General features: G+C 47.1%; 2 non-coding genes and 4 pseudogenes across 2 annotated transcripts; 2 read left to right on the forward strand and 4 right to left on the reverse strand.

The window, feature by feature from the left end:
• Positions 1-7989: 7989 nt before the first annotated feature.
• On the reverse strand, positions 7990-8098 carry LOC147746958 (U2 spliceosomal RNA; annotated as a pseudogene).
• A 25230-nt stretch (positions 8099-33328) lies between these two features.
• LOC147746959 (U2 spliceosomal RNA) lies at positions 33329-33443 on the reverse strand (annotated as a pseudogene).
• A 7472-nt stretch (positions 33444-40915) lies between these two features.
• On the reverse strand, positions 40916-41030 carry LOC147746960 (U2 spliceosomal RNA; annotated as a pseudogene).
• A 2552-nt stretch (positions 41031-43582) lies between these two features.
• LOC147746961 (U2 spliceosomal RNA) lies at positions 43583-43697 on the reverse strand (annotated as a pseudogene).
• Positions 43698-66005: 22308 nt separating this feature from the next.
• On the forward strand, positions 66006-66121 carry LOC147746962 (U5 spliceosomal RNA). The gene has a single exon (XR_015300405.1). It is a non-coding gene; the product is annotated as a U5 spliceosomal RNA (small nuclear RNA).
• A 635-nt stretch (positions 66122-66756) lies between these two features.
• LOC147746963 (U5 spliceosomal RNA) lies at positions 66757-66872 on the forward strand. Its single transcript, XR_015300412.1, has one exon. It is a non-coding gene; the product is annotated as a U5 spliceosomal RNA (small nuclear RNA).
• The last annotated feature ends 5217 nt before the right edge of the window (positions 66873-72089 follow it).

Below are 72089 nucleotides of genomic sequence, written 5' to 3' on the forward strand. Positions count from 1 at the left end.
CATCGGAAAAGTGACTCAGTGAAATCTTGTAGATTTCACTGCGTCACTTTTCCGAGGCTTTTTCCAACGGAACGCCCACCCTGCATACATTAAACCTGACGCAGGTTTAATGTGGCGCAGGGCTTCACAACGTGACGCATCTCCCTAGGTGCGCCACGTTGTAAATAAGGCGCAACATGGCGCATGGTTTACTTTGCTGCTGCGTCACAGAAGCAACGCAACGGCAGCGTAAATGTGTTGCAAGGAGCTTGTAAATCTGCCCCATTGCATTCTGTCTAGAACTTCTTCCTACCAACCACCCAGCAATGGGGCCAATCAGGTTGCGCCGTCTTCTTGGAGCAGATAAACTCCCATTGTTAGTCAAAGGCCCACCCAGCTGCGGGACCTTGAATGTGTCCTCGGTCCACACTGCATAGTACAGGAGGATCTTTCTTAACCCTAAGCACGGTGTAAATCAAAATAAACTTCTAATTATTCCTAGTTGCGCTAACATTTCTAAAAGCAAACAATGAGCTACTCTTCTAACTGACGTAGGTTATCTTGCACCTGAAACGAGAAGGAAAGCGTAGAAAAACATTTTGAAATCAACATAATGTGTAACAGTGATAGGCTTTGAGCAGAGGCCCACTCACAGTCAGGCCAACGTTAAGGATGCAGATTTGGTTTAACGTGAATATTCTAAAAGCTAATAGTTATTCTTCATTTATATAGAGTGTAACTTCTTTGTATGTATATAGAGGCATATTAATATATGAATCAACATATAATTACTAAAGATTGTAACACACTACATTTTAGCTACTCAACAGGGACATCTAGTAACAAGTTTAGTTACTGCACCTTTGTGCTATTGATGGAACTGGTGCATCGAGGAAGAGATTATGGGGCATATCAACAACGATTAGAGATAAACATTGCTAAGCGCGTTTAACAATGTTTATCCTATCGCTGGATTGCATCGCCGTGATAGCGCTGTATCAACAAATCTTTTCACAACGGCAATAAGAAATCCAGCGATAGCGGGGAAATCGCCCTTATGCAGGGAACATCACTGGTTTTCCAACGATGTTCCCTGCAAAACGGCGATTACCTTGCTGATACGACCCTGTGGCCGTATCAGCATAATCCACCCCCTATGTTAAGCATAGGTAAGTCAGGATTTTAGCAGACGTTAGTTTTTGGTGAAAACAGCAGTTTTCGCCAAAATCTAACATGTGCTAAAATCCTGTGGGCTGCCTTGTAAATATTGCGATGTGCACATCAGCGAAATTTTACAAGATAGTCCATCAGGGGTACGCCCAGTGATACCCACTTTGCATCTCATTAGAGATGCAAAGGGAGGCGTCGGGAAAAAGGGTGCTAACATGCGATTATGCATGTTACTACCTCTTGTAAATAGGGCAATAGTTTTATCTCTGCTTTTTTGGCTTTTAAAGCCAAAAAAGTGGAGATAAAGTCCTTGTTAATATGCCCCTTAGTTACTGAACCTGTGAGCTGCTGATTCAGCAGGGACATCTAGTGATGGCTTGTGTTACAGCATCCTTGTGCTGTTGATTCATCAGGGACATCAAATAACTTTCATGTGTTACAGCACCTTTGTGCTATTGATGCAACAGGGACATCTAGTAGTGGCTTGTGTTACTGCACCTTTGTGCTATTGATGCAACAGGGACATCTAGAAGTGGCTTGTGTTACTGCATCTTTGTGCTACTGATTTATTTTTTTTCTTCTTGTCAGGGCATCTATCTAGTTCAGATACATCAGTCACCTTCCACAACACCCTATTTATTCATCAGTTATTGGTAATAAACTTGACAACAAGTGCAGAAGCTCTCCCATTGACCTTTTACCTGTGAAGTGAAAAGGTCACATTAGTCAAATACATACAGTAAATAACTATATTTACTCCACCTGTCTTCATCCACCTTCTCTACTCCCCTGTTGCCAACCGGTTCCTGGTTTAAAAAAAAAAAGGACAATACAGGTTAGTGATCCAAGCAGGCCCCACCATGTAAGGGTACAAGGGGGCCCCATTGGGTCCTCAGGTGTCGTCTTCATCTGATTCATCCAGTGCAGCGTAGTCACGCAGGAGGCTGTGGATCATCTTTCAGTGCACCAGGGTTGATGTCTCCTCCTTCCCTACTACTAGGTGGTTTCTGGAGAACAGAAGAACATATTTAACACCATCAGTGCTGCAGCAATTCCCCCTCTGTGCTACTTCTGATTTATTCCCATTGTTCATGACGAGCTCAGCTCGTCATGAGCACACGACCAGTGTACTGCATGATGAGCTGAGCTCGTCATGAGCATCGAAGGGGTTAAAGCAGCACATGAGCCTCCAGCAGTCCAGGAGGTCACCCAGTGCATGTGTCCCTGGGAACAAGCAATACATCACAGAGTCCGCGGTGACATATGAAGTAGGTATCCACGCCCTAAGCTTTGTACCTAGGGCCTTCAGCAGTTCCTGTGCTTACATGCACTCCCAGAAGAGATGTATGTCATCATGTCGGCGGTGCACCCTCTCAGGCAGGACTTGTATTGGTTGAGTCCTCTTGCGTGCATGAAGGCTCTCACAGAAGGTCATCCAGGCATCCTTGTGCTGGTTGGTTAGGCGCTTGAATGCTATGTTTCCCCACACATGGTCCGCTGTGGCAAAGTGGAGGGCACCGATTGATTTGCTGATGTGCTTTGCTCATATCTGGCATTGGAAATGATTCAGGGTCCATGTGGCAGGGCGGTGGCCACCAGCCCAAACTCCTTTACGAACCTCTCCACCTCTTTGTACACCCATGGGGTCTCCCAGTTGTACAGGACGGCGCTCACCCACTCTGCCCATCCGAGGTGCCTCCTCGTTGGCAACAGGAAGAAGCGTACCATCAGAAAGTCAGCATGGCTCTCGTCTTTGGTCCTCAGGGTGTTCCTCATGCAGTGGCACACAAAGATTCCCCTCAGGATTTTAGCGATGTCTGCCACTCGCTTGCCTCACTTGTCATGGGTCTTGAACATCACTGCCCTCTTCACTCTGTCCATCTTCTAGCTTCAGATGAAGTAGAATATCATTCTCATGATGGCCTTGGCTGTTCGGGTCTGCACCGGCCGCACTTGAGCGACATACTGAAGCACTGGCAGGGCCTCGTTCCGCAGGACCAAAGACTTTCCTTCAATCATCAGCTTCCGGAGGCTCCAGAGTCCCAGCTTTTGCCTCGTCTTCACCAGTCTCCCTCCCGAGGTCTTCTCTGCCGCACCTTCTCTGCCAAACCAGACTCCAAGGATCTTCAGGAAATCCTGCTTGATGGGGAATGCAGTGGGTCTCGGGTGGGGCCCAGTGGCATAAAAGTAGGGTTTCTGACTTGGCACTGTTGATCTTTGCTACTGATGCCTTCCCAAACTTGATACACGTCCTTTCCAGCTCTTTCACAGATGGTCCATCCGAGCAGAAGACTGAGACGCTGTCCATGTAGAGGGAGCTCTTCACCTCGCTTTTTCCCTTGCTTCCTTCCGCCTTCAGTCCTCTGATGTTCCTGTTCTGCCAGATGCATTTGGCAAGGAGCTCTATAACGCAGATGAACAGGAGGGGGAAAGCGGGCAGCCCTGCCTCACCCCCGACTAGACAGGGAAGGGGTCAATTCTCCGGCCATTTACCAACGCTGTGCTAGAGATGTCTCTATTCACTGTGGTCACCACGTCACAGAAGAAGTCTACCAGTCCCAGCGCTCTGAGTGTCCAGTCCATGAAGTCATGAGAAATGCAGTTGAACACCTTTTCCTAATCCAGGTTGACCAAGGCTGTTGGGACCTTGCGGCCCTTGACGTACTCAATCATGTCCTGGACCAGGGCCAGACTGTCTGAGATTTGCCGACCTGGTATCCTACAGGACTGGTCAGAGTGGACTATCTTCGCTATCCCTTTCTTTAGCCGGTTACTTACCACCTTCGCGAGAATCCTGTAGTCCACATTGAGGAGAGAGATGGGCCTCCAGTTCTTGAGGTCCTCTCTCTCTCTCTATTTCTCGTTGTCATACCCCCAGGCAGGATTTGCCCACCATTTCCTCTTAGAGGTCCTGAAAGTCTGGCCTCATTAGGTCCCACAGTTCGACATGAAGCTCCACTGGGAGAATGTAATTTCCAGGCGCTTGCCCCTCTTGGAGGTCGTGCGAACAAGTGCAGCTCTTCCAGGGTGAGAAGGGTGTTTAGGCTTTCTCTCTCTTCCGAACCCAGTGTTATTGATATGCCCTCCAGGAAACTATCCGCCTGGGCTCTCTCTGAGAACTTCAATGAGTAAAGCTCACCATATACGTCAGTTACAACTTTCATAACTTGCTCCTTCTCACTTTGGAGGTTGCCCTCTGAGTCCCGAAGCTCTACCAGCAGTGTGTGGGCTAAGTGAAGTTTTTTAACGAAGAACGAGTTGCATTGCTCGTCCTAGAGGTTCATGGTTTTGGTCCGGAAGATGATTTTCCTGGATTCTTCCCTGAAGTGCTCCGAGAGCCCTTTTCAGGTTTCATCCAGTTTGTCATCCACGACCCATCCCCTGAGCTCGAGTTCTTACAGTTGCTGCAGTTTGCTCCGCAGCTTTCTAAACGACCTCTTCTTTTTCCTTGCAGCAGCTCTGTTTGCATCCTGGAAGAAGTTCCACAACTTGTCCGTCACCCATTTCCATCACTTGCTGAAAGAAGTCCCTCATTTCCCTCCACTCTACATACACAACTCTGAGGTTCGCCACTAACTCCTCATTTTCCAGCAACGAGCAGTTCAGCTTCCACGATCCTGGTCTGGTGGGGAACATCCCTGCAAGTTCCCCCTCAAAACTGACTGCTCTGTGGTCAGAAAAGTAGACGGTGACCTTGGAGCTTTGACCATGCTTTACCGTTAGGGAGGTGAATAGGAAGCTGATCTGTTAATGCACGGATCTGTCCGACCTACTCCAGGAAACATTCATAGCATTTGGCCCCATACTACTAATGACATCCCGGAGAGGTGTCTCACCTATAATCTCCACCAACAGCCTGGATGTCACATTCATCCCTGCAGAGCCTGACCCAGTGCGTCCATCCAACTCTACTATGCAGTTAAAATCATCATCCATCAAAATGCTCCTGGAGGTCACGAGTTGCATCCTGAGCACTCTGAACATCTCAAGTCGCTCATTCTTCTCTGGGGGGAGAGACATTGATGAGCCTAACAGCCTCACCAGCCCAGGAGCCGCCCACGACCAGCACTCTGTCATTGACCTGCTTGGTAACCTTGTCCACGGTGAACTGCCTCCCCTTGATTAGAATGGCCACTCCAGATGATTTGTAATTGTTTCCTCCAGACCAAAATGATGGGACGTCCGTCCACTGCCGTTTGAGCTGGCTTTACAATTGGGCGAGCGGAATTCTGCAGTTCTGCAGAAAGCAGATATCTAGGTTCTGTGCAGCCAGGAAGCGCAACGTGCCAGCCCACCTAACCTGAACCTTCAAGCTCCTGACGTTTAGGGTGAACAATAATATAGCCATTATCTCAGCACTAACAGTCAGTGTCCGGTTTCTGAACCTTTCTGTGAGGAGGGCTACTAAACCGCAGGGTGCCGAACCATCTGCAGGCCCTCTATCACTGGTGCTGTCTCTTCTGGGTTTTCAATGGAGAGCTCCATGGTGGCTTCAGTGACATCTATCCACATGATGGTGTCCTCCTCGTCCTTCTCTTACTTTTCTGATCCGGCCTCTGCTGCTTCACTGATCATCTGGTGCAGCCTCTGCAGGTCCTCTCGGACAGCTTCTACGGGGTCGTTCGGGGTGTTTCCATCATCCTCCATGTTGCTGTCCTCCATTCCAGAGTCCACGGTGGTGTATCCGTCCTCTGTCTTCTTGTGTTCTTGGGCCTTGATGAGCTTCTTCCGGGAGTATAAATTGTCCTTCCTACTCCTTGTGCTCTTCCTGTTGTTCCGGGGGAGGGTCTGGTCTCCCGTCTCCTCCTTGTTGATGTCGGGTCGGCCTTGATGTCAGTTGGTGGCGGATCGGTTCCTGTCTTCCCTCCTGACCTGGTCTACCTCCTTTTCTCCTCTTTTTTCCTTCTCCTTCTTTCCTTTGTCCAGCAGCATCTGCAATCTGACTTTCTTCTATTCCTCCTCTATCACTTGGTCAGCGTCGCTCCTGATGCTGTTATCTGGGTGGGACTTCTTTCTCTTGTAGTTCTTCTTCTTACCCTTTGCCTTGGCTGGGGCCTTCTTCTCTCCTTCCGCTCCTTTCCTGGCTCCTGCTTCTGGCTCTGGGTCCAGCTCCCTCTGGTTTTCCGTTGGTTGGGCCTCAGGTGCTCCTTCCTCGGGGTCTCCATTAGAGCACTGGGCTCCCATTGCTTCTTCCTCCTCCATTGGGGGTGTTGGTTCCTCTGCTGTAGCTGGTTCCGCAATTGGATCCACTTGGGGTTGTGCTGGGCCTGGTCCTTGAGGTGGCGTCACCTTCAGGGCTGGTTTCTTCTGCTCGACCTTCCTGGTTGGCTCTGATTTCTTGTCCACTTCTTTCCTTGCAGCCTTCAGGATTCCGTTCACCTTGACATTGGCGGTGGGATCCACCGGTGGTTTAGGTCTTTGGCTTGTCCAATTTGGGGCACTGGTAGTGCATGTGTCCTTCTCCTCCACAGACGTTGCACATCTTGTTGACCCTGAAGGACTTCTTCGGGCAGTCTCTTCCTATGTGGCCCACTGCCTCGCACTTCCTGCAGGTGAAGGGTGGTCCCTAGTGCCTGATCCTCCCTTTGTCGGCTCCTAGGTAGTAGCTTGTCAGTGGGTGTTTCATTCTGTCACTCCCTGCAGGGTCTTTGTGGAGGTCGATGGTTGCTCGCCAGGTCGTGTTCCATATTCCGTTGCTGTCCCTGACCTTGGTGGGTCCATTCATGATTGTGCAGTACCTCTGGAGAAGTGACACGATGTCTGTATCTGAGGTGTGGGGATTGGTCATCTCAAATGTCACCCCCTTCTCCGTTGTTGCCAGTGCCCATCCTGTAGTCAGGCTGGAGGTGCTGTTGGGTGTCTCCCTCTTCTTCCCCTGGAAAAAATCCCAGTTCTTCCTAAAGAGAGGCTGGGTGATGAAACTAAGGAGTAATATCATGCCTGACGCGGATGTTTGGCAGCTAAGCACATAATTCACAGGGACACCTGCTGGCTTGTGGACCTTGTTCAAGAACAAGACCCTGTTCAGTTTGGGCCCTTCCTTTTCCCTTACCTCCCACTGCATTACCTAGGTATGCCAGTGGGAGACATTTTACACATTGAAGGGTTCAGTGGTGGTCCCTTGCCAGGTCCCTGCCTCGCTCTGCCCCCCACTCCCTGGTTTGTTGGCATTGGGGTTTTCAAGTGCACCTGCCTTAAGCCCTGAGTCCTTCGGGGCACCAGCTTTCCCAGCTCTGGTGCTTGGTTCTAGAGGTGCAGCCTTGCTTGCCTCCTTGCCGCCATCCCCAGGGGGCTTGGGGTTGGGCTTCAGGGCTCCCGGGGTGGGCTTGCCATCTGTGATGGTCACTGGGGCTCCAATGTCCATTTCGTCACCCAGTTGTTGGATTTTAGGCTTACTGGTAATTTTGGAGTTACTGCTGGGTTTACCATTGTGACCTGGGGTCCTCGGGTGTCTTGCAGCAGACTAAAATAGTGGGCAGTGCAAGAAACACTGTATAGTCATGCCCTAGAGCTAAGGCAAGGGTTATAGGGGTTACCGCCTAAGCATGAATCCCCTCACCAGAGGTCTGGGTGCTGCACAGGCCTGTGAAGGGTGTTATGAGGGGGTTTAATCCTCCAGCATTAGTCCACTGAAGCGCCAGGAAAGAGAGAAATTAAGGAGCGCAATGTTTCCGGTGCTCTAACGCTTACTACAGGTCCTTCGGGGCACTTTTTTGTGCTCCTAATGAGCAACACAGACACCAGCACGCTGGTGCCCCTCCTCCTGCTTAATTAAACGCTAGTCGTGTCGATTGCGAGATTTGTATACATTTGCATACAATAAATGTATTCGCTTTCAAGTACAAGTCATAGTTACTATAAAATCAATGTTACTTGCACAAAAATTGTGCGTTTAAACTAATAAGAACAGATACTACTCTTGATCTTAGTCAAAAGGCAGAGATGGCTTGTGTTACTGCACCTCTGTGCTGTAGATTCATCAGGGACATCTAAAAACTACCTGTGTTACTGCACGTTTGTGCTGGTGACTCAACAGGGATGTCTAGTAATGGCTTGTGTTCCTGAACCTTTGTGCTGTTGATGCACCAGGGACATCTAGTAACAGCCTTTGTCACTGCACACTTAGGGGCACATGCATCAACAGATTTTGCATTCGCAAATGGTGCGAATCGCAAAATTCGGCCGTTTGCGAATGCAATATATGAAAATGTGATGCATCATTTTTTGTCCATTTTGGAATCGCAATTACTTTTGCGATTCCTTAAGAAATCGCAAAAGTAATTGTGATTCCTTAAAAACTCGCAATTCTGTTTGCGAATCTTTCAAAAATCGCAAATTTAAGGAATCCTTAAAAATGTGCAAAAAACGGAATGCACCAATTTTCGCACATAAGAGTAATTCTCAGAAAACACATTTAAGAAGTGCTAAAATAAGAAGAAGTGAGAGCAGGTGGTATTTTTTTTTTCACTACACATGTGTAAATGATTAACGACCTATAAAAGGGACTTCAGAATGACTCAGGATCTCTTCCAGGATGGCAGCAGCAATTTTCCTAGCACGTAGATGGCGGATGAGAGCAGCAGGGAGGAGGAGAAGAGAACTCAGTGAAAGGGTTTTTAGGTTGCGCATTACTTTGCTTGGGCAGACACAGGCTGACATATATGATAAGTATAGACTTAATGCAGACACCATCATTGATTTAATTGCAGAGTTGGACCCCATACTGCAAAGGCAAACACGTAGAACTCAAGCAATACCCACCCATGTGCAGGTTTTATGTTGTCTACACCTTTTAGCCTCTGGCTCCTTCCAAGGTGTAATTGCAGTTGCGGGGGTGTTTCACAGAGTGCATTGTCTAGATTTTTCAATGACTTCCTCAATGCAATGCTCCATAGGATAAACCACCACATAATTTTGCCCTCAACGCATCAGGAGTTGCTGCAGACCAAGTTAAACTTTTATAACATGGCACACTTCCCACATGTCATAGGATGTGTTGATGGAACATATGTCCCCATTTGTCCCCCATCTGCAAATTAGTAAATTTTTCGAAATAGGAAAAATTACCACTCTTTAAACATACAAGCAATCTGCGATTCCAAAGGAATCATCACTGACTTAGTTGCCAGCTACCCAGGTAGTGCCCACGATTCATACATTTTTAAACATAGAGCCATTCATGATCGCCTGCTTTCTGGAGAATTTGGTGATGGATTTTATTAGGTAAATTGCTTATGTTTACTGCCAAATGTAATGTTTCTGACATGCATTTCAATGTGTCTGATGTTTATTTTCATATATCACCTTTCAACTTAGGAGATAGTGCATATGGAGTGAGGTCTTACATTCTCACCCCATACCTGACTCCAACTACCCGCAAAGAACAGCAGTACAACAATGCCCATATCTCAACCCGCAGCATATTAGAGAGGACCTTTGGGGTCATGAAGTCTAGGTTCCGCATACTGCATAAGACTGGTGGTGCCTTGCAATTTCGTCCAGGTGTTTGTTGCAAAATAGTTGCAACATGTGCAGTCTTGCACAACCTAGCAACTAGGAGAGGCTTTGAACTAGATGTAGACGATTTGCTACCAAATAATTTCAACCAGCCACAACAACCACATGCAAGAGTTCATGGACCGGACGCAGCGGAAGGGAGAAGAAGAAGGGCAGAAATAACTCAACATTACTTCTAAAAAAAGGTAGGAAATTTTTTGTTTGTTTCCAAATTTAAACACTTTATTTTAACATGTTTCACACAATATGAACTTGTAAAAAAAATTTCTAAGCATGACTTCTCCTAAAAAATAAATTCCAGGTATTACACTAATATAATTCTTAGTCCATATCATTGTTTAGAGAAAATGAAAGAAATGCAATGCAAGAATATCATGTCATCACTTCTTCCTTCCACGCAAACCTAAAGCTTTATTTTTAACTGAATCTGAAACCATGGCAGGGCAAATATTACTGTCTTTCCCTCTTTTGTTACGGCGTTCACACACATCATTGGTGTGTGCATCACCACTGGTTCCTGCAGAATCCTTATTAACATTGCCTTCATAAGCTGTATTCTGGTTATCATCAGGTGGCAGCACATTAACCCCACTTTTCATATTTTTGAATCCTTCGTATAGATCTGCACAACATTTTTTTATTTCCTCTTGCATGCGCATTGTGTGTTTGATGAGACGTGCATTGCTGCTGGTCACCCTATTCAGAGCCCGGGCATAAGTGTGCATACTTGCCACAGTTCTCAAATGTCTATTACAATTGGCAATTTTTTGACTTTGAAAGACATCAGATATTGTCACTAAAGCATTTGCTAAACGCTAAAAATTCTGATTTGAGGCAGTATGCGCCCCTTCAATCACCTTGGATAATGTTTTCAATGTCTTATTGATTCCACTGAGGTCTTCAACCATATGACTCATTTTCCCCTTTACTACTCTCAGATCTTCACCCTGAAGACGCTGCACTTTCAATAATTTAAGCTCAACTGCACTTGCATGGACGTCATCCACTGTGGAGTCTCTTGGATTGGAAGAGCGAGGCCTTCTTCTGTAGAATTGTTGGATTCTTCTACGACCACGAAACTGTTTTGTTGAAGTGGCAGGCTTTCCAGAATCATCAACCACAATTTCTGTGACATTTGCCTCTTCCTCAGAGTCTAATTCCTGTACTTTACGCACTGATTTTCTATTTTTTTTAAGTGCACAGAGGGTGATGAAGGCACAGAATTATTGTCTGATTGGCTATGTATTTCCATGCTGATCTCATCAAAAGCGTTTGTTTCATTTTCCTATTGTAAATCTAAAAATAAAAAAAATGATGCATGATGTCAATGTAATGTCTTTTCTTAAAAATAAATACAAACAAAGTCTACATGTGTTCCAGATGAAGGACGCCTCTTGAAACATAATTTACCATGTCTTTGAAAATTACTTTTTAGGCCAACAGACTATGTACATATTGCAGTCATGAAAAATTTTTGGACTTAAAAACTACAACTCCCATTGTGCATTGCACTGTTGAATAAAATTGCCTTTTACACTAGTTCTGTGCAAGTGAGGATGTAACAGAAGTTTAGAATTATGTTACAGCATCTAATACATGTCTAAATACATCCTGCAACCCTATTTAATTTAAGTTTGTATTTGAAAAAAAATACAAATCTTACCTTGAGAGGTGTCTATGTTTGTCACTCCTATTACAGCTTCTGTTACAAGTGTCCCCTCAACCAAATCCTCGAAGGGAGTTGTGGGTTTGTCGTTAGGGGAGCCTCCACCAGTCTTCTTGCAACTTTTCATTCTTGTCGCAATGCTTTCTTTTGCGCGTGAGCGTGAATCGTACCAACGCTTTTGGAGGTTGGTGATGTCCCGGTGGGCAACCCCCACTCGATTCACTTTAGCCTGTATGGCTAGCCAAAGTTTCCTTTTTACAGCCTCAGGGACCTTTAAAGACAGCTTCCCAAACAGCTGGTCGTGGTGCGAAGTCACCTCCTCAATTAGAATCTCAAGTTCATGCTCACTGAACTTAATTTTTCGTTTTCTGGCTTGTAAATCCTGACTGGCAGTTTCTGTTTCCATTTCTCTCACAGCAGCACTCCAAAACACTCCTCCACTGCAGACAAACAGAGCTGAATGCACCAACTGCCTTTTTTCAGTTTGAATCAACTTCGCAGGTGTGTGCAATCAGGCTCCTGGCTTCCTGGGTGTGTCCTGGCTGTGATGCATGAAAATGCGATTTTATTGCGAATTCGCAATTTGCGAAATCGCAAAATACGAATTCGCAATAAAATCGCAAAAAAAAGTGCGATTCGCATATTTCTGCGATTTTTACCGATTCGGTAAAAAATCGCAAAAATATTCATGCATTCCATATTGCGATTTGTAATTTGCGATTCCCTATTTTTCGCAAATTACGAATCGCAATTCTACCCAATGATGCATGTGGCCCTTACTTCTGAACGTAAAGTTCTGTATAATGACAGGACACATGGAAACAAGAGAACAGGAGCAGTGCAGCACAATATTTACTAAATATGGCTGCTGCCTCTCTCTTCCCCAGCGCTGGTGCACGAACAGGCTGAATTGCAGCACTACACACACCTTTGTTCACTATGTGCAAGGCTACTGAATTTTGCAATTTTGCGGCAACAACGTTTTCCACAGTTATGGATTTGCAGCATTTTCCTTATTACCCATTGTCTGATGCATAATCTGCCTGAATGGTCTATACACAGATCACTTCATAGATGGCAGGTATTAGCTGTTATGGCTGCATTTATCCTCACACTTCTCTTCTACACCCATGACTAAATGCAACCACACGTTGTTTAGGGCACAACTTCGGCCATATCACTGTGCTGTACTTCCACACTTCTTTCCATTCATTAAAACAGAATGTTTAAGGAAGCCATCACTCACTTGTTTTATCTTCAAATTCCTGCAGAGGCTCAGCCACAAAACATATTAGGAGCATTATTCTGGTCCTGACAGTTGATATAAAAAATTTCGGGGCATATTATCAATGGGCTTATCGCCACTTTAGCGGGACTTTTTCCCCCTAAAGCGGCGATAATTTCATCGCCCTATTAGCAAGCTGTCGCTAACAGCAGTTAGCGACAGTTTGTAGGGGATAGCGAGGGGTTTGGGGCCCACTTTGCATGTCAGTGATATTTATCGCTGATGACATGCAAAGTGGGCGTACCCAATCTGTTAGCGACTGAAAGCAGTCGCTAACATCGCTATCGCCTATTATCAACACAGGCACATCGATAAAAAAATTTGCGCTAAGCGCGAATAGCGCCAAAAACTAACACCTGCTCAGACCACTTCTTAACCTGTATATCCAATGGGAGTTGGATATTCAGGTTATGACCCTATTGGCGTTAATGCCTGAATAGCGCTGAATTTCCAGCAATATTCACACACTGAGCCGCTATCGCCGGATATTTTATCGCATTTGAGATAAACTTTGCTAATAGCACGTTATCTCAGCGATAAAATCCGGCGATGTGCGGCGATAAAAAAAATATCGCTAAGCTCATTTAGCGATAAATATCGCTAGTTGTTGGTAATATGCCCCTCCCTGTGTAGACTGCACAAAAAATACGCACTGTTCCATCTATGGCACTCCACGAAATAGCATGCTACCCAACCACAAATGCGCTTTGGCGGCTCAATAGGAGTATGAGGCGCTCAATAAATACAACTACAATACAACATACTTGAGCCCAACAGCACTGCGAGGCTATACAGGGTGAGAGACAGTCCAAAATATATTGACAAAACCTCCTTCTAACTCTAACGTATAGACTTTAATCAGACACTGATTGAAATTTATGTGTAAAATTCCAACCCATGTGCAAATGGACGTTTGTACACATATCAAAATTCTGATTTGTGTATCAATTATCCCATTCTGCAATTTTCCCCTGACAGATTTCACCAAAGAAATGCTGAAGCAATCTATCAGGTTAAAATGCTAAGTGACGGATTGTGAATTTGGCGGTACGACTGCCAGACCGCCGTTGCGGTGGTCGGGAGCACGCCACCAATCCGGCAACATCCCGATCACCACATTACGAGTTAACCACCGGGCCGGCGGTGTGCCAGTAGTGGTCTTGAGTAAAAAAAGGAGGAACCCACACTTCAATAATTTCACACCATTAAATTTAAGGCTGAAAAAAGAGATAAACAAAGTTTAATATGTTTATCTGGGCGATTAGTTGCGCCGTTTTATTTTTCAATTTTGTCAAAGAGTAAAAAGTCACTTCGGTCAAGAGAAATCACAGTATCTTGAACGTACTCGCCATCAGCGTACGACAAAAAACTTAAATCAAACAGTGCATCAAAACACAATTATTTAACGCAACAAACAACGTGAATTGCGAAAACATACTACTAATGAAAATTACAGTGTACAAAAAAACATGTGACAATATTTCACAAAAGAAGGGGAAAAAGGATATATAACCATATATTTTGACATGACATGATCAGAGAATTGTTAAATTTGACCAATAAGGAGTCTATTGATGAATCTCCAAAAAAAGGAAACAAAACGACCTCTCGGTAGCAATGTTAAGCAGGCTTGTGGTTCCTAACAATTTAACTTGTTTGTCAGAACTGAGGACTTAATCCTGTCCGCCTACGCGTTTCGAGTTTGTGAGATGTCTTCTCAAACTCTCCTCAGGGCCAAGTGAATTCTTTTCCCCGTTTATTGAACCTATTCATAAAAAAACAAAGGTTTTAGGGACACTCGTTACTGTTAGCTCCCATCAACCTTCTCCCGCTTTCTCATACATACTACTTATAAAATGACACGTACCTCTGGGGAATTGAGGTGATACAAATTGTCCAACCCACAAGTGTAGATCTCAGGGGGGTTGGTGGGTTCTGTGCGTGCAGGCAAAATCATCGATTTGCTGCGATTTTCAAATCACTTTCCACATAGTTAACTGCAAGCAAAATGGGCGTATTACTCGCTGTTTTCAATGTGGGAAACATAACGCTCTCCGATAGTGTGTAACCAATAATCACTTACTTGGTTATGATCAGCTTTTCAGAAGTTAAAGATGCCTTAGTTTAAAGGTGAGGCCGGGGGTTGTGTCGGTGGCCTTATTGGCAGCGACCAGTGCCGTGAGTCTGTTGAAAAAAAGAGGGCACGGGCGGCAATTAGAAGTCACTCAGGGGCTGCGAGCTCCTATGCAAGAGCGCGGAGCGCGCGCTAGCTGTTTGCCAAAAGCTGCGTTAAGAGCAATGGCCGGGTGGGCTTTCCTAATGTTAAACGCTAGTTCCTTAATGGAAATGTCCTTGCGTCTTGTTCAAGCATCGCTTTGTAGCGCGCTGTCGGTGAGCTGAGCGGTTGTCCTACCTTGCAGCTTAGCAGCGTTCTTCACTTCCTCATTCCTTCACTGAAAGTGAATGCGGATTCGGTTGCCTCAGTGATTCAAAGGAGTTGAGCTCATCCTGGATGAGCCAATCAGAAGGGGTTTCTTTTACAATCACATACTGGTGCATTGTGGGGCCTGAAGTCCCTATGATGGTGAAGTCGGGGTTACAGTCTAGAAACTTCACTCATTGAATTCAATCCGGTATTTATGGTATTGAACCGGAGTATCAAGTAGGCTTCTTTTCGTAGAAGTGCTTTCTCTACATCAGGCGACCGATGCTGTGGGTCAATGCCAGCTAGGACTGTCCATGTAAAATCTGTTTCCTTATGATTTGCTGACGTGAAGTGTTCGACCATTGGGGCATTCTGCACTTTTCTCTTAAGCCGAGAGCGATGTTGTGTAATTCTAGCGTTAACCTGCTGGCATGTCTTTCCTATGTATAATTTATCACAGGCGCACAGGATGCCATAGATTACATTTCTACTTTTACAGTTTGTTTGCAAACTGTGTCTCCACCTGATGCCATTATGACAAAATTCATCTCCCTCCACTGCATTTGCACAGGCCACACACGTACCACATTTATGGTGGCCTGTGATGGGTTTGAGGTTCCATTTAGCAATCAGGTCACTTTTAGGTTTTGGTAAAGAGCTATCAGCTCTGATGATTTGTTGGCCTATACTTGGATTCTTTTTCAACGCAAAAATTGGTTTTTGCAGGGGGAAATCTAATCCCTCCAACAAATGCCAGTTCCGCAGAATAATCTGTCTGAATTTATTCGTGTGAGATCCATAGGTCGTGACACACACGAGTTTATCCAACTCTTTTTTAGTTTTTACTTTCAGTAGTTCCTCCCGGGGGGTGTAGCGTGCTCTTTTTTACGAGTGTTTGAGGAGTTTACCGGGGTAACCTCTTTTGGTAAGTTCATCACAAAAGGTCTCAGCATGCACATTAAACTCATCAAGGTCCGAACAATTACGCCTAATTCTAAGTAATTGGCCGTAGGGTAGATTCTGTTTGAGCCCTTGTGGGTGGAAGCTTTTGTAATGTAAGATCGTGTTTTTGTCCGTGGCCTTCTTAAACAAAGTGGTGGTGAACTTGCCCTCTTTTGTGCCCACGGCTACATCAAGAAATGTCATCCGCTGATTACTGCAATCGATCGAAAATTTTATGTCAGGGTGTCTCTGATTTAACCATTCATGGAATGCCATGAGGTCAGTCTGGCTCCCCTGCCACAGGAGCCAGACATCGTCAATGTACCTTAGCCATTGTATGATGTTTGCATCATAGGGGTTGTCCTTATAAATGAATTTTTCTTCGTACTGTGACATGTACAGTACCGCCATTTCTGGGGCGTAAGGACAACCCATGGCTGTGCCCTTGGTTTGTACAAAGAACTCGTTTTCGAATTTGAAGTAATTGCTTTTTAGTGTAACCTGGGCTAAGGCTAGAATAAAAGAAGTTGGAACTCTGTGTGGTCTCTCACGTTGGTCTAGGTAAATTTCCATCACCTCAAGAGCCTCATCTTGGGGAATTTGTGTATACAGCGAGGTCACGTCAAGTGTTGCCATCAACTGTGTGTCAGAATCAAATGTCATTTCTTGGAGTTTATTGAGAAAGTCAATAGTGTCCCGCAGGTACGATCTAACCCCAGTCAAAAAAGGTTTCAAGAAAAAGTCAATATATTTCGAAGCTGGTTCAAGGGCTGAATCACAACCGGAGACAATTGGTCTCCCTGGTGGTTTCAAGCTGTTTTTGTGGATCTTAGGTAGGAAGTAGAGAACAGGTGTTCTCGGTGACTTCTTGTTTAAAAATTCATATTCTTTAGGACCCAAGAAGCCTTTCTCTAATGCGTCTTTGGTGATACTCAGGATTTTATTCTGAATTTCGACAACCGGGTCATTTTTGACCACTCGGTACCATTCTAAGTTGTCGACATGTGTCCTTCCTTCCGACAGATACATTGGGCGCGGCCACACAACCACTGCACCACCCTTGTCAGCCTGCTTGATTATAATAGAGGGGTCTGTTTTTAGCTCCTTTATGGCTGCGAGTTGTCCCTTACTTATGTTATAGTTGACAAATGATTTGCTTTTTTCTAGTTTTGTGAGTGCTGACAACACTGCCTGCTCGAAAGCGTATACCTGCTTAGGAATATTCGTGGTGGGTAAAAAGTTAGATTTTACTCGAAGGCCAGTAGTCTCACCCCTTATGGGAGCTTCTACGCCGGCAAAGTATGTCTTAAGTCTGATTTTCCTACAAAAGTCCAAGGCCTCCAGCTTCAGTTTAGTGAAGTCAGTTCGTCGATTTGGGACAAATTTGAGGCCCAAATTGAGGATCATGCTTTCGTCTTGAGTGAGTGGCCTATCGGAGAGATTCACTATTGTTGATAAATCTAATTGTTGTAGTATCTGTTCCTCGTCCGCATTTCCCAACGGGGTTTGAAGCGGGTGTTTTGTTGTCCGCCCTTTCCTAAAAAAGGTTGATTGGAGCCTTTTTTATTTTGCTGACCTTGGTTGGAGTCAGGGGACGATCCTGATGAGGTGGACGAGAAAGTGGTAAATCTCGTCCTTGATCTGCCTTGATAGTTGTTTAAAGCTCTCTTTGACTCTACCGTAGTGTTATAATCTTCCTTTAAAAAGGGGTACACTTGTTCTATTTTGAACGCTTTAGAGTCTTTCTCAAATTGGGCAGTTTTGGTATTAATAGTGATATCTTTGAATGTTTGTATTTCTTTTTCAATTTTCTCAATCAGGTTTTTAGCCTCTACTTCAGTTTTGTTATCAGCAATAGCTTTCAATAGTTCGGCAATTTCTTTTTCTTCCTCACTACATAGACGTTGTGCCGTCTCGATCGTGTGGACCATGAGGTCTCTACTGCATTTAGTATTTATAAAACTAAAGCCTTTCTTATATTCCGGATCTTCCACAAATATCACTGGTATATTTTTTACTTGAAGGCCCCAAGGTATTGTGCCGGCCCGCAAATGCTGTAAAAGAAAATAACCATGCAATTCTGTCCTAATATGTTTCTTTTGGAGACGAGTTAATTTATCAGCCTCATTTTGATGTTTAGCAGTAGTACTAAGAGAAAGACCCGAGAAGGGATTAGAAGCTATCAAATTCTTTATGTGGCTTTCTGTAAAAGACAATGTTTCATTCTCTGACATGCTTTCACAAGGAAAATGTTCCTTGTAGTAGAATTAATCAATTTGGTGACACACAAGAGACAAGAAATGTCTCAGTCCTAACTCGCTCGGGTAATGACCCGCTCCAAAACTTGTAACAACAAAGGGAGTTTGGCCCATGCGGACAGAAGTGGGGTAAGGGCCCAAATTACTGTGTAAAAAAAGGAGGAACCCACACTTCAATAATTTCACACCATTAAATTTAAGGCTGAAAAAAGAGATAAACAAAGTTTAATATGTTTATCTGGGCGATTAGTTGCGCCGTTTTATTTTTCAATTTTGTCAAAGAGTAAAAAGTCACTTCGGTCAAGAGAAATCACAGTATCTTGAACGTACTCGCCATCAGCGTACGACAAAAAACTTAAATCAAACAGTGCATCAAAACACAATTATTTAACGCAACAAACAACGTGAATTGCGAAAACATACTACTAATGAAAATTACAGTGTACAAAAAAACATGTGACAATATTTCACAAAAGAAGGGGAAAAAGGATATATAACCATATATTTTGACATGACATGATCAGAGAATTGTTAAATTTGACCAATAAGGAGTCTATTGATGAATCTCCAAAAAAAGGAAACAAAACGACCTCTCGGTAGCAATGTTAAGCAGGCTTGTGGTTCCTAACAATTTAACTTGTTTGTCAGAACTGAGGACTTAATCCTGTCCGCCTACGCGTTTCGAGTTTGTGAGATGTCTTCTCAAACTCTCCTCAGGGCCAAGTGAATTCTTTTCCCCGTTTATTGAACCTATTCATAAAAAAACAAAGGTTTTAGGGACACTCGTTACTGTTAGCTCCCATCAACCTTCTCCCGCTTTCTCATACATACTACTTATAAAATGACACGTACCTCTGGGGAATTGAGGTGATACAAATTGTCCAACCCACAAGTGTAGATCTCAGGGGGGTTGGTGGGTTCTGTGCGTGCAGGCAAAATCATCGATTTGCTGCGATTTTCAAATCACTTTCCACATAGTTAACTGCAAGCAAAATGGGCGTATTACTCGCTGTTTTCAATGTGGGAAACATAACGCTCTCCGATAGTGTGTAACCAATAATCACTTACTTGGTTATGATCAGCTTTTCAGAAGTTAAAGATGCCTTAGTTTAAAGGTGAGGCCGGGGGTTGTGTCGGTGGCCTTATTGGCAGCGACCAGTGCCGTGAGTCTGTTGAAAAAAAGAGGGCACGGGCGGCAATTAGAAGTCACTCAGGGGCTGCGAGCTCCTATGCAAGAGCGCGGAGCGCGCGCTAGCTGTTTGCCAAAAGCTGCGTTAAGAGCAATGGCCGGGTGGGCTTTCCTAATGTTAAACGCTAGTTCCTTAATGGAAATGTCCTTGCGTCTTGTTCAAGCATCGCTTTGTAGCGCGCTGTCGGTGAGCTGAGCGGTTGTCCTACCTTGCAGCTTAGCAGCGTTCTTCACTTCCTCATTCCTTCACTGAAAGTGAATGCGGATTCGGTTGCCTCAGTGATTCAAAGGAGTTGAGCTCATCCTGGATGAGCCAATCAGAAGGGGTTTCTTTTACAATCACATACTGGTGCATTGTGGGGCCTGAAGTCCCTATGATGGTGAAGTCGGGGTTACAGTCTAGAAACTTCACTCATTGAATTCAATCCGGTATTTATGGTATTGAACCGGAGTATCAAGTAGGCTTCTTTTCGTAGAAGTGCTTTCTCTACATCAGGCGACCGATGCTGTGGGTCAATGCCAGCTAGGACTGTCCATGTAAAATCTGTTTCCTTATGATTTGCTGACGTGAAGTGTTCGACCATTGGGGCATTCTGCACTTTTCTCTTAAGCCGAGAGCGATGTTGTGTAATTCTAGCGTTAACCTGCTGGCATGTCTTTCCTATGTATAATTTATCACAGGAGCACAGGATGCCATAGATTACATTTCTACTTTTACAGTTTGTTTGCAAACTGTGTCTCCACCTGATGCCATTATGACAAAATTCATCTCCCTCCACTGCATTTGCACAGGCCACACACGTACCACATTTATGGTGGCCTGTGATGGGTTTGAGGTTCCATTTAGCAATCAGGTCACTTTTAGGTTTTGGTAAAGAGCTATCAGCTCTGATGATTTGTTGGCCTATACTTGGATTCTTTTTCAACGCAAAAATTGGTTTTTGCAGGGGGAAATCTAATCCCTCCAACAAATGCCAGTTCCGCAGAATAATCTGTCTGAATTTATTCGTGTGAGATCCATAGGTCGTGACACACACGAGTTTATCCAACTCTTTTTTAGTTTTTACTTTCAGTAGTTCCTCCCGGGGGGTGTAGCGTGCTCTTTTTTTCGAGTGTTTGAGGAGTTTACCGGGGTAACCTCCAAACCCGGCCGCGCAGCGGACGAGCGCAGCGGGCGCGACGTAGGCGCGCCGAAGTTGCGCCTAAATTAAGCCCGTCTGCGCCCGTCCGCGACGGGCCGGGACCAGGGGCCACATCCCCTGCCCCCTTGTTGTCATACACGCCTGCACAACTCCTCGCCTGCACCGCTGAGGTGCCTCTTTCCCATACCCTCATGCAGCATCTTGTTGCATTAGATATCTATGTCCCCCATTCAGACCGTGTTGTGTCTCCACGCCCAATTCCTCCCCTGCCTACGCTGGACACCGGATCTCCCCCCATAGGACCCTCATCACCCCCTCACACTGCTTCTGCCTACATCCTCAACACTCGCTCGGCAGGCAAGCACCAACTTGACCTGTTTAACCTTCTAACCACAGACTCCCCAGATTTTCTGTTCCTAACGGAAACTTGGTTTTCTGAGGCTTCTCTCCCCGACATTCTTGCCATCCTCCCCGACTCTTATTATGCCCTCCGGGCTGACCGCCCCGTGGGCAAGACCGGGGGGGTGTCGCTATGATTGTTCGATCTACTATTCAATTCCAGCCTCTCCCCCAAGCATCTATAGCTGGGGTGGACTTTCTGGTCGCCCGCTCCTCTAATCTTTCCGCACCTCTCACTGTCGTCCTTGTCTACCGCCCTCCCCTGAACATGCCCCCGTTTGTGGCCTCCCTGCAGGAACTCCTCGCCACGCTTGTAGTTAACAACTCCTCTGTTCTCCTGCTTGGTGACTTTAACTACTGGCCTGGCGACCCCAGGGAGGACTCAGCGTCCAAGGACTTCACGGCCACTCTCCTATGTCTCAACCTTAAGTCCTGGCGACCCCAGGGAGGACTCAGCGTCCAAGGACTTCACGGCCACTCTCCTATGTCTCAACCTTAAGTCCCACGTATTGGTCCCTACCCACAATCTTGGACACATTCTGGACCAAGTCTGGTCATCCCAGGACATAGTTTCCCCCCCCAGCATCCTCCCTTGTACATGGTCTGACCATTCTCTCATTTCCTTCACCATCAACATTGGTTCCCCTTACAACCCCCCTCGTCCCAAGAATGTTTTCTCTCGTAGCTGGAATCGTGCTGACTTGTCCTCCCTCTCTCACTCCCTTGCTTCTTCTCCCCAGACCTCACTGGCATTTCCCTTGACTCACAGGCCGCTGCAGTTGGCAACTGGCTATCTTCCGCATGTGATTTAGTAGCCCCCCTCAAGTTAGTCAAGTCCATTCGCCCTCATGAGGCTCACCGTTGGTTCAACTCGGAGCTCAAGACCCTCAAATTGGAGCTTAGACGCTCGGAGCGCTTTTGGCGCCGTAGCTACTGCCCCGACCTCAAGGCCAAATACAAATCTCTTCTTAAGGAGTACAAGAAGGCCATTCTGGCCACAAAGACCAAGTATTTCTCCGAACAAGTGGCTCTTTCGGCTAACAAATCTAAAGATATCTTCTCCTTGGTCAACAATTTGGCCACCTCTGATCGTGCTTGCCCTCACTTCACTCCCTCTCAGGCTCTTTGCTCTTCACTAAACAACTTCTTTATCGAGAAGATTGTTAAAATTAAATCCAACATCTCGGTCACTCCTTTTACTCTACTTCACTCTGTCCCCTCTGCGCCTAAATCTTCCTTTTCTTCTTTTCCGCCCCTCTCCTTGGACTCTTTCCTAGCTCTGCTCACTAAAACCAAGTCTGGCTCCCCCACTGATTGTGCCCCTGCCCGCATTCTTAAAACTCTTTTTTCTTCCTGTCCTGCTACCCCTCTCTCCCTCCTTAATGCCTCTCTTTCCACCGGATTGGTCCCTTCTTCATTTAAATCTGCTATTGTTTCCCCTATTCTTAAAAAACCTGGTCTTGATTCTTCTCTCCCTTCTAACTTTAGACCTATCTCTCTTCTTCCCTATCTTGCTAAAATTCTGGAATCTTACGTCACCTCCTGTCTCTCTGCCTATGTTGAACAGAACCAACTCCTTGCTTCTCACCAAGCAGGTTTCCGCTCGGGTCATTCGACCGAAACCGTGGTGCTAGCCGTCCTTGACGAGCTCAAAGCCAAGGCCGACGTCAACTCTCCCCAAGCTTTGATTCTCCTCGATCTGTCCGCTGCGTTTGACACGGTCGACCATAACATTCTTTTGGACCGTGTCAGCGCAGCGGGCATACGAGGCCCTGCCCTCTCCTGGATCACGTCCTTTTTGACAGGACGTTCTCAAGCTGTTCACCTCCCCGGCTTTTCTGCTCCCCCCCTCCCGGTGCCCTGTGGGGTCCCCCAAGGTTCCTCCCTTTCTCCCCTTCTTTTCAATCTTTACATCCATCCACTTATCTCTTCCCTCCTTGAGCTGGGGGTCTCTGTGTATAACTACGCAGATGACCTCCAGCTCGTCTTTGATCTTTCCTCTCCTTCTCACTCCCTATCTTTCTTCCACTCCACCATGGTCTTTATTTCTGGGTGGATGAGCGCCAACCACCTCAAGCTCAATCCAGATAAGACTGAGCTTGTCCTGACTGGCGGCTCATCCAGCCCTTGGTTGTTCCCTGCTTAATCCCCCCTCCTCTGGAGTGATCTGCAACTACAGCGCCGAGACACCCTAGGGTATTTGCGCGCTCTAAAAATCGCCAAAATAAATAAATAAATAAATAAATTGGTCCCCTGCCTTCTGGCCCCCCATCCTTGGCCCCCCTCCCACCCCCGTTCCCTCCGTCAAAACACTGGGCATCAAGGTCAGTCAGGACCTGTCCATGCACGGCCAGGTCAGTGCCGTGGTGTCCTCCTGTTTCCTCTCCCTCCGGATGATCCGGAAAATCTCCCGCTTCTTTTCTCTTTACTCCCTCAAAATCATTATTTCCGCCCTTATCACCTCCCGCCTTGATTATGGCAATAGCTTGTTTGCAGGCATTCCTGCCTACGAAACCCGCCGCCTTCAAGCTATCCAGAATCAGGCTGCCCGTCTCATCTTTCACTTGCCCAAAACCCATCACATCACTCCCATCCTCAAATCCCTCCACTGGTTACCCATCCTGCAGAGATCTTTGTTCGAACTAGGGTGCCTTGTTTATCGGGCCCTGGATCACTCTGCACCGGCTTTCATCAATTCTCTGATTTCCCTTCACACCCCTGCCCGCCCTCTCCGTTCATCTTCTTCTGCCCTCCTCACTGTTCCCCGTTTCCACAAATCTCGCACTGGTGGAACCCGATTTTCTGTTCTTGCACCCCGGTTCTGGAACTCCCTTCCTCTTTCTATGCGTTCGATCCCTATTTTTTCACACTTCCGTAAAGCGCTCAAAACTTTCCTGTTTGCCCTGGCCTACCCCCGCTAAACCTCCTGGCCCTGTCTGTTCTGTTCTTTAGAGCTCTCAGCGCCAGGAAGCCGTATTGGCCTTCGTGCGCTCTACAAATAATTTCATTCATTCATTCATTCTTTCATTCAACTATCCTTCGGGGCCTGGCAGATGGCGTCTAAAGGAAAAAGAAAGCTGCTGCACGCTTACTCCGCTGATTGAGAAGATAGAGACGCCTTCATTTAAACTCTGGGCACGGTTTGGTAATTATATGAGGGAAATAAACAGTATTTTATTTTTTTGCTTTTTTTTCATTTTAAAAGTGTTATATAGCGCTAGCTTGACCCGTAGGTATCAGAGCGCTTTACATACACGCTGTAAAAAACAGAAGGAAATTGCATTACATAGTAGGCAGGCAGTAAGGAAGAAAAACCAGGGATAAAAAAATGCAGCATGAAAAATAAGTAAACAGTGCATCGGAGGGGGAGAGAAAAAAAAAAGGTGGTTAACAGTCTGGTACCAACTATCCTTGAATGTCAAGCGAGAGAGAAGTGAACTCGGATATTGAAGTCTGAGGGCCATATTATCAAGCAAGGGTGATACATTATTGCAGCTTTTATCGCCAAGAAACTGCTGCTAAAGCGGCGATAATGGGCTTGATAATATGCCCTTGTGAATTCCCATAGAAGCCCAGGTTAACCTCAGAACCTGGGCTTCTATGGGAATTCACAAGGGCATATTATCAAGCTCATTATCGCGCATAAGCGGCAGTTTCCCGCCGATAAAAGCGGCGATAATGTATCAACCTTGCTTGATAATCTGGCCCCCGGTTAGTTGACGTTGGTCAGGAAAGTATTTGTTAAGGAGATGGAGTTTCAGGTCCCTTTTGAAACAGGAGAAGGAGGGGTTGCATCTGAGGACTCTAGGGAGAGCGTTCCACATCCTGGGAGCGTTGCCAGAAAACGATTAGTGAGCTTTTTGAGTCCTTGTTAGGATGGCGTTCCCCTAGTCGATTTTAGAGAGAACTAGTGATTGGACTACTGTCTTGAGGTCATCATGGGGAAGAAAATGTTTCAATTTCTTGTGGTGTTTTAGAGAGAAAAAAGCACCTTTTGAAGAGTTTTTGATGTGCACCTCCATTGATAATCCAATAATAATAATAATAATATCTGAATACATTTAACTATCCACCTAGCTATACCAGCTTTGGAAATAGGGTTACCTTTGTGTTGTGGCGCAAAGGCAACAAAGAGTTGTTTAGTTTTCCTAAAATCCTTGGTCCTATCAATGTAATACATCAAGGCCCTCTTGACGTCAAGGGTGTGGAGCATCCTCTCCGCCAATGACTCAGGATTTTGGAAGAACACAGGTAATTCAATAGTTTGGTTAATATGGAATTGAGATACTACTTTAGGAAGAAATTTAGGGTTAGTGCGGAGCACCACCCTGTTAGAATGAATTTGAATAAAGGGCTCTTGTATAGTTAGTGCCTGGAGCTCACTAACTCGTCGCAGCGATGTAATCGCAATAAGGAAAGCCACTTTCCATGTTAAGAATTGAATCTCGCAGGAATGCAATGGTTCAAAGGGGGGACCCATCAGCCTGGTGAGGACCACGTTGTTACACTCCGGAGCTGGCGGAGTCCGCGGAGGAATAACACGCTTGAGCCCTTCTAGGAAGGCTTTAATAGCAGGCACCCTGAAAAATGAGAGGTGCTGCCTGTTTTGGAGATAAGCGGCCATCGCAGATAAATGTATGCAAATGGAAGCATAGGCCAAATTACATTTGTACAGATGGAAAAGATAACAAATGATGTTTTGAATAGATGCATCTAGCGGGTCAATGTTGTGGTCTGCACAGTAAATGACAAACCGCTTCCACTTCGCCGCGTAGCATGCTCTAGTAGTGGGCTTCCTTGCCTCACGGATGATGTCCATGCAGTCTGGAGGCAAGTGTAGGTAGCCAAACTCTAAGACCTCAGGAGCCAGATCGCCAGGTTGAGCTGTTGCGGATCTGGATGCTGAATGTCGCCATGGCTCTGCGTCAGAAGGCTGGGTGTGAGGCGTAGCCTCTGATGCGGTACCACGGACAGCTCCAGAAACGTGGTATACCATGGTTGGCGAGCCCACATTGGAGCAACCAGGATGAGAGTCATCGAGTGCTGTCTGAGTTTGCGTGCCACCAGCGGTATCAGAGGTGCTGGGGGAAAAGCGTACGCAAATCTGCCTGACCAGTTCATCCATATCGCATTGCCCTGTGACTGCGGGTATGGAAACCTGGCGGCGAAGCTGTGGCATTTTGCGTTCTCCCTTGTGGCGAACAGGTCTATCTCTGGATGACCCCACTTTTGGAAGTACGGGTGGAGTACTGATGGGTGCAACTCCCAACCGTGCATTTGGTGGCTGTACCTGCTGAGCAGGTCCGCCATCTGATTGTCCTTGCCCGGGAGGTGTTCTGCCATGAGGAAGATGTTCCTCTGAATGGCCCACTTCCACATGCTCTGAGCCAGACGAGACAGCTGCGGAGAGTGGGTACCTCCCTGTTTCTGAATGTAGTACATGGCCGTCATACTGTCTGTCCGGATCAACACGACCTTGTTGCACAGATGTACTTTGAAGGCTTTTAGTGCCATGAAGATTGCCATCAGTTCCAGAACATTGATGTGCATCTTCCGTTGCTGTTGCGTCCATAGGCCCTGCACAGTGTAATGGAGTACATGAGCTCCCCATCCCTGGAGAGAAGCGTCCGTTGTCAGGATGATCTGGGGCACAGGCTCTTGGAACGGTCGTCCCTTGCAAAGGTTTCGTGGATTCCACCAATGCAGAGAGTTGTATGCCCGACCGCTCACCAACACTAGGTCTTTCAACTGCCCGTGAGCCTGAGTCCACTGACGTGCAAGGCACTCCTGAAGCGGGCGCATATGTAATCTCGCGTGCGGGACTATGGAGATGCAGGAGGCCATCATGCCTATCAACTGCATAAACACTCGTGATGGAAGCGGGTGTTGAGGTCTGAATTTTTTTTTTTTTTTTTTTTTTTTAATTTTTGAAAACCTTTATTGTGCATGAAGTAAATAACAAATACGGGCCTACAACCTTCCGGCCGGCCACGAACTCTCATATAGCACTATAGCATGCAATATGGCGACACAGTAATGCAGCAGAACAGGGTTATTAAGCAGAAATCAAACTGGAGAACGCCGCAATACCGTGACACAGGAGGAATGAAGGTTAAATTTTAATTTTTTTTTGCAACTATTGAGTTCAGGTCATGGTGTTCCATACTCGTAAAATAGGAAGTAAGAGCAAGGCCCATGCAGGTGGGACACAACATAGTCTACAGTGTCTAATCAATTCACTTATCAATAAGCAAGTCCCGACCAGGCAGGATGGCTTCACATTATCCACGCTACCGGGTGGCACTCTACATCCCCTTCGTATCTCCGTAGCCACCCATCACCCAGTATGCCTGAACATGGGCCAAGAGAGGTAAAATTATAAAAGAGACAAAAAATAGGTCCCATAGAAACTAACAAAAATGAAATATAACCCCCCACCCTACACACATGCAGAGGCTATGGCCTACCCCCCCCCCTAGCAGCGTGCCTGTCGCCCTATAAACCCGAAATACAGCAAGAGAAGAAAAGGCGGAAGAAAAAGGGAAGAAACAGCAAGAAAAATGTAGAAAAAGGAAAAAAGAGTATAGGGAGGAAGAAAAGAACAAGCTGATCTACCACTCCCCAAAGAAGGAGGCGGGGAGGAGCCCACATAGTAACCGATCTCCCGGACTCCCAGCCACTTGCAACCCCTACGCCGTGCGAAACAATTGGTCAGCGCCATGCGGAAGGGGAGGAACAATTCTAATGGAACAGGCAGAGAAAGCCAGGAGCAGTCCCAACCTAGTCCCCGCCCGCCCAAGCATCCATCACACTAAGTAAGACCTAGCCCTGGCCCGATCTGGGACGTCCCCCTGCGCCCGCCCCTCCAGGGAAGCCAGCAATTACGAGAAGAAAGGGAGAGCCCACCCCCACAAGAACAAAGGGACAAAATGGCCACACTTGGCAGTAGAGAAAAGACCGAGGACTGAGTAAAAGTCGCCAGTCCCAACCAAAGTCAACACTTAAGTAAATCAGCATGACGAAAGCCACAGTACCACATATCACGGGAGATAACAATGTCCCCAAAAGATAGGCACAGTCAGGCAGGATAGGCAAATACTGCATCATCAGCCCCTGGAACTCCGTGGGCGAGGTTGCGCTCCGTGTTGGGGAGAGAGACATTGTAGCAGTACACAGGCGGGAATAATGCAGCTCGCTCTTCCTGACATCGCGAAGCTGCTGATTAGTTCCACACGTCCCCGGCAACAATGTTTCACTGACCGGGATTAGCGGAGGCTGTTTAGTAGAGCAGGGAGAGAGGATGGGCAGAGTGTATTCCGAACCAGACAGGCAGCCATCAATCTTCTCCTCCAGCTCCAGCTGCAGCAAACACGAGCGCCATTCACCCCGCAGTCTAGTCAGAGCCAGGAAGACAGAGGCAAGGGTAATTTGAGCACGTTCCTCCAGTACCTCCGTGGTATGAGACGTTTCAATCAAGTCAGCTCCCCAACTAGGTGCAAGCCGGAGAGTTCGAGCAGGAGCCAGGGCGCCATCCGCCATTATCACAGACGAGCCGGCCGTCATGGACTCACCACCGGAGCAAACAGTGATTTCAGGCAGAGCCGGCGCCAGGAGGAAATGGTCCGCTCTCTCGAAGCAGGATAGGTCCGCAGTCGCAGGCGGCATGCAGTGGGGGGGGCTCTCCGCCGATCGGCACAGGAGAGGCGAGGCAGTGAGGGAGTCACGGCTGCTGAGGCGCCCCCGGCATACGATAAACAATGGGTGGTTACCCTGCCGCGTTTCGCCGTGGAAAGGAGCAAGTCAGGCTTACAATCGGCCGGCAGTCCCAGTCACCCGAGTGTCCAACGTAGTGGCCAGTTTTCCAGTCGGTCAGCCCAGGATGACGGCGCCGCTCCGAGGTAATCGGCCCCTGTAGCCACGGCAGTCCCAGGCGGCGCTGTATGTAGCAGGTCCCGGGTCCAGGGCTAGGGTCGTCCCCTGCGTGGCTCTCGACGTTTCTCAGGCTGCCAGGCAGTTAGAGACACCGGAGGGACACCTCCGGAATCAGAAAACTTCCCCAGTCACTCCGCCGGTACGCAGGTACAGGATAGGAAGCAGGATTATTGTGTGGGAGACAAGGGCTCAGGGAGCCGGGAGATCACACGTCCATCTCCGCGGCCATCTTGGCTCCTCCTCCGAGGTCTGAATTTTTGTAACAGCGATTGAATGCTGCTGACCCTCACTGAATTCATCTGTGCTGTGGCTGCCAGAGTGTTGTTCGTCGCACCCAGATACTGCCGTATGTGGGCGGGCTGGAGGTGGGATTTTGGGTAATTCAGTGAGAATCCCAGATCGTGAAGGAGGTGAATGGTGTGGGACACGTGAGCGGCACACTGCTGGGCTGACTTCGCCTGGATGAGCCAGTCATCCAGATAAGGGTAGACGTGGATGTTTCGTCTCCTTAGGTGCGCCGCCACTGTCGCCAGGCACTTTGTGAACACCCTGGGTGCCGTGGTGACTCCGAAAGGCAAAACCTTGAACTGGCAGTGTTGGTTTTGGATGGTGAACCGGAGGTACTTTCTGTGTGACGGGTGCAGTGGAATGTGAAAATACGCATCCTTTAGGTCTAAAGTTGCGAGAAAATCCCCCTGACTGAGCAACGGGAGCACTTGCTGCAGGGTCAGCATATGGAAGTGCTCTGACAGGATGTACTGGTTGAGGGGCCTGAGGTTCAGGATGGGCCTGAGGGACCCGTCCTTTTTCGGTATTAAGAAGTACAGGGAGTAGACCCTTGTGCCTCTTTCCTGCACAGGCACGAGCTTTATTGTTCCTTTCTGCAGCATGACGATGACCTCCTGCTGCAATAAGTGCAAATGCTCGGCAGACATAAGACGGTGTCTTGGGGGTATGTTGGGTGGAGTGGATGTTAACTCCAGACAATAACCGTATTGTATAAGTGTTCTGACCCACCTGTCTGTGGTGATGGTTCTCCAGACCGGCAGGAACTGCTGAAGTCTCCCCCCGACCGGCGTTGCGTGGCCGGGGGGCAGTGACAAGGCGTCACTGTTTGTTGGTGGCAGAGGATCTGGAGTTGTTGTTTCCACGACCTCTGCCTTTGGCGCTGTTACCACGATATCCACCTTGACTCTTGTTGGTGTATGTGGACTGAGTGTTGCCTTTGTAGTACTGCGTGGTTTGTGAGAGCTGGCCTCTGGAAACGCCTCTAGTGCTTGAGCGACGAAAAGACCCACCACAAAACTGCGGGGACTGTAAGGCACCCATGGATTTAGCAGTTTCAGTGTCCTTCTTAATCTTTTCTAAGGTGGTGTCAACCTCTGGGCCAAACAGGTGATCTGGACTAACTGTTTGATTAAGGATGGTGGTTTGTATCTCTGGCTTAAATCCAGAGATTCTCAGCCAGGTATGTCGTCGCAGCAGAACACTAGTGTTGACAGCCCGGGCGGCAGTGTCAGCGGCGTCCAGAGCGCACTTAATGGAAGCATTAGAGATCAGCTTCCCTTCCTGAATAAGCATCTCAGCTGCCTTCTTGTATTCATCAGGCAGGTGCTGCAACAGGGTCTCCAGCGTGTCATAGTGTGCCCTGTCATACCTCGCCAGAAGCGCTTGTGTATTGGAAATGCACCAGATGTTGGCTGCTTGTGCTGCCACCCTTTTCCCTGATCCCTCAAAGACCTTAGATTCTTTGTCTGGGGGAGGAGCATCACCCGTAGTCTGAGAATTAGCCCTCTTCCGGGCATTCGAGACAACAAGAGAGTCCAGAGGCAACTGTCCTTTGATGTAGGTAGGATCAGTAGGCGCCGACTTATTCTTCTTTTCAATCCTAGGGTTTATCACCCTCGCCCTGGTAGGCTCCTTAAAGATCTCCCCAGTATGTTTCAAGACACCTTTCAACATAGGCAGAGTTTTGACAGTCCTCTCTGAGACTGAGAAGGTATCAAAAAGGAAATCGACGTCAACAGGGTCAGTATGGAGCTGGACGTTGTGATTGTTAGCTTCCCGTTCAATGAGGGCATTGAATGCTGCAGAGTCTTCTGTAGGAGACATCTTCACAGAATATAGTTGAGAGTCTTGTCCTGAATGAGGATCACCCGGGTCAGCACCAGCGGCCCAGGGTTCATTGGTATCCTCAGGGTCTGTATAGACGGGATAGCTGTACTCATCCTCATCATTGCCCTCCCCAGCGTCCACATCAGAGTAAGTGGGCGAAACATTATGAGTCTGTGGAGAAAGTGGTTCCACCAAGACAAGAGTGGAAGCAGAGTCCTTCTTTTTCTTCAGAGGAATCTTGTAGGACTCCATTGGTTGTTCTGGGGCAATTTTCCGCTTGTGGAGGGAAAGCCTGCCCGTTTCGGCATCAATAAAGTGTTCTTGGTGCTCGTCCACTGAAGGTCGTCGAGGCTTCGGGGTGGGCACCACCGTCGATGACTTCGGTGCCGAGGAAACCTTCTCGGTGATGGTAGCGACCGCCTTAGGAGTGAAAGCCTTCGGCGCCACCTTTGGCGGCAACGTAAAGTGAATGGGCGTCGACGCCTTGTGAGGTTTCTCGACCGGCTTCGGAGGCGGAGGATCCTTCGGTCCGACCGATGATGCCTTCTCCCTGATGCGCTGCAGGGAGTCCGTCACCTTCTTGGTGAAAGCAGGGGACGGGCGCGCTGGTTCGACAGGATCCCTCGAGGCTTCACCAGGAGTGGACTCTCGGGGTGCGCCGCTCTTGGCCCTGTCCTGTTGACGCGGAGTCTCGAGAACCTTCGGGTCACTGAGTCCTTTCTTCGGGTCACCGAGAGCTTTCTTCGGGTCACTGAGCCCTTTGCTGGTGTCGACCGCCTTCGGCGCCGACGTACTCGGCTCGACCACTTTGCCTTGAGTCTTCGGCGCGGCAGACTTCGTCTCGACGCCCTTGACTTGAGCCTTCGGCTCGACGACACCCTTCTGCTTCTTCGGCGCCGAGGGCTCCGAGGCCTTGGCTCCGACCAAAGTGACGCGCACTTTCAGTTTCGAGGACGGCACCTGCTCAGTTTCTTGTGTCGAGACCGTAGGTTTCACTTTCGGTTTCGATTTGCCAGGGTGCGGCTCAACATCAATGTCCATGGCCAAGCCCGAAGGCGGGCCGTAGAACCCATCGGAAGATCTTGGGTAAGGCCTAGAGGCGATCCCTCGACCTGAGCTTTATGAATAGGTGCGGCCCCATCGTTAGTTTGAGGTGGCTCTTCGTCCCAGCTATCCTCCATGGCCCGAGAGCACCGTCGTCGTCTCCTACCTCGTCGACGACTTCTTCAGCTTCGAACATTTCGGCGTCCGCATCGTAGTCGTAGTCGACGTCCGACGCGGGGTTCGATTCACCGATGTCCCTGGTAGATTCTTCCTCGACGTCCCCTGCATCGAAAATGTCCACAGGCGCCGGTGCAGCCTGCTGGGCCTGCCGGCGCGCAGCTCGCCGAAGCTTAAGCGTCTTCTTGGACCTGAAGCGGGATCAAGCCATGCACTTGGCTTCATCATGGTCTGGTGACAGACACTTGTTGCACACCGGGTGGACATCGATGTAGGGATAATTCGAGTTGCAGACGGGACATCTCTTAAATGGACTACAGTCGATGATGAACGGTCGATAGGGTCTGAAGCGTCGACTGGGCCTTCTGCGTCGAGAGCACGCGGGAGTATGGAATCCGGCTCGGAACCGAGCTGGAAGAACTAAGACCGAACGCAAGACTATACCGATGAAGAAACTAAAGACCTTTTGGTCTTTAAGAAAGTTTTTATCGATTCCGACTAGACGGAACTCAAAGACATCCGAACCCAATGGCGAAAAAAAACAATCTGAGGATGGACTTGATGCCCATGCGCACTGTAGTCCAGGGGAGGAGCCACCTATCTCGTGATACTTCGAAGACTCTTCCAGGACAACAGTGTGCAATCATCCGGACCCAACACTAGGCGGCGATCTATGCACAGATATGAATTCAGCAGCCCACATGCCTCGAACTATCATTCTCGTGATGGCCTTGGTTGTTCGGGTCTGCACCGGCCGCACTTCTTACTCATTGCGACATGATACGTCATACATTAAATATGACGCATCAGGAATGTCGCAAGGAGTGCGCACTGAGAAGTGACGCATCGCTGCTTTCACGCAGCGGTGCGTCATTTCTCATAAATGAGGCCCCTGGAAAGAGAGAAATTAGGGAGCGCAATGTTTCCGGTGCTCTAACGCTTACTACAGGTCCTTCGGGGCCCTTTTTTGTGCTCCTAATGAGCAAAACAGAAACCAGCACGCTGGTGCCCCTCCTCCTGCTTAATTAAAAGCTAGTCGTGCCGATTGCGAAATTTATATACATTTGCATACAATAAATGTATTCACTTTTAAGTACAAGTCATAGTTACTATAAAATCAATTTTACTTGCACAAAGAGTGTGCGTTTAAACTAATAAGAACAGATACTACACTTGATCTTAGTCAAAAGGCAGAGATGGCTTGTGTTACTGCACCTCTGTGCTGTAGATTCATCAGGGACATCTAAAACCTACCTGTGTTACTGCACGTTTGTGCTGGTGACTCAACAGGGATGTCTAGTAATGGCTTGTGTTCCTGCACCTTTGTGCTGGTGATGCACCAGGGACATCTAGTAACAGCCTTTGTCACTGCACACTTACTTCTGGACGTAAAGTTTTGTATAATGACAGGACACATGGAAACAAGAGAACAGGAGCAGTGCAGCACAATATTTACTAAATATGGCTGCTGCCTCTCTCTTCCCCAGCGCTGGTGCACGAACAGGCTGAATTGCAGCACTACACACACCTTTTTTCAATATGTGCAAGGCCACTGAATTTTGCAATTTTGCGGCAACAACGTTTTCCACAGTTATGGATTTGCAGCATTTTCCTTATTACCCATCGTCTGCTGCATAATCTGCCTGAATGGTCTATACACAGATCACTTTATAGATGGCAGGTATTAGCTGTTATGGCTGCATTTATCCTCACACTTCTCTTCTACACCCATGACTAAATGCAACCACACGTTGTTAAGGGCACAACTTCGGCCATATCACTGTGCTGGACTACCACACTTCTTTCCATTCATTAAAACAGAATGTTTAAGGAAGCCATCACTCACTTGTTTTATCTTCAAATTCCTGCAGAGGTTTAGCCACAAAACATATTAGGAGCATTATTCTGGTCCTGACAGTTGATATAAAAAACTTCGGTTCAGAAAAGGGGGTGGTGATGAACAGAGTGTCTGAATTAAGCAGACCACTCTTACCCAGTCCAAAGATCAGGGATTGATCCATCGCCGTTATTTATCTCACTGCACCATCCCAGCTCAGAACCTGGCTATATGCAAATCAGTCTGTCCCTGGCCCAGTGCAGTGAATTGGTTTTTGTAGTTTGGTTTGCCCTGTTCCCATCATGCACTGGGACAGGAACAGACTAATTTGCATACAGCCAGGTTCTGAAACTGGGATGGTGCAGTGAGCTAAAAAACGGTGTTGGATCTAGCCCTGATCTCTTGACTGGGTGAGAGCTTTCTGCTTAATTCAGAGACTCTGTCCCTCACCACCCCTTGTTGTAAATATTTATGTCCACCCTAAGCGTGGAAGGGTATTCTCAGATGTGAGACCCTTGCTCATTGCACCATCAGGATTCAAGCAAACCGGGCCGAAGACGGCTGTAATGCCAGAAACCGGTCCCCGGGAGCTTGTTTCCTTCCCAGTGTAAGAATTGGCTTTTGTAGTTTGGTTTGCCCTGTTCCCATCATGCACTTGGGAAAGGTGCCTGCATGCGCGCTGTACTGGTCGCATTTAAGCGTGTTGCGCTTATTTACTTATTTTAAAAAGCTCGTTTTGACCTCTGTATCATTTCTGCATATGAGCCTCGTTTTACTAGTATTATTTTATTTGGCCACATACTTGCATTTTAAATTGTGCCCCCACCGCGTTTTTTTCGCGGAATTTCACCGTTTTTGTAGCTTCCTCGTGGCGCTTGGCCGCCATCTTGGGGTGGTCTCTGCCTCCTTGTGCCATTGGCTTGAGCGCTCTAGCGCTTCCTGTAGCCCAGGTGAGCTGCTACTTAAAGCTCACTCTGCTAGCGCAGCGGTGACGCGCAGAGGTAGCGCCTGACTCGCGCCGGAGTCGAGCCAGAGTCTGCCCGTCTGCGCCCGTCCGCGCCAAGTACGCGCGGTACGCCGGGGGGTTATCTTTTCTTTGTGTATCACCGTATGCCCTTATCCGTTGGTTTGATAGGATGTTTGCTTATTCCAGTGCCTCGCTCCATGCCATCAGAGATACTCTCCCACGCTGCTCTGCCACGTCTTACCATCCGCTGTGTGGCCCGTGTCAGTGTGCTTGCAATAGATGGTCATTGGATCGGCCTGTAGGTATTCGCGAGCTCGCTGCTTCCCTCGCTCCACGAGCTCCTCCCGGTCTCCCTTCGGTGCCTGGTAGCCTGGGATCTGGTCTACGATTTTTAAATCTTAACACCAGATCTCTAGTGAAACACCATCTGTCTGTGGCTGATCTTATTTTGGATAAGACACCAGATCTGCTGGCTTTAACTGAAACCTGGCTGCAAGACACTGATGATGCTATAGTCAATCTTGCCTGTCCTCCGGGCTATTTATGTTTTAGATCTAACCGCCATTCTAGAGGTGGAGGTATCGCCCTATTTATCAAATCCGCCTTCACATGTACCTGGACGGTCCTGCAGATTGCTGGATGCGAGAGTGCGTTGTTTAAGGTTACCATTAGCCCTCAGTTCTCGCTGTCAGGGATGGTTGTTTACCGCCCCCCAGGCAGCGATGTAGCTTTTAGAGGTGCCTTTCCGGAGGCTGTGAGCCTATTGGCTAGTGGTTGCGCAAATTTTTCGATCTTGGGCAACCTAAACCTCCACTTCGATAGGTTAGAGTCTCTGGCCATCAGTTGGTTTTTGGCTGACCTACAGGCCTTGCAGTTGATCCAGCTTGTCTCTCAGCCTACACACGTGGCGGGCACACTCTTGATCCGTTTTTTACGACTCTCTCGGATGCCCAGATTGTGGCGGTTGATCCTGTGATATGGTCTGACCACTATCTGGTGTCTGCTTGGCTTCCCCTCCCTGCCAATCCCACTATTCCACCTCCTTTGCGGATACCTCGACGCCACTGGAACAAACTCAGGTTAGAGGACCTTCACCGCATTATGGGTGCTGAGCCTCTAGGTCCTCTGCTGAATGTTACCTCGGGCTATGACCAGTTCTGTAACTGGATTACCAGGGCGCTGGACGTCCTGGTACCTATCATCTCCAGTAAGTCCAGTCCCCGGCAGGCTAGCCCCTGGTATGACAGCGCGCTGCGTGCAATGAAGTCCTCTTGTAGACGGGCAGAAAGGGAGTGGCGTAAGTCGTATGATGCCGATAAGAAATCCATCTACCTGGCCTTAGTTAAGCTCTACCATCGAGCTATATGTAGGGCCCGGGCGGCGTTTTACGCAGCCGAATTCCGAAATAGCCTCAATCCTACCAAAACCATCTTTAAAACCATAAAAGATCTGATGGCAAAGAGAGTTCCTCCACAGTTGGACAGTTCCACCTCCCACTGCGAAGCCCTAGCCACTTTCTTTCTGGATAAAGTTAAGAAAATCTACCAGGCGTTTCCGAGCACACTGCCACCAGTGATTCCCTGGAGCGGCTCTAGTAGCTGTCCATCGCTGCACTCCCTTCCCACTCTTTCTAATGAGGAGTTTGCTAAGTGGGCCCTGCGAGTCAAGTCTGGCTCGCCTGCAGACCCGGTAAGATCTGCTCTTTTCAGGGATGTTGCTTTTCAGGGACGCACAGTAGTATGCTCTCTAATTAACCTCTCCCTGACTTCCGGCCTGGTCCCTGCCAAGTGGAAGCAAGCGGTGGTTTCCCCGATCCTAAAAAACCATCTCTGGATCCGCTGAGACCAGAAAACTACCGCCCTATATCTTTGCTCCCGTGGCCGGCCAAGGTCATGGAGGCCCATGTAAATCTGGCCCTCACGGAGCATATGACCCAAGTTAATGTCCTGGATCCCACGCAGAATGGGTTTCGTGCTGGCCACAGCACTGAGACGGCCCTTCTGGCAATGGTTGAGCATTTGCGGATTGTGCTCGATGCAGGTCAAACGGCAGCGCTTATTTTATTAGACCTGAGCGCTGCCTTTGACACTGTTTCCCATCGCATCCTGCTACATCGCCTGCAGGACATTGGCATTTGTGGTTCAGCTCTGCAGTGGTTCCGCTCCTTCCTCAGTGATCGCTCCTTCTGCGTTGCCACCCCTCCATTTCAGTCCAAGTACCATCCTTTGGACCTGGGGGTCCCTCAGGGCTCCTCGCTGAGTCCTACGCTTTTTAACCTGTACGTGCAGCCGCTGGCTGAGGTCGCCAGGCAATGGGGCCTAACCATGGTCTCCTATGCTGACGACACTCAGTTGGCGGTTACGATCAGCGGGGATGCCAAGCAGGATGCCCTCAGGTTCCGAAGTGGACTGAGAGAGGTGGCCAGCTGGATGAATAACAACTGTCTCCAGCTGAACGCGACAAAAACGGAGGTGATGATCGTTGGAAGGGAAGCGGATCACTGGGGGGACGGATGGTGGCCTCCGGAGCTGGGATCAGCGCCGGCCCCTGTCCTGGAACTCAGGAATCTGGGAGTATGGCTTGACCACACGCTAAGCTTTGTGACTCACACGAAGAGAGTGGCGGCCTGCTGTTTTGGAGTATTACGCGGGCTAAGACCCCTGCTCAGATTTTTTGATGCTCCTACAAGACAGCTGGTCATTCAAGCAATGATTATCTCTCGGCTGGACGACGCCAGTTCACTCCTTTTAGGAGCGAACCAAGCCGAGATTCTTCGTTTACAGCGAGTCCAGAACGCTGCGGCTAGGGCGGTGGTAGGTTTGCCCCGAACCTGCCCCACCTCTAACACTCTGCGGTCCCTGCACTGGCTCCCGATAAGCAAGCAAATCCAATTCAAGGCTCTTTGCCTGGTTTTTAAAATTCTTAGAGAGTTGGCACCCGTGATACTTAACAAACTGCTCTCTCCCTACGTTCCCACCCGCTCACTCCGATCCCTTGGACAAGCCTTGGTGGTTGTCCCTCGTTTTAGACTTAGTCGGATGGGGGGTCGCTCCTTCCGCGTGAAAGCTGCAACCCTCTGGAATGCGCTCCCCTTGGAAATCCGCCTCTTGGACGATTTAATATCCTTTCGTAGGGCTTTGAAAACCTTCCTGTTTTAAATGTTCCCTGTTTTTAATGCTTCTGCTTTTTTGTTACTGGATTTAGTGTTGTGTTGTGTTTACCTTTCCCTGCGCCAGGACGCTCCTTCGCTGGAGCAGCTGTGCGCATTAAAATGCAAATAACATAACATAACATAACAGACTAATTTGCATACAGCCAGGTTCTGAAACTGGGATGGCGCAGTGAGCTAAAAAACGGTGTTGGATCTAGCCCTGATCTCTTGACTGGGTGAGAGCTTTCTGCTTAATTCAGAGACTCTGTCCCTCACCACCCCTTGTTGTAAATATTTTTGTCCACCCTAAGCGTGGAAGGGTATTCTCAGATGTGAGACCCTTGCTCATTGCACCATCAGGATTCAAGCAAACCGGGCCGAAGACGGCTGTGATGCCAGAAACCGGTCCCCGGGAGCTTGTTTCCTTCCCAGTGTAAGAATTGGCTTTTGTAGTTTGGTTTGCCCTGTTCCCATCATGCACTGGGACAGGAACAGACTAATTTGCATACAGCCAGGTTCTGAAACTGGGATGGTGCAGTGAGCTAAAAAACGGTGTTGGATCTAGCCCTGATCTCTTGACTGGGTGAGAGCTTTCTGCTTAATTCAGAGACTCTGTCCCTCACCACCCCTTGTTGTAAATATTTTTGTCCACCCTAAGCGTGGAAGGGTATTCTCAGATGTGAGACCCTTGTTCATTGCACCATCAGGATTCAAGCAAACCGGGCCGAAGACGGCTGTAATGCCAGAAACCGGTCCCCGGGAGCTTGTTTCCTTCCCAGTGTAAGAATTGGCTTTTGTAGTTTGGTTTGCCCTGTTCCCATCATGCACTGGGACAGGAACAGACTAATTTGCATACAGCCAGGTTCTGAAACTGGGATGGTGCAGTGAGCTAAAAAACGGTGTTGGATCTAGCCCTGATCTCTTGACTGGGTGAGAGCTTTCTGCTTAATTCAGAGACTCTGTCCCTCACCACCCCTTGTTGTAAATATAAAAAACTTTGGGGCATATTATCAATGGGCTTATCGCCACTTTAGCGGGACTTTTTCCCCCTAAAGCGGCGATAATTTCATCGCCCTATTAGCAAGCTGTCGCTAACAGCAGTTAGCGACAGTTTGTAGGCGATAGCGAGGAGTTTGGGGCCCGCTTTGCATGTCAGTGATATTTATCGCTGATGACATGCAAAGTGGGCGTACCCAATCTGTTAGCGACTGAAAGCAGTCGCTAACATCGCTATCGCCTATTATCAACACAGGCACATCGATAAAAAAAATTGCGCTAAGCGCGAATATCGCCAAAAACTAACGCCTGCTCAGACCACTTCTTAACCTGTATATCCAATGGGAGTTGGATATTCAGGTTATGACCCTATTGGCGTTAATGCCTGAATAGCGCTGAATTTCCAGCAATATTCACGCACTGAGCCGCTATCGCCGGATATTTTATCGCATTTGAGATAAACTTTGCTAATAGCACGTTATCTCAGCGATAAAATCCGGCGATGTGCGGCGATAAAAAAAATATCGCTAAGCTCATTTAGCGATAAATATCGCAAGTTGTTGGTAATATGCCCCTCCCTGTGTAGACTGCACAAAAAATACGCACTGTTCCATCTATGGCACTCCACGAAATAGCATGCTACCCAACCACAAATGCGTTTTGGCGGCTCAATAGGAGTATGAGGCGCTCAATAAATACAACTACAATACAACATACTTGAGCCCAACAGCACTGCGAGGCTATACAGGGTAAGAGACAGTCCAAAATATATTGACAAAACCTCCTTCTAACTCTAACGTATAGACTTTAATCAGACACTGATTGAAATTTATGTGTAAAATTCCAACCCATGTGCAAATGGACGTTTGTACACATATCAAAATTCTGATTTGTGTATCAATTATCCCATTCTGCAATTTTCCAGTGACAGATTTCACCAAAGAAATGCTGAAGCAATCTATCAGGTTAAAATGCTAAGTGACGGATTGTGAATTTGGTGGTACGACTGCCAGACCGCCGTTGCGGTGGTCGGGAGCACGCCACCAATCCGGCAACATCCCGATCACCACATTACGAGTTAACCACCGGGCCGGCGGTGTGCCAGTAGTGGTCTTGAGGCAGTGTTATGTTTCGGCCCACAGAGTGAACCTGTAGGCAATGCCGCCACACTGTTGTGTGCGCGCTGTTACCAGTCACCATGTGTGCGTACAACAGTGCAGGCATAGGGGGGCACAACATGTGCCCCAGCCACAATGACCAATGAGGAAAAGCACCCAGGAGCCCAGTTTGGGGCCCCTTACCTTCCTTCCCACAGACCTTTTCGTGGTGGGGTCCCCAACTTGGAAATGGCATGGTGGTGCCGGCATCGGCACCACATCCAATCCCCCACCCTCCCCACCGCTGCTACCACAGGATCCAGGATCCTGGCATTGGCGGAGGTCTTGTGGCGGTCCAACCGCCATGTTTGTAACCGGGTGGTTGGGCCACCTTTCACGCAGTGATGCGTCATTTCTCATAAATGAGGCCCCTGGAAAGAGAGAAATTAGGGAGCGCAATGTTTCCGGTGCTCTAACGCTTACTACAGGTCCTTCGGGGCCCTTTTTTGTGCTCCTAATGAGCAAAACAGAAACCAGCACGCTGGTGCCCCTCCTCCTGCTTAATTAAAAGCTAGTCGTGCCGATTGCGAAATTTATATACATTTGCATACAATAAATGTATTCACTTTTAAGTACAAGTCATAGTTACTATAAAATCAATTTTACTTGCACAAAAAGTGTGCGTTTAAACTAATAAGAACAGATACTACACTTGATCTTAGTCAAAAGGCAGAGATGGCTTGTGTTACTGCACCTCTGTGCTGTAGATTCATCAGGGACATCTAAAACCTACCTGTGTTACTGCACGTTTGTGCTGGTGACTCAACAGGGATGTCTAGTAATGGCTTGTGTTCCTGCACCTTTGTGCTGTAGATTCATCAGGGACATCTACAACCTACCTGTGTTACTGCACGTTTGTGCTGGTGACTCAACAGGGATGTCTAGTAATGGCTTGTGTTCCTGCACCTTTGTGCTGGTGATGCCCCAGGAACATCTAGTAACAGCCTTTGTCACTGCACACTTACTTTTGAACGTAAAGTTCTGTATAATGACAGGACACATGGAAACAAGAGAACAGGAGCAGTGCAGCACAATATTTACTAAATATGGCTGCTGCCTCTCTCTTCCCCAGCGCTGGTGCACGAACAGGCTGAATTGCAGCACTACACACACCTTTGTTCACTATGTGCAAGGCTACTGAATTTTGCAATTTTGCGGCAACAACGTTTTCCACAGTTATGGATTTGCAGCATTTTCCTTATTACCCATCGTCTGATGCATAATCTGCCTGAATGGTCTATACACAGATCACTTCATAGATGGCGGGTATTAGCTGTTATGGCTGCATTTATCCTCACACTTCTCTTCTACACCCATGACTAAATGCAACCACACGTTGTTTAGGGCACAACTTCGGCCATATCACTGTGCTGTACTACCACACTTCTTTCCATTCATTAAAACAGAATGTTTAAGGAAGCCATCACTCACTTGTTTTATCTTCAAATTCCTGCAGACGCTCAGCCACAAAACATATTAGGAGCATTATTCTGGTCCTGACAGTTGATATGAAAAACTTCGGGGCATATTATCAATGGGCTTATCGGCACTTTAGCGGGACTTTTTCCCGCTAAAGCGACGATAATTTAATCGCCCTATTAGCAAGCTGTCGCTAACAGTAGTTAGCGGCAATTTGTAGGCGATAGCGAGGGGTTGGGGCCCGCTTTGCATGTCAGCGATATTTATCGCTTATGACATGCAAAGTGGGCGTACCCAATCTGTTAGCGACTGAAAGCAGTCGCTAACATCGCTATCGCCTACACAGGCACATCGATAAAAAAATTTGCGCTAAGCGCGAATAGCGCCAAAAACTAACGCCTGCTCAGACCACTTCTTAACCTGTATATCCAATGGGAGTTGGATATTCAGGTTATGACCCTATTGGCGTTAATGCCTGAATAGCGCTGAATTTCCAGCAATATTCACGCACTGAGCCGCTATCGCCGGATATTTTATCGCATTTGAGATAAACTTTGCTAATAGCACGTTATCTCAGCGATAAAATCCGGCGATGTGTGGCGATAAAAAAAAATATCGCTAAGCTCATTTAGCGATAAATATCGCAAGTTGTTGGTAATATGCCCCTCCCTGTGTAGACTGCACAAAAAATACGCACTGTTCCATCTATGGCACTCCACGAAATAGCATGCTACCCAACCACAAATGCGTTTTGGCGGCTCAATAGGAGTATGAGGCGCTCAATAAATACAACTACAATACAACATACTTGAGCCCAACAGCACTGCGAGGCTATACAGGGTAAGAGACAGTCCAAAATATATTGACAAAACCTCCTTCTAACTCTAACGTATAGACTTTAATCAGACACTGATTGAAATTTATGTGTAAAATTCCAACCCATGTGCAAATGGACGTTTGTACACATATCAAAATTCTGATTTGTGTATCAATTATCCCATTCTGCAATTTTCCAGTGACAGATTTCACCAAAGAAATGCTGAAGCAATCTATCAGGTTAAAATGCTAAGTGACGGATTGTGAATTTGGTGGTACGACTGCCAGACCGCCGTTGCGGTGGTCGGGAGCACGCCACCAATCCGGCAACATCCCGATCACCACATTACGAGTTAACCACCGGGCCGGCGGTGTGCCAGTAGTGGTCTTGAGGCAGTGTTATGTTTCGGCCCACAGAGTGAACCTGTAGGCAATGCCGCCACACTGTTGTGTGCGCGCTGTTACCAGTCACCATGTGTGCGTACAACAGTGCAGGCATAGGGGGGCACAACATGTGCCCCAGCCACAATGACCAATGAGGAAAAGCACCCAGGAGCCCAGTTTGGGGCCCCTTACCTTCCTTCCCACAGACCTTTTCGTGGTGGGGTCCCCAACTTGGAAATGGCATGGTGGTGCCGGCATCGGCACCACATCCAATCCCCCACCCTCCCCACCGCTGCTACCACAGGATCCAGGATCCTGGCATTGGCGGAGGTCTTGTGGCGGTCCAACCGCCATGTTTGTAACCGGGTGGTTGGGCCACCTTTCACGCAGTGATGCGTCATTTCTCATAAATGAGGCCCCTGGAAAGAGAGAAATTAGGGAGCGCAATGTTTCCGGTGCTCTAACGCTTACTACAGGTCCTTCGGGGCCCTTTTTTGTGCTCCTAATGAGCAAAACAGAAACCAGCACGCTGGTGCCCCTCCTCCTGCTTAATTAAAAGCTAGTCGTGCCGATTGCGAAATTTATATACATTTGCATACAATAAATGTATTCACTTTTAAGTACAAGTCATAGTTACTATAAAATCAATTTTACTTGCACAAAAAGTGTGCGTTTAAACTAATAAGAACAGATACTACACTTGATCTTAGTCAAAAGGCAGAGATGGCTTGTGTTACTGCACCTCTGTGCTGTAGATTCATCAGGGACATCTAAAACCTACCTGTGTTACTGCACGTTTGTGCTGGTGACTCAACAGGGATGTCTAGTAATGGCTTGTGTTCCTGCACCTTTGTGCTGTAGATTCATCAGGGACATCTACAACCTACCTGTGTTACTGCACGTTTGTGCTGGTGACTCAACAGGGATGTCTAGTAATGGCTTGTGTTCCTGCACCTTTGTGCTGGTGATGCCCCAGGAACATCTAGTAACAGCCTTTGTCACTGCACACTTACTTCTGAACGTAAAGTTCTGTATAATGACAGGACACATGGAAACAAGAGAACAGGAGCAGTGCAGCACAATATTTACTAAATATGGCTGCTGCCTCTCTCTTCCCCAGCGCTGGTGCACGAACAGGCTGAATTGCAGCACTACACACACCTTTGTTCACTATGTGCAAGGCTACTGAATTTTGCAATTTTGCGGCAACAACGTTTTCCACAGTTATGGATTTGCAGCATTTTCCTTATTACCCATCGTCTGATGCATAATCTGCCTGAATGGTCTATACACAGATCACTTCATAGATGGCGGGTATTAGCTGTTATGGCTGCATTTATCCTCACACTTCTCTTCTACACCCATGACTAAATGCAACCACACGTTGTTTAGGGCACAACTTCGGCCATATCACTGTGCTGTACTACCACACTTCTTTCCATTCATTAAAACAGAATGTTTAAGGAAGCCATCACTCACTTGTTTTATCTTCAAATTCCTGCAGACGCTCAGCCACAAAACATATTAGGAGCATTATTCTGGTCCTGACAGTTGATATGAAAAACTTCGGGGCATATTATCAATGGGCTTATCGGCACTTTAGCGGGACTTTTTCCCGCTAAAGCGACGATAATTTAATCGCCCTATTAGCAAGCTGTCGCTAACAGTAGTTAGCGGCAATTTGTAGGCGATAGCGAGGGGTTGGGGCCCGCTTTGCATGTCAGCGATATTTATCGCTTATGACATGCAAAGTGGGCGTACCCAATCTGTTAGCGACTGAAAGCAGTCGCTAACATCGCTATCGCCTACACAGGCACATCGATAAAAAAATTTGCGCTAAGCGCGAATAGCGCCAAAAACTAACGCCTGCTCAGACCACTTCTTAACCTGTATATCCAATGGGAGTTGGATATTCAGGTTATGACCCTATTGGCGTTAATGCCTGAATAGCGCTGAATTTCCAGCAATATTCACGCACTGAGCCGCTATCGCCGGATATTTTATCGCATTTGAGATAAACTTTGCTAATAGCACGTTATCTCAGCGATAAAATCCGGCGATGTGCGGCGATAAAAAAAATATCGCTAAGCTCATTTAGCGATAAATATCGCTAGTTGGTGGTAATATGCCCCTCCCTGTGTAGACTGCACAAAAAATACGCACTGTTCCATCTATGGCACTCCACGAAATAGCATGCTACCCAACCACAAATGCGCTTTGGCGGCTCAATAGGAGTATGAGGCGCTCAATAAATACAACTACAATACAACATACTTGAGCCCAACAGCACTGCGAGGCTATACAGGGTAAGAGACAGTCCAAAATATATTGACAAAACCTCCTTCTAACTCTAACGTATAGACTTTAATAAGACACTGATTGAAATTTATGTGTAAAATTCCAACCCATGTGCAAATGGACGTTTGTACACATATCAAAATTCTGATTTGTGTATCAATTATCCCATTCTGCAATTTTCCCCTGACAGATTTCACCAAAGAAATGCTGAAGCAATCTATCAGGTTAAAATGCTAAGTGACGGATTGTGAATTTGGCGGTACGACTGCCAGACCGCCGTTGCGGTGGTCGGGAGCACGCCACCAATCCGGCAACATCCCGATCACCACATTACGAGTTAACCACCGGGCCGGCGGTGTGCCAGTAGTGGTCTTGAGGCAGTGTTATGTTTCGGCCCACAGAGTGAACCTGTAGGCAATGCCGCCACACTGTTGTGTGCGTGCTGTTACCAGTCACCATGTGTGCGTACAACAGTGCAGGCATAAGGGGCACAACATGTGCCCCAGCCACAATGACCAATGAGGAAAAGCACCCAGGAGCCCAGTTTGGGGCCCCTTACCTTCCTTCCCACAGACCTTTTCGTGGTGGGGTCCCCAACTTGGAAATGGCATGGTGGTGCCGGCATCGGCACCACATCCAATCCCCCACCCTCCCCACCGCTGCTACCACAGGATCCAGGATCCTGGCATTGGCGGAGGTCTTGTGGCGGTCCAACCACCATGTTTGTAACCGGGTGGTTGGGCCACCTATCAGCAGCGGTGTTCCTGCCGCCGAAGGCAGTCCCTGGACTGCTAAACTCATAATCAGCCCTTAAGACATAAATGCAAAACATGCACTAATCATTGTGGAAAAAAACAATTACACATGTTTGGCTTCATTCTGAGGTGGGAAACTTAGGAGAAGTTAGGGTACTGGTAATTACCATGTGGCCTGGTTATCACCCAGCATAATCATGATGATATCCATTAATGTATATAGCTTAAAATATTTAGTCTTAGTTTGAGGTCACCAATCCCACCAAGTTTGTCCATTTTCCATTGAAGGGTTTAGAAGGGGTCCCTTGCCTGGTCCCGGCCTCACTCTTCTCACTCTCCTTGGGTTGGCAGCATTCAGTTTTTCAGGTGCATTAGAAAGAGAGAAGGGGCTGTGTTGTGTGGTGTGTCGATATGTGTATGTGCGTGTGTGAGTGTGTCTGGGTAGATTGACAAGACCCATCTATTCTGTCTATTTTCCTGCAGTCACCAGCTGGGACTTTCTTCTTGCTAGCTACATAAGTAATCAAAGTCATGCATAGATTTTGACAAAGACCACAAGACTCACCTGATATGTCAAATGCCCTGCCTATTATATCCGTGTTGACCACACTTAGGGGGACAGATAAAATCTGATGGAAAGTCAGCAGATCTGGCAGAAGGGATCAGCCTAACGGCTCTGACCCTTAGGCAGAACACCGCCCACCCTGTTTAGAGATGCCCATCTGCTGGAATGTCTTTGCTATGAGGGCAGCCACAGTAGCAGCACCTCCTTCAGCGCATAGCAAGTTTGCTGAGCGAGCACCATTATCACCATTATCCCACCATGCCACTGAACTCTTTGAGCTACTCACCAGCATCAATATGACTCAGCAGGTTACTACACCCACCCACATAAAGAGTCACATTCTCGACCATATTTGGTCTCATAAACTCACTCTATCTAGCCCAATAATCTCCCCTTGCATCTGGTCAGATCACCACCTGATTGATGTCACTGTCACAGTCAAGGGGAGGGTCAAGCCCCCAATATTGGCTGGAGGGCTGTCCCGCAAATGGAGCACCTACGACTCCCAAGGTTTTATGGATTCACTGGCCAGTACACTCCCCATCGTCGAAGCCAACCCCAATGTCGACTCAATGGGGGCAGACATCACCAACTGGCTACAGTCGGTGAATATCCAATGGGAGTTGGATATTCAGGTTATGACCCTATTGGCGTTAATGCCTGAATAGCGCTGAATTTCCAGCAATATTCACGCACTGAGCCGCTATCGCCGGATATTTTATCGCATTTGAGATAAACTTTGCTAATAGCACGTTATCTCAGCGATAAAATCCGGCGATGTGCGGCGATAAAAAAAATATCGCTAAGCTCATTTAGCGATAAATATCGCTAGTTGGTGGTAATATGCCCCTCCCTGTGTAGACTGCACAAAAAATACGCACTGTTCCATCTATGGCACTCCACGAAATAGCATGCTACCCAACCACAAATGCGCTTTGGCGGCTCAATAGGAGTATGAGGCGCTCAATAAATACAACTACAATACAACATACTTGAGCCCAACAGCACTGCGAGGCTATACAGGGTAAGAGACAGTCCAAAATATATTGACAAAACCTCCTTCTAACTCTAACGTATAGACTTTAATAAGACACTGATTGAAATTTATGTGTAAAATTCCAACCCATGTGCAAATGGACGTTTGTACACATATCAAAATTCTGATTTGTGTATCAATTATCCCATTCTGCAATTTTCCCCTGACAGATTTCACCAAAGAAATGCTGAAGCAATCTATCAGGTTAAAATGCTAAGTGACGGATTGTGAATTTGGCGGTACGACTGCCAGACCGCCGTTGCGGTGGTCGGGAGCACGCCACCAATCCGGCAACATCCCGATCACCACATTACGAGTTAACCACCGGGCCGGCGGTGTGCCAGTAGTGGTCTTGAGGCAGTGTTATGTTTCGGCCCACAGAGTGAACCTGTAGGCAATGCCGCCACACTGTTGTGTGCGTGCTGTTACCAGTCACCATGTGTGCGTACAACAGTGCAGGCATAAGGGGCACAACATGTGCCCCAGCCACAATGACCAATGAGGAAAAGCACCCAGGAGCCCAGTTTGGGGCCCCTTACCTTCCTTCCCACAGACCTTTTCGTGGTGGGGTCCCCAACTTGGAAATGGCATGGTGGTGCCGGCATCGGCACCACATCCAATCCCCCACCCTCCCCACCGCTGCTACCACAGGATCCAGGATCCTGGCATTGGCGGAGGTCTTGTGGCGGTCCAACCACCATGTTTGTAACCGGGTGGTTGGGCCACCTATCAGCAGCGGTGTTCCTGCCGCCGAAGGCAGTCCCTGGACTGCTAAACTCATAATCAGCCCTTAAGACATAAATGCAAAACATGCACTAATCATTGTGGAAAAAAACAATTACACATGTTTGGCTTCATTCTGAGGTGGGAAACTTAGGAGAAGTTAGGGTACTGGTAATTACCATGTGGCCTGGTTATCACCCAGCATAATCATGATGATATCCATTAATGTATATAGCTTAAAATATTTAGTCTTAGTTTGAGGTCACCAATCCCACCAAGTTTGTCCATTTTCCATTGAAGGGTTTAGAAGGGGTCCCTTGCCTGGTCCCGGCCTCACTCTTCTCACTCTCCTTGGGTTGGCAGCATTCAGTTTTTCAGGTGCATTAGAAAGAGAGAAGGGGCTGTGTTGTGTGGTGTGTCGATATGTGTATGTGCGTGTGTGAGTGTGTCTGGGTAGATTGACAAGACCCATCTATTCTGTCTATTTTCATGCAGTCACCAGCTGGGACTTTCTTCTTGCTAGCTACATAAGTAATCAAAGTCATGCATAGATTTTGACAAAGACCACAAGACTCACCTGATATGTCAAATGCCCTGCCTATTATATCCGTGTTGACCACACTTAGGGGGACAGATAAAATCTGATGGAAAGTCAGCAGATCTGGCAGAAGGGATCAGCCTAACGGCTCTGACCCTTAGGCAGAACACCGCCCACCCTGTTTAGAGATGCCCATCTGCTGGAATGTCTTTGCTATGAGGGCAGCCACAGTAGCAGCACCTCCTTCAGCGCATAGCAAGTTTGCTGAGCGAGCACCATTATCACCATTATCCCACCATGCCACTGAACTCTTTGAGCTACTCACCAGCATCAATATGACTCAGCAGGTTACTACACCCACCCACATAAAGAGTCACATTCTCGACCATATTTGGTCTCATAAACTCACTCTATCTAGCCCAATAATCTCCCCTTGCATCTGGTCAGATCACCACCTGATTGATGTCACTGTCACAGTCAAGGGGAGGGTCAAGCCCCCAATATTGGCTGGAGGGCTGTCCCGCAAATGGAGCACCTACGACTCCCAAGGTTTTATGGATTCACTGGCCAGTACACTCCCCATCGTCGAAGCCAACCCCAATGTCGACTCAATGGGGGCAGACATCACCAACTGGCTACAGTCGGCCAGCAATAGGTATGCCCCCCCTCACCAAATTCTCGCGTGCAAGGCATGGCAACGCCCATAAATGGTTCTCCACTGACCTTAAGGCACAAAAGCTTAATCTCCGCCAACTTGAACGGAACTGGAGATGCGGCTACTCCACGGTATACAGACTGCTCTTTGTGGCGGCCCGAAAAAAATATAAAAGCGCGATCTCCTCGGCCAAAGCAGCACATGTCTCGGAAAGAATTCAGCTAGCCCATAACAAATCAAAGGAAATTTTGTAAATCATGAATGACTTCACCAATGATGACAGAATCTTACCTGCGCAGGCCCCTACTCAAGAGACATGTAATTCTCTAAACACCTTCTTCGTCGAAAAAATCGTGACTATCAAGAATAGCATCCCCCTTCCCACTTCTGCCAGCTCATCGGACCCTACCCTTTTCAATCCACTCTCATTTAGACACTTCCCCGCCATCAGCCTGAGCATCCTCTCAGAGCTCTTAACCCGCATAAAATCGGGCTCTCCAAACGACTGCTGTCCTCCCCGTCCTCAGCGATATCTTCTCAACCCTACCTCACAGCATCCTCCCTTTCCTGAACGAATCCCCTGGCAAGGGCTTTGTTCCTAGTACCTTAAAGGAGGCTATACTGGTTCCCCTACTGAAGAAACGTGGGGAGGACCCCACCAACCTTTCTAACTACTGCCCCATCTCTCTTTTGCCTTATTTGGCAAAGATGCTGGAGGCCCATGTAATTAATCACCTTTCTAAGTTCATCGAAAGCTCCAGTTTCCTCGAACCCAACCAAGCAGGCTTTAGGCCTGCACATTCTACAGAGACCGTCAGCTTAGCAGTATTAGATACTCTGAGGGGTAACGCCGACGTGGGGGCTCTGCAGGCTTTGGTGCTCTTGGATCTATCAGTCGCGTTCGACACGGTGGACCACAACATCTTGCTTCACCATGTCGGACAAGCTGGCATTCAGGGCCCTGTCTTCGAGTGGATTAAGTCATTCCTCTCAGGGATACCACAAACGGTCCGCCTGGGTCACCACACGGCCACCAAGACACCTACAGTATGCGGAGTACCCCAGGGATCCTCTCTCTCACCATTGCTATTTAATTTGTATCTCCGGTCATTGATCCACTCACTAAAAAATTGGAAGATCTTCAGATCATCTTCCCTCTAGATTCCCCTAACGCCGTAACAGAATTCCAAGCAGTGATGCTCCACATACAGCAGTGGATGAATCACAATCAGCTTAAACTTAATCCTGGGAAAACGGAACTCATTTTGCCAGGAAACAGTGTGGCATACTGGGGCCCACACTTCTGGCCATCTGTACTAGCCCCCCCCCTACACCTTCAGGCCTGGTGAAGAGCCAAGGGGTGGTTATCGGCTCCGACCTCTCCCTTAAAGGACATGTGGGGGCAGTGATCTCCTCTAGCATGTTTCAGCTGGGTAAAATTAGAAATATTTCTCACCTGGTATCGCACGCGGCCCTTGTGCAAGTGGTGATCTCCTTGGTGCTATTTCGCCTTGACTTCTCCAACTTCCTTTACCTTGGTTTACCTCAGTCCTTGCTTCACCGCCTCCAAATTGTTCAAAACCAGGCGGCAAGACTAATATACAAAACCCCTAGATGGCAATCGGCCAGGCCCCTGCTGCGTAAACTGCATTGGTTACCCATTGAAAAAAGAGCTGCTTTCAAGACAGGCTGCCTAATTTTTAGAACACTCCATTGCAATAGCCCTGAATTCATGAAGGGACTCATTGTAAAGCACTGCCTGGCCCGTAATCTCCGCTCAGCCTACCTCCACTTACTTGTCACCTCCACCATCAAACAGAAGAAAATAGGCGGTCGCAGGTACGCATACTTGGCACCCAGGCTTTGGAATTCCCTCTCCTTGGCGATTAAGACCAGTAACAACTTACTGAGCTTTAGAAAGGGCCTAAAGACCTGGTTATTTTCTCAGTCCTGTTAACCTGCTTTGCCGTGCCTTCTTCATACATACCTAGCGCCAAGAAACTTATGGTGTCAGTGCGCTTTACAAATTCATACTAACATAACATAACATGACATAACATAACATCCCTCGCCTAGATGAACGAGTTGAGAAAAACTGAAAGTGTGCCATCTGTGTAACTGCTTATCTCCCACAGTGACGCAGCATCCATTGACCATGTCTGACCTTCCAGCGCATGCCTGGGGGAGAGAGGCAATTGATTTATTTGGGCCCTTAGGAAAAAGACGTCATCTCATGGTAGTCATTGATGAATACTCAAGTTTTCCTTTTATTGGAAGACTTATGATCGACAAGCAATGACAAAGTCTTCGAGCAGCTTGATGACATCTTTGCAGCGTGGGGCATCCCTGCTATGATCAAAACAGATAATGGCCCGCCTTTGAATAGCAAAGATTTCAGAGAGTTTCTTGTTGCCTCAATATCAAGCAACAAAGGAGCACGCCTCTCTGGCCCCAGGCCAACGGGGTTGTTGAATTATTTATGGGTACCCACAAGAGTGTAATTCAACAAGCCTCAATGGAGGGGTTCGATCTAAAACAAATCAGGAGTCAAGCCCTTCGTGCCTATCGATCAACTGCTCACTCTGCCGCTGGTGAGAGTCCTGCCACCTTGCTATTTGGGAGAGCAATTGGTACTAAGCTACCACAATGGACTGATTGATAAATGCAGACAAGAATTGTGTCACAGACACTTCTCAAAAGAAAACCTATGCTGATCAGCACTGACCCGACCAGGAAACAGTGTTCAATAGAGGGGACGTGGTACTCGTCAAACAGAAACGAAAGTGCAAAATGGATACTCCATTTGCTGTTGATTCTCTGAGAGTTTTAACGACCAAAGGACATTTGGTAACTGCCTATTGTCCCGGAAAATCCATCAAACAGGACTTGTCACACTTTAGGAATTTGCTGTGGTGTTCGCCTGCTCTTTAGAGCGGAGTGAGGCAATCCCACCTGAACATCCAGATCAAGCATCTGATCCTATGTCATCAGCTAATGATCCGTGTACCCCTCAACCACCTCATACTACCTGTAAGAAATGGGGGTTACCCAAATCTCCAAGGGGGTAGCATGGAACCAAGCGGGCAGGCCAAACGTCGGAGGACATGTGAAGCACTCACGCAGTACCCACAGTCAACACACCAGGCACACCACAAAAGAGGCAGGACACCAGTTTGAGTTGGAAAAAGATAAGTAGTTTAGTAGTGTTTCCAACCTGCAAGGCAAAAATGCAAAACAGTAGTGTCACAACAGGACGCTAATTGGCGCCAGAGCCAAGTGTATAAAGGGGGGATTATTTACATGGGAAGTAAGGGCTGAGTCTATAAGTCCATGCTGAAAGGAAAAAGGATGGGATTAAAATGACATTAGATCTGGGGCCAATCTGGTGGGGCCAACTCAGACTCTCATCCTTAGGAGTAGGCTGTAATTGCAAAATACCACATTAGCATAGATATACATCATGCACAATAACGCCAACCCAACCCCTGTAAGGGAAAAACATCAGGGCATCACAGTACATCATAAATAGAAGCACCTGTAATAAATCAGCACGGCTGGCCCATTGACCTGGGGCATAACCAAGGGCCTGGATTAACACGTCAGGCCAACCCATTGACCAACATTAGGCAGAACATACATCACCCAGCATTAAGATCAGGTAGGGGCCCCCCTCATAGACCAGGAACACCTGTAAGGAAACAGCTAGGCTCCCTCTACCACCAAGCTAGGGGTATCAAACATCAGGGTGTACACAACAGCCAACTCTCATTAGGCCCCAGACGCCCCCAATCCCGGGCAGGGGACGCAGTACGCTAGGCACCCTACTTTAGCATAAGGGTCAGCCCTAATTAGGGAGGACAGGCAGGTAGCAGTCACATGGGGCCTGACTCTAGGCCTAAGAACCTCAACCTAGGGCCAACCCTCCTCGGCAAGTACTTATCAGTTCAACAAGGAACTCCAAAGAACACAACCTTTACTTATTTGTGACAAGCCTTTCTTCTTGTAAATTCGGGTCGGCTTGCGACCTCAATCAGATCCTCAGAATACTATGGAAGCCCACCTCTGCAAGAAAATTCAGTACAGTGAAGTGATTCTCCCTCTCATTTCAGGCTTGTAAATATGGTGCACTATAGCATTTCAATAGAGCATTTGATTATGCGAATCAATAAAGCATTTCAAATAAGCAGGCAAATATGCATTTCAATGAGCATTTTAAATGAACATATAAATATGCATTTAACTCCCCTGAATAGGGCGGAACGGGCAACTAGGGCCAGTTCAATGGGTTCGTAGGCCTAAGCAGGCATAAGCTGTCACTCGGGAACCTTACAAAAGCGTTAGGCTCCTCTGGGCCAACAGGGCCCAGTCTCACTGTTCCCCGGGGAGGGGCGAACACGGGGCCTTCTCCGGCCTTCCGCCTCCTCCGCTGGGGGTTACCTGGATCTTCGGACCTTCCCGGCCCTTGCGTAGCTCTCAAAGGCCTCAGACGACCGGGCGCGGTGCAGAGGACAACTGCGGTGCACCAGCGCCGGTCGCGAGGCAGGTACACACTGTGGGGGCAAATTGGGGGGTGTATTTAGCTTCGGGCCTCCTTCGCAACGGAGGCTAAAGGCCGCAGGACTCTTCTCCGTGTCTTCGCTCAGGGACTGGGGCACGGTTCCACGGACCACTCTGGGCTGTGAATTCGGGGGCGCGGCCGGTGACGCAACGCGCGCCCGTCACGTGGTCCGGACTGGTAAAGGCTTCAGGATTGGTGTGGCCTATGCTCCTATGCGCAGTTACTTCACAGCGCGTCAGGCACAGTTACTTCACAGCGCGTCACGGTGACTTCAAAGCGCTTCAGGCACAGTTACTTCAAAGCGCTTCAGGCACAGTTACTTCAAAGCGCATCACGGACACGGTGACTTCAAAGCGCCTCAGGCACAGTTACTTCAAAGCGCTTCATGCACAGTTACTTCAAAGCGCTTCATGCACAGTTACTTCAAAGCGCATCACGGACACGGTGACTTTAAAGCGCCTCAGGCACAGTTACTTCAAAGCGCTTCAGGCACAGTATCTTCAAAGCGCATCACGGACACGGTGACTTCAAAGCACCTCAGGCACAGTTACTTCAAAGTGCATCACGGACACGGTGACTTCAAAGCGCCTCAGGCACAGTTACTTCAAAGCGTTTCAGGCACAGTTACTTCTAAGCGCTTCAGGCACAGTTAGAGTTTCTAGCGCTTCACAATTATAGCGCTTCCCCAGCTGTACAGTTCAGATCAGCGCTTAACTTCACCCAGCGCTTCTTCCCAATTATAGTGCTTGACAGGCAGTGCCTTAAAAGGGGGTGACAGTTCCTAGGGGCTTCCCCAGATGGCGCTTTAAAGGGGGCCACAGCTTCACAAGGGGGCAGACAGTCCCACAGCAGTTCCTCAGGGGCACACTCCTCACCTCCTGGGTGCTTCTTCATGCAGCGCTGGCGTGGTACCCGGTCCAAACAGCTTCAGTGACCTGGGTAGGGGCCCTCCCTTGTCAGGGGCCCATGGGGACAGCAAGGGGGGGGGGTTTATAGGGGTGCAGGGCCCAGCTCACAGGCCCATGTGGCGGTAGCACCTCACAGCAGGTCCCCTCTCTTCCTTGTCCCAGCTCTGACTGACTCTCTGGTGGCACTTCCCCCTTACTTATACCCTCCTCCCAAGCAGTGCCAGAACCTTCTAGAATGTTGGCAAAGCTGGCCTAAACTGGCTCAAGGGGAGGGGGTGAGCACCCTGGGTGCCAGGCTTTCCCTCCAAAAGCTAGGGGTAGCTGGGTAATATTATCTAGACCGCTGACCTATGGCAGTCCAGTGGCAAAACCCATGGCCATGGCATCTATTTTAAATACACTACATTTCAGTCAGGTGCAGTTCTAAAATGGGAAAATTTACAAGTGCTCACACTATTACATGACATTACAATTTTAACAAGGTGTCTCACACCACTCATGGCCTATACAGGTTTAATCCCATGGGGTAGACATCCCAGACAAGGGGGTCACAAGCGAAAAAAATTTGGGGAAAAGGCCAAGTTCAACACTACCAAATCTGGCAGACCAGCGCAAGTGCATTGACGACTCATTGAAGAAATATGATGTTAATGTTGTTTGTACTTTTTTTTATTTAACAAGGGGGTAGATACAGTGTCTTTAAGATTATGAGTGCGAGGACTCTTGTGGGTCTTGGAGGACTTTAAAAAGGAGTTATGTAAGCAGCTAAGATGTGGCAATTAAAGTCATGAAGCAATGCGTACAGTTATTTGATCGTATGCTGAAGAAAAAAGACGTCTGATACAGAGCTCCATGAGGTCTATTTACTAAGGGGCATATTTACAAGGAGCCTTTGCAGCTGTTGCATAATTTTTTTTTTACTCACTGGCTGCGCATTCTTTGCTGCATATTTACAAGGTGTTGCATCTAGGCAAATGTGTCACTTTTTGATGGCCTGCATTGGTTTATACCTTTGTCGGAATTGCTGTGTCACGTTAGAATTAATATATGCAAGGTAGGCGTTCCCATGTAAAATCCCTGTAAAACGGACTCAGTGGTATTTATAATTTGTTGAAAAAGTGACGTATCGCCGGGAAGCAGTCTGCTGTACTTGCAATGTGAAGCATTGTAATGTAATGTAATGATGTCTTGTAAAGCACATGAATCACCCCGCATGGGGTATCTCCGCGCTGTAGACCGCTGGGGAACCCGTCCTGGCTTTCCCCGTGAGATTGTCCCTATTGGGTATCTCCACAGTGAAACCAGGCATCCCCGGCGTATGTGGGGGGCCGTTGCGGAGATGAGGCAAGCTAATGCCCAGAGTTGCCGAGTGTGATCCCTGGTTAGAGTGGGCACCAAGGCAAGAATTATCGAGTCCGCTGACTCTGGTCCACGACCTTGCCGTGTCGGGAATTGAACCTCTGCTTCCGGGTCTGCCGCCTCTAACCAGTGAGCCACTCCACTCCACTAGCATTAGCTGTGGCATAGGAGTCTGAACAGCTGAATTGACTTCCAACAATATAATCTACAAGGAAATCCCGTCCCGTGAAAGGATAAGTGCACACATAAGGTGAGTAACACAAGAAATGTCACCTTACACAACATTGAGGACTTCTATTCAAACACATAGTAGTCTCACACTATATGTCACACATACGTACGTACTGTGGTACACAGAAGTACACAATGCCCACTTGTATGAGAGGCATACTGGACCAATGTAAATAGAGTCCAAGGTGAGTTTATGACCTGGTCGCCATACAGTACGCTATTTGCGTCAGTCAATACTGACGCATCGCCTCTGTTTTTGTAACGCATTGCTGTAGTCGCATCAGTTGTATGTCGCATTCCCAAGTCCTTGTAAATCTGGGAATGCATCAAACTCTATTGGTATTGCATGGGAACGCCCACTGCAACGCCCATGGAACGCACGTTTGACCAAGAGTAAGGCAATGCAGGCACTGGTGCTGCTTTGCCGTACTCCATATCTATGAGGCTATGAAAATCCACGTTAAGAGGCTTTGGCTTTGTGTGGCCTTGTAAATATGGGTCTGCACTCTACTGCGCCTCTGCATCAAGAAAAGTGACGCAGCCGCCTAGCAGGCTCCTTGTAAATATGCCCCTCAGTCTAAGCATAGTTCTTGTTTCTGGAAGGGTATCCTTCCAGTCCAAACCTATGTTAGACTCACACAGACAACCTTGCACTATGGTGCAAAGGTGTGTCCGTAGCGCATGGCTGCACATTTCTGTACTGGTGTTAGGGAGAGCAGGCGTGGCCCGTGCAGGTCAAAGTGGTGAGGCAGGGGGGTGGGGGAGTCAACATATGACAGCAAGGGAAACTTTAAAAAAGAAGAAAAACATGATTTACTTTAAGTTTTCCTCGTCGTTGTATGTCACCATGGTTGTCTTTTATTTAAATGTAAGTTTCCATCGTCGCCATGTGTCGCCATGGTTGGGTTTTTTTTTACTTTAAGTTTCCCTCATTGCCGTATGTCGACTCCCCCCACCCCGCTCCACAGCTCTTACCTGCACTGGCCACGCCTGAGGGAGAGGGAAGGAGAGTGCCATATTTATGTAAATATAGCGCTCTCATGCTCTCCTTCTCAAGCAGCACAGCATTTGCGGCTGCTGCACTGCGCTGCGTGACAAACTAGTAAATCTGGCACTGAGTGTGGCGTGTTCATTAGAATGATCCCAGGCTGGTGAGAACCGGCAAATACAATTGGTTACTAGTACATCTTTCTTATAAATGTGTCTAGGTGGTGCTGTATTCTGACCCACAGTGAATAATGGCCATCTAATTTCAAAAGATTTCTTTCCTATTTTTTTGCAGTTTTATATAGTGCGATGCTGGCCCGAGAGCACTTAAGCGCTTTACAAGACAAGAGGATGTGGTCTGTTGGCTAGACTGCCGACTTTGGTGCTGGAAACCAAGGTTTGAGCCTTAGAGTCGCGTCCACATTCTGGGCAAATCACCTAGGGGCATATTAGCAAGAACCTTGTTAAAATGATCGTAGTTTTAGTGGCAGGAAACTGCAGCTATAACAGCGATAATGGGCTTGCTAATATGCGTTATAGAATATTTGTTGTAAAGCTTTTATTCGACATTTTTGTCATAAAGCCATAACATTTAAAATACATTCATATTAATAAAAAAAAATTTAAACGAATAACATCATTTCAAAAAATGCAATATGTACATATTTAGTGTTCTAAGACAACATCACAGGATATATACAATTTATATGAGGATACATTACTATTTCATTATTTTGGATTTAACATACAGAGTATAATGTTCTACTAATTTGTGAATAATTACAAGACCGGATATTAAAAGAAGTCTATATACATTATATAAATAATTAAAACACCAGTGATTAAAAAAGACTTATAATTCTATGCTTTAAGCCCAAGTTTCTTTCTAATCAAGCAGACACTATGGAGGTACCTACTGACTCCAAAAGTTACCAACTGAGAGGTCGAGGATTTAAGTATCCTTTCTGCCTCTTTGAAGGATCTTATGCCCAAATTTTTACAAAGAGGTTTAATCCATTTCATACGTTGAAGTTTATATAACGGACAAAAGAAAAGGATATGGGCCTCATCATCTTTTTGATTAAGTTCGCACAATTTACAGTTGTATAAATCATTCCCCTTGGAATTTCCCCACCGGCAAGTATTTGCATTTATTTGTAAAACGATGTATCTATATTGTAGGTATACAGTTTTGGCCAAGGGTGGCTCAACTTCGTCCATGAACTGTTCAAACATGGGAATATCCTTAAATTGCAGAAACTTCTGGGCTAAGGAGCCAGTGCCACGTTCATGTAAATATGCATTATCAATCACATAGGACCAAAAAGCAACTTTTACCTGATCTTTACAATTAATTGGCAAGGCAGCTGGGTTTGTCCAAAATTGAGAAAGACCTATTTTTGTGAACCAAGTGGATATATGTCTCAGCCACTTGATTGAGTGAAATGTGTCCAGTTCCCTAATTTCCAATAAGCCAGTTCTATAGTCGGTGAGTTCCGGGGTAGACCATAGTCTTACCCAATAAAGAAGTGGCCTCAACCAGCATAAAAAGTATGTACGTTTTACATTAATATCTAGATAGACAGGCACTAAAGGCGTTCTTGATGGTAATCTTAGTAGTCGCCTGAAGAACGCGTTCTCATCAATGTCAAATGTCTTGTTTGAGTAGGGCCCCCAGATCTCGGCCCCGTATAGGGCTGCAGATTGCGCTTTAGCTTTAAATACTTCTATCGCAGGAGTTATAGCTATTGAAGTACTCCCTCCATGGATTTTTAAAATAGGGAGTGAGCTGTGTTTAAGTGTCAACCTACTTTTTTCTAGTTGTTTTTTCCAGGACATTTTGCTATCTAGCCTGATACCCAGGTAATCGAAGAATTCCACGTACTCTAATTTGGTACTTTTTAAGGCCAAGTTCTTCTTAAAGGTTTTTGGTGGATTAATGGCCATGTACTTAGTTTTTGATGAATTGATTTTTAGCCCCTTTAGTTCACAGTAACTATTGAACTGGTTTATTAAGTTTTGTAGTCCTTTGGGAGTTTGTGATATTAAAATGGTGTCATCCGCAAATAACAATGCTGTGATTGCCTCATTGCATAGTTTCGGGGAATCGTGGTTGCATTGTGCCAGATAAGGGGGGATGTCATTTACAAATAAAGAAATGAGGGTGGGGGCCAGCACGCACCCTTGTCGTACCCCCCTTTTTACTGGTATAGCCTGGGTAAGTTCACCATTTCTTCCCCACCTTACTTTTGCAAAATTATCAGTGTGAAGCTTTATAAGGTTAAACAGCAATTCATCTGGGACACCCATATTCCTCAAAGTATCCCATAGTAGGGAACGTGGGACAAGATCAAACGCTGAGCGTAGATCCATAAATGCTACGTATAGGCTGCTCTTCTTTAATTGGACGTATTTCCAGCAAATACACATAAACCTATACACCTGGTCCACAGTGCTTGTCTTGATTCTGAATCTTGCTTGATATTTTGAGAGGATTTTGGATTCCTCTATCCAATCTAAAAGTCGGTTTAAAATATGCCTGGCAATTTTTTTTTTTGTAAAATGTCGATTAAACTAATCGGTCTGTAATTGGCTGGATTATAGCGATCCCCTTTTTTGTAAATGGTAACTATTTCCGCCCCCTTCCACGTTTCAGGAATCGGGGTCCCTGCCAAAATAGAGTTACACAAAAAATGTATATAAGGACACCATACTTCAATGTTATGTGTAAATAAATCCCCAGGTAGTTTGTCCGGGCCTGGTGCCTTGCCAGCCTTAATTGCCTTTATTGCACAAAGAGTCTCTTCAGCGCTAAATTGGGGGAAGCTGGTACACGGGGGTAGAACAGTTCCTAGATTATTTTCGTCTGGGGACACATCTACCAAATCATATAACTTTACAAAATGATCATAACAAATTTTCTCATCCAGAAAACAGTCCCTATTGGAGCGACCCGTTTTATTGTTTTTTGATATCAAGCTCCAGAAGGTGCTTTGGTCGTGCTTCCTAGCAGCGTTTAGGAGATCTTCCCAGATCGAATTATCCCATTCCTTTTTTGCACTAGAGAGAAGTCTTTTATATTTGTATCTACATTCTCTTACCCTCATCTGATCTTTGGACTTCACAGCATTGATTCGGTTACTTTTTGCTAGGCGACACTGTTTGTTGTACCACGGTGTCTCTAGTTCAAGTTGCCTTCTTGTGATGCCCTTATCAATACAACATATTTTGCTCAGAAGGGGGATTAATGATTCTACTAAATGGTGGTGCATGTTAAGGACTTCCTGGGAACCCAAACTCAAATTGTTGTATAAGGGGATGATGTCTGAAAAGGTGTTGTAAATACCCACAAGTGTATCTTTTTTTGCTAGTATGTGTGGCCACTTTATAGCTCTTCTATTATTGGAAACCTCGACCTCTCCCACCTCCCTGGTAGATTCTATTTCATCATCTGATGTCAAAAATGGGTGAGAAAGTAACCCCAGTTGTAGAGGGAAGTGGTCGCTTTCTGGTCTGTTCACAACTTCAAAGGCCAGCAATAAGTGCCACAAGTTGGTTGTAATCAGCATAAAATCGATCAGTGATTTAGAGGTCCCCTTGTTATACGTAAAATTTGCTGGTTTATCTGGATTAAGGCGACCATTACATGCCCTTAGATCATTAGATACAGTCAGTTCAAAAATCTGCATGGCTGCCACTGAACTTTTAACTGATTTTACACTATCTAGGAAAGGAATATCGTGAGCCCTGTCTTCATTTTCTAATAGATTTTCAAGCCCCGACACAGGCTCGAATTGGCAGTTAAAGTCCCCACCTATAATTACTTGGGAGTTTAGCTCCAGGTTACCCAAATACTAACTTAATTGTTCTACAACCATTGATTCCTTGTTTTGGGGGTTTGGTCTGTTGTAAATATTTATCAGGTAAACATCCCCCATATCCTTCGTGGTCAACTTTACCCCAAGCAGATCATTGGAAACAAAATACAAAGGTGAAACAACAACATTCAAGGATATTCTTATCCAAATTATTAAACCCCCTGATGGTCTACCTCTTGCAGATGCAATCGCCCCACAGTTAAATGCTTTGTAACCGAGTCTATGAACCATATTGATTACCCAAGTTTCTTGTAAGAGTATGATATCATGCTCTTCCATGAAGGAACTCCACATCCTGTCACAAAGATTTCTTGACAACCCTGCAATATTCCATGACAGAATTTTTATATCTTGCATTGATTTGCATTGTATTGAGCTACTGGGGTATTCGTTGTGCATATTTGATGTTTCCCCCTCGTTAGAGCCATTCAGAAGCCCACTACTGGACACTAATTCTTGAAGCTCCGTACGTGCCATTAGCGACATATTTTGGTCCTGTGCGATACAAATATCCACTGGTGCCCTCACTTGGTAATCTCTAGAAATCCTAGCAGTCAATGTTCCAGCCCGTGTAATTTTGACTGGTTCAGTTGCAGGGGGCGTTACGCAGGTACTTGTGCTTGGTCTTACACATGAGTCCTTTAGGTGGTCACTGGGTATAGGGGAAAAGTTTCCCCAACATTCACACTCTCCTACTTGTCATCGACCCCACCATGACCAGTTTGTGTCCACGCCCATATTCTGTAATTTCTGTGCATACATTCCACCACCAGGTGTTGGGGGATCGAAGAACGAGTACCTATTACTCATCATGCCTACCCAAGGTGGATCTCTATTAGCTGGTGTTAGTTGCTTTGGGTAAAAGTAACTAAGGTCACAAGTTCCGATTCCTAGATGTCCTCTCCGTTGATTGTGGCCGTACACAAGGTGTGCTACTGAAGGATCTTTAAAATTCACCAAGATGCAGTCCCCTATTATGTCCTTTGGCCTGGTACCCAACCACTGACTCTTCGGACGTGGATAACCTGGCAGTTAATGGTGTATGGCAGAGGTCTGTTTTCTCTCAACCAGTATAAGGTCTTGTTTTTAAGTTCGTCGTAGGACTCCCTTTTGTTAGGTTTCGGAGGAGGCACGCCAGTGAGCACTACCACATAGGGTTGGCACCCAGGTGGGAGGTCAGCATTTGGAGCTTGTTTGGACGCTAGTTTGTCTGAATTGCAATCAGCTACTAGGTCGTTAGTATTAAGGTCACTGTTTGTAGTGCAAGCTGAGGTTCCTGCCCCTTCGACAGTTCTTGATGGCGCCAAAGTTTGAGAAGTGGTAGTTACAGCATCCTGTTTCCCTTTACGTGGCGCAGGTTTTGAGGGGACAGCCGATTGTATTCCTCCATTATTTGGCTGCACCTTAGAGGGGTCTGCTTGCGATCCCCCTGGTGCGACATTGTCCTTTTTCCGGTCTATCACCTTATCTTTTCTTGGTGGTCGAGTTTGTTGCGGTGGTTTGGGAATAGTTGGGCTAGATTCTCCCCTTGTGGTATCAGTTCCAATCTTAGAGTGTAGTTTAACCAATGATTTTAATGCAAAAAAGTTATCCAGTGAGGTTTGTTCAAATTTGTCCAAACGCTCCGAAATATCCCTTCAGTCTTTCAATTACAGATAGAATCAGGGTTGTCATTAGCTGTTGGATCTGTTCCATCAGAGAATTAACTACTGGAGGGTCCTTTGGGCAATTGTCCAGTTCGATGTCCGGTGGGGGACCGGCAGAAGCATTTGCAAGGTCACCCTCTTGCTGCTCGCTTACTTCTGCCCCTCTATGCATGGTCTCAGACCCTGTGGATTTGCAGTAGACGCCCCCGTTCATTTGATTCCTTCGTATTCTTTTGAGGGCCTTCAGTCTATAGTCCTTACGCGGGGTAACTAGTCTCTTCCTTTTTAGTGCTACACGACTTGCTTTTATCGGGAGGATAGTGGGTCTTGTCCTGCGGGGTCTTCATGTATCAATATTACGGGCAGAGTCAGTGGGTCTGCTACTGTTGTAACTGAGTGGTTTAATGTGGCAACATTGCTTAGAGTTTTGTTTGTTGTCACTGGATCAGGGATAATATCAAGGAGACCATTATCTGCCCTCGGGTCAACAGTGCAAGGCTGCATGCAGCTTGGTATTGTGGAGATTAGGGGTTCTGCTGGAATAGTGTTAGTAGGGGATATAGCCTGTACCAATGTTCCCAGGGAAGAGCGCTTATGCGCAAGATATTCCCGCGATAGTCTTCGCTCTGCTAGGATTATTTCCTTCTCCACAACAGAAACGGCGCGAGTTATGAAATTGTCCATAGTGCCTATCGTGGAGTTTCCCCCTCGCCTTGAACATCTGCCTGAACGAGTAGCCATTGGGGTGTAGGCAGACATATGGAAGATACTGCAAAATAGTCAAGTGCTGTATAGTCCAACAAAAATCACAATTTTACCTGAGTTCTTAGGGGGGTGGCCCGTCCCAGCCCCTGCTGGCCCCGGACGGCCACAGACGGCCGCCCTTTGCCCGGGCTTCGCTCGGCATCCCGCTTGCATCCCGCAAGACGGGCCCTTACCGGATTTTGAAGGAGGAGAGCGGTTGTGGGCGGGGCACGCAGGGTGGCGCTGACCGGATGTTGCTTGGTCGCGCAGGGACTCCTGGAACAGTGAGTCCCTGCCGCTCTCCTCCCCTGCAGCCTCTCTGCACCACAGGTGTACTGTACTCACGGCAGGCGCGGCAGACAGGCATCAAACAGCGTTGGTGGGTCCTCCCACGAAGCGGCTCCCGCGAAGCGGGAGCGGCGAGGAGCTGGAGTTAAGAAAGGGTCAAACGGGTCAAAGCAGCAGAGTGTCCCCGTGGCAGCAAGGAGTTCCTCAGAGGGTCACGCAGTTCCAATGTCCCGGGCTCCTTTTCTCTCCTTCGCCGGTTGCCGGTTGTGGGCGGGGCACGCAGGGGGGCGCTGACCGGATGTTGCTTGGTCGCGCAGGGACTCCTGGAACAGTGAGTCCCTGCCGCGCTCCTCCCCTGCAGCCTCTCTGCACCACAGGTGTACTGTACTCACGGCAGGCGCGGCAGACGGGCAGCAAACAGCGTTGGTGGGCCCTCCCACGAAGCGACTCCCGCGAAGCGGGAGCGGCGAGGAGCTGGAGTTAAGGCAAGGTCAAACGGGTCAAAGCAGCAGAGTGTCCCCGGGGCAGCAAGGAGTTCCTCAGAGGGTCACCTCTTTCAATATGCCCAGGTTGGATGTCCTGCACATCTAACCTGGGCTTCTATTGGAATTCTGAAACGCATATCAGCAAGCCCATTATCGCTGATGCTAAAACTGCGATAATTTTAACGAGGTTCTTGCTAATATGCCCCTTAATCTCCCCGTGCCTGAATGTGTCCTTGTGTATTGTAAATGGTGCTCAAGTAAAGCGCTCCAATACCTTCAGGTCGAGTTCGTGCTATAAAAATCTGCATTAAAATAAAAAATAAAATAAACAACCAGACACATTTTCAGGCACGAGGAAGAGTGATTTTCTCAGAATCCCCTGCGTTGGGCGGAAGCCGTGATCCGAGCCGGGTCACCAGCTCCAAAATGTGCCGCTTTTGCTGCTGTTCTGCGGGTGAGCCCCATTCAGTGACCCGAAAACACAGCTGTGGGAAGAGGGTGGACTGATCCGGCGGTGCCTGGGCCGGTCAGACCCTCAGACTGCAGGAGCTTCAGCTGCGCGAGAGGCGGAGGAAGGGGCGATTTAACAACCAAAGCTGCGACCTGTACCAGGGTTCGAGTCCCGGCTGCGGCTCAACAGCAAATCACGAAAAGACCCAGCGGGCAATTAAATATTGGTTTAAAACTGCCCCTGTGTAGTGGAGGCAGACTAATGCTCGTGTAAAGCATTGTAATACCTAGAAAAGGAAAAATTGCGCAATGAGACCAACAACAAAAGTAAACCCTGATACACTCTCGAGCGTCACGTGTGACTAAGAAGTGTTGTCACGTGGGCTCCAGGAGGATTTATTTGCATACCCACAATCCTCTTTCATTTATAATCCTTCTCATATAGTTGAAGTAATTTCCCCACTTATTTTGATCAGAACGTTAAGGAAAAAGTATTCGCTAGAATATGTTTCTAGTTGCAATTTAGTCCCGGCTGCGGCTCAACAGCAAATCACGAAAAGACCCCGGGTAATTAAATAATTTTTTTGAAACTGTCATTTGTAGTGGAGGCAGACTAATGCTGGTGTAAAGCGTTGTAATACCTAGAAAAACACAATTGCGCAACGACAGCAACAAAAGTAAACCCTTATACACTCCCGAGGGTCGCGTGTGTTGTCACGTGGGTTCCAGTAGGGTTCATTTGCATACCCACAATCCTCTTTCACTTGTAAGCCTTCTTATATAGTTGAAGTAATTTTCCTACTTAATTTGATCAGAACATGAATAAAAAGGTATTCTCTAGAACATCTTTCAAGTTGTCATTTAGTTTTGTGCCCCACACTCAGAGTCCTAGGAGTTGTGTTTAGTGCGGTCTCTGCTTCAGTCGCAATTGAGCATACTCTGGTTTCTCTTCAAACCGAATAAATCTTTCGCCTTTTACTAAAGATTTCCGTGGAGAGGAACATTAAAGAGTTTCACTCAATTTTTGAAAGTTCTATCTCCGATAGAACTGCCCTCATCTGTTTAAGAAAGAGATAAAGAACAAGAAGATACTTGAGTGATAGGGAGTACGATCTTCTTAAGTGTCGATGGATGTTCAGTGCAGGGGAGGGTAAGATTCCTCAGATCCTCTGCTTGAGCTGCGCGAGAGGCGGAGGGGCTATTTAACAGCCAGGGCTGCGACCTTGGAGTAAGGGGTTCGAGTCCCTGCTGCGGTACAACAGCCTGAAAATACACTCGCAGAAAATCACGTAAAGACTCCGCGGGTAAATAATATGTTTAAAAAGTTGCCCGTGTGTGATGGATGTAACGTAATGCAATACTCGTGTAAAGCGTTCTATTATCTCTAGAGCACAATTTGCGCAATGAGAGCAACAAAAGTAAACCTGTTACACTCTCGATGGTCACGTATGACTAAGAAGTCTTGTCACGTGTGGTTCCTGTAGGACTCATTTGCATACCCACAATCCCCTGTCACTGTTATCCCTCTTATGCTCTTGAATTGATTTTACCACTTAATCAGATCACATTCTCAATCAAAAATTATTCACTGAGCCATGTTTCAAGTACTCATTTAGTTTTGTGTCCCACACTGAGAGTCCTAGGAGTTGTGTTCAGTGCGGTGTCTGCTTCAGGCATTACTCGTCATACTCTGGTTTCTCTTCAAACCGAATAAATCTTTCGCCTTTTACTAAAGATTTCCGTGGAGAGGAACATTAAAGAGTTTCACTCAATTTTTGAAAGTTCTATCTCTGATAGAGCTCCCCAATGCAGTTAAAGATAAGAATTACTGTCGAATTTATAATTCAGTATAACATAACAATAAATATAGTTATAACAGTATAATATATAATATATAATATATAATATATAATATAATATATAACAGTTAAATATAACAGTATTGAACTATATGTGTCTGACGATCAAAAGCTGGCTTTGAGTGACATGAAGACGAGGCAAACACATCAAAATCAGAAATTACACTAGTTTGAGCAACACGAACCTCTAAGGGGCACATTGTCAAACTCCAGGGCGATAAAATGTTTAGCGGGGAACATCGCTGGAAACGGCTGTAACCTTGCTGATATGGCCCACAGAGTCGTATCAGCATAATCCACCCTAATGTTAGGGATAGGTAAATCTGCATTGTGCGATTATCGCTGGAAATACAGCGCTAATCGCACATGGTTTAGCGTAAGCTTGCTGATAAGGCGAGGCATACTTAGACATGATATCCACCTTACATAGGGTATCATGTCAAAGTCAGTCTTGAAGCAGGCGTAAGGAAAATAGCGATAACAGAGGTTATCGCTACTTTGCTTGTCGCTCTGCAGGTTAGCGTGCCCATTGATAATTAGAGAAATGTCGCTTAGCGACATTTCTCCAGTTATGTCAGGGCAGGAACACCCACTTTGCATCTCATTAGAGATGCAAAGATGGGTGTTGGGGGAAAAGGGCGATAATGCAAGGATTCATGCGATACCGTGACCTTGCTGATTAGGCGATAAAATTATCGCCGCTTTCTGTCCGAAAATGGACGCTAAAGCGGCAATAATTTTTTCTCCGGGGCTTGATTATCATCAAGCCCCGGAGAAAAAATGATCGCCGCTTTAGCGCCCCTTAATTTCTTATGTGCACAGTCTATCATAGCTGCCAAGTTTGCGTATGCTAATATGTAACATTTCAATGGTTTCAATGTATTTATGAGTATCATTTATCTCCGAAATGTGTGACTCGTTCTCACCATTATAACTATGGAATGAAGTGCATTGAAAGAGCTAAATATCAGAATGTACAATATTTTGAAGAATGAGAAGCTCTATCAGATATCTTGAAACTAATGGAAAACTCCTGAAATGAAAGCTCTATAACCTGCAATCTCTTTCTAAGATGACCATACTGTAAAACAATTGGGGCAAAGCCCTTCACAGCAATGAAGACACACTAGAAGGAAGTTCACAGCGAGCGGTGAGGCACTTAGCCTTACAAGGCATCAATTGTAGATCAACACTGTGCAGCAGGCACAACTTTTAGAGGCCAGTTTGTCTAGAAATATACTGAGATTACAAAGAGCATGCCGCGGGCTCTCAGTACAATATGGCTACAAAATGGAATTGTGGCTTAGTAGGCTAATGTAGGCCGAAGAGCTGCAGATAGTCCAGCCCTGAGCTGTCAGAGAGCTCACTTGTGTCTGCCAGCCAGACTGGAAAAGAAACACCCCACTCCAGGGCAGGACTGGGACAGAAAATAAACCCTGGCCATAGACTAAAAGTACACCCCATTTAGCAAATCAGATAATTAAAATTGGCCCACATTTCCTAATGAGAGCAGTTTTGAACTTGTGAAGACCACTCTATAGTTTTTTGGAATGTATAGAAAATACTGCATGCATCTAAGCTTGCTGCAGTTAATCTATGTTATATTATCAGGGATATCAACAGTAATACCTGGTGCACCAGCCCAGAAACTGCCAAAAGTAATCAGCCCACACACTGACTGGTCACATGAACTTTCCTTCGGGGCCTGGCAGATGGCGTCTAAAGGAAAAAGAAAGCTGCTGCACGCTTACTCCGCTGATTGAGTAGATAGAGACGCCTTCATTTAAACTCTGGGCAAGGTTTGGTAATTATATGAGGCAAATAAACAATATTTTATTTTTTTGATTTTTTTTCCTTTTAAAAGTGTTATATAGCGCTAGCTTGACCCGTAGGTATCAGAGCGCTTTCCATACACACTGTAAAAAACAGAAGGAAATTGCATTACATGGTAGGCAGGCAGTAAGGAAGAAAAACCAAGGATAAAAAAATGCAGCATGAAAAATAAGTAAACAGTGCATCGGAGGGGGTGAGAACAAAAAAAAAGGTGGTTAACAGTCTGGTACCAACTATCCTTGAATGTCAAGAGAGAGAGAAGTGAACTCGGCTATTGAAATCTGAGGGCAATATTACCAAGCAAGGGCGATACATTATTGCAGCTTTTATCTGCAAGAAACTACTGCTAAAGCGGCGATAATAGGCTTGATAATATGCCCTTGTGAATTCCCATAGAAGCCCAGGTTAACCTCAGAACCTGGGCTTCTATGGGAATTCACAAGGGCATATTATCAAGCCCATTATCGCCGCTTTAGCAGCAGTTTCCTGCCGATAAAAGCGGCGATAATGTATCGACCTTGCTTGATAATCTGGCCCCAGGTTAGTTGACGTTGGTCAGGAAAGTATTTGTTAAGGTGATGGAGTTTCAGGTCCCTTTTGAAACAGGAGAAGGAGGGGTTATTTCTGAGGACTCTAGGGAGAGCGTTCCACATCCTGGGAGTGTTGCCAGAAAACGATTAGTGAACTTTTGGAGTTCCTGTTAGGATGGCGTTCCCATAGTCGATTTTAGAGAGAACTAGTGATTGGACTACTGTCTTGAGGTCATCATGGGGAAGAAAAGGTTTCAATTTCTTGTGGTGTGTTAGAGAGAAAAAAGCACTTTTTGAAGAGTTTTTGATGTACACCTCCATTGATAAGTTCTTATCAAGGGTGATGCCTACAGTCTTAACTGAGTTGGAAAGGACGAGGGGGTAGTTTAGGGCAACCAGATTCTTGAGCCACTCTTGGATTGGTCGATGGTTGTTTTTTGGAGAGAATAGGATTAGTTCCGTTTTATCTGGGTTGAGCTTTAACTGGTTAGCGTTGAACCAAGTTTGGATCTTGGTTAGAGTGACATTGTCGGATGTCGCAGGGAGACTTGATATTGAAATAGATTTGGGTGTCATCAGCGTAAAGGTGGTAATTCACTTCAGCTTTTTTCAAGATGATTGTGAGGGGCTCCACGAAGAGATTGAAGAGGGACGGGGAGAGGATCGAGCCTTGCGGGACCCCGAGTGTGACTTTTGTTGGCTTCAAAACACAGGAGTTGTGTTAGAAACGGGGTAGCGTGGTGCAGAGCGGGTAGGCCAAACTCGGAGGAATTGTGCAAAGCATCTGCGCAACACACTCACAGGCGACACACTAGGCACACTACAAAAAGAGACCACACCAGGTTAGGTGAAAAAACACCAGCATATGTATTATGCAGAACACGTCATATGGCAATCACAGTTGTAACACCGTACCAACTGGCACCGGGTACCTACTGGCACCGGGTAGCAATCTACAGGTGGATTCTTAACAGGGCAGGGCCAATCGGGCCGCTGACAGAACCATTACAAGGCACACAGAATAAATGTAAGTCCATCAATAAATGTGTAACATCCAGTTCCTACTGGCAAGTCCAGGTACTGGGCAACATTGCTATAAGTATCAGGCCTAAACATAAGGCTTCATCATTAGCATAGGTCCTGAAAACTTAATCAGACAGGAACATAAAGCATTATGGGCTATATTATCAAGCAAGGGCGATACATTATCGCCGCTTTTATCGGCAGGAAACTGCCGCTAAAATGGCGATAATGGGCTTGATAATATGCCCATGTGAATTCCCATAGAAGTCCATGTTGTGGTGTTAACATGGGCTTCTACGGGAATTTACAATGGCATATTATCAAGCCCATTATCGCCGTTTTAGTGGCAGTTTCCTGCCGATAAAAGCGGCGATAATGTATCGCCCTTGCTTGATAATATGGCCCTATAACTTTAGACTCAGGCATAAATCACCTTTGCTGTAGGCCTGGAAGGAAAACATCAGGCATAAACATAAATGCAACATTAGGCATAGGCTGAGACATCACACAATGCATAAAAACATAGACCCTCATCACATGGGCCTAACTCCGGGTAGAAGACACATTATGCATAGTATCAGCATAAGTACATTACTTCATAACATTAGCAGGGCACCCTCGTAACCCTAATAAGAGTAAACATGACATTTGCATGAAAACATTGGGAGTGGGCACAACCACATGAGCACCAAGGTCTCAGTAGGCAGGGAACACCTTGGGTAAAAATTAGGGGCATAAACCAGATAAGCATAACTGCATTTGCCATGGAACTCAGGCCTAGAAACACATTATACATCACAACCATAAGTGTAGGCCTTAGGGGAAAAGCATGATCAGCCTAAATGACATTATGAATTCAGAACTGCCCTTCTCAGAACATTAGCAGTGCCCCTTATGCAAATACACCTGGCACTCAAAGTAAGCGTGCCCAATTTGCAGCTGTGTCCAGAAACAAGCACTGGCATATGGTGCAGATCGGGGCCCCACTCCAGGGCTACTAATAACTCAACCTTGCCCCAAAATGATGCAGGGACACTTAACTGCAGTGCCGCTGTGTGTCCCGACAAAGTACTGGCCCAGGGGGAGGGCACCGACAATGTGCCCCGACACTTCACCCCAACCACCATGCAACGGAGCCCCACTCACCGGGCTCAAGCTGAACTCCTCATCTCCTGTGGCAGTAGGAGGAGCCTCTCCTCCGTTGGAGAGGCTCCGTCGGCAGCACTTCTTCCTCTGCAGAGGAGAAGGCGCACAGAATGTGCATCACGCACCCTCTGCCTCTCTCAGCTGAATGCTGCAGGCCGCGCGGGGCTCTCTCCTACCACGGGTGCCCCGTGCCTTCATCAAGGCTCTCTTTACCTGGGCCGCCCCTCGTGGGACCCCGACTTGTGTTTTGCAGCTTGTGGGGGCGGGACTTTCTCCGAGCGCTCCAGCCGGCACCAATCTCAGCGCGGCCCGTCTCTTCCTCTTCCGGGTCACCGCAGGCAGAGCGGCGGCCCCCTCCTCGTTCTGCTCATCCCAGACTGCGGCGGTGATGCCGGGCAAATTCCAAGTGGGGGGTAGGCCTCTGCCAACATTGGCATTAAACCCACGGGGTGGGCTCTGGCTGGAAGGCATAAGGCAGCAGGGTGGGCTCCCACTGTCAAAGTACAAAGAAAGGGGGAACAGCGTGGGGTGGGCACCTGCTAAGGTCAGCAACACACGGGGTAGGCTGCTGGTATATTTTCAAGTAAACCGCAACCTACAGGGTAGGCTTCGGCTGTTATTAGACAC

This window comes from Lissotriton vulgaris, chromosome 1_1 (assembly GCF_964263255.1).
Source record: "Lissotriton vulgaris chromosome 1_1, aLisVul1.2, whole genome shotgun sequence".
NCBI lineage: Eukaryota > Metazoa > Chordata > Amphibia > Caudata > Salamandridae > Lissotriton > Lissotriton vulgaris.